At 36.5% G+C, this 72,089-nt stretch overlaps 2 protein-coding genes, 1 long non-coding RNA gene and 1 pseudogene across 5 annotated transcripts; 3 read left to right on the top strand and 1 right to left on the bottom strand.

Moving 5' to 3' along the window:
- On the top strand, positions 35,540–40,070 carry LOC109234411 (protein ECERIFERUM 1-like). Its single transcript, XM_019400391.1, has 10 exons — positions 35,540–35,657; positions 36,714–36,940; positions 37,390–37,622; positions 37,716–37,935; positions 38,153–38,528; positions 38,616–38,723; positions 38,946–39,146; positions 39,224–39,325; positions 39,412–39,585; positions 39,670–40,070. Exons 1-10 carry the CDS (start codon positions 35,598–35,600, stop codon positions 39,700–39,702), a joined length of 1,734 nt encoding a protein of 577 aa, XP_019255936.1. The 5' UTR covers positions 35,540–35,597; the 3' UTR covers positions 39,703–40,070.
- On the top strand, positions 52,277–57,416 carry LOC109234840 (annotated as a pseudogene).
- Positions 59,601–67,389, top strand: LOC109234408 (protein ECERIFERUM 1-like). Its single transcript, XM_019400390.1, has 10 exons — positions 59,601–60,897; positions 61,699–61,925; positions 62,868–63,100; positions 63,536–63,755; positions 65,326–65,701; positions 65,782–65,889; positions 66,149–66,349; positions 66,423–66,521; positions 66,749–66,922; positions 67,021–67,389. Exons 1-10 carry the CDS (start codon positions 60,838–60,840, stop codon positions 67,189–67,191), a joined length of 1,869 nt encoding a protein of 622 aa, XP_019255935.1. The 5' UTR covers positions 59,601–60,837; the 3' UTR covers positions 67,192–67,389.
- On the bottom strand, positions 63,038–69,153 carry LOC109234410. Of its 3 annotated transcripts, none has more exons than XR_002069205.1 (3): positions 69,070–69,153; positions 68,354–68,494; positions 63,038–63,122 (listed from the first exon to the last, which is right to left on the bottom strand). It is a non-coding gene; the product is annotated as an uncharacterized LOC109234410 (long non-coding RNA). The 3 variants fall into 3 exon arrangements; XR_002069206.1 differs by lacking the exon at positions 63,038–63,122 and adding an exon at positions 63,131–63,215; XR_002069204.1 differs by lacking the exon at positions 63,038–63,122 and having other exon boundaries at positions 68,149–68,494.

The raw sequence follows: 72,089 nt of genomic DNA, 5'->3' as shown, positions 1-72,089 counted from the left end.
ACATATTTTCAAGGCATGTAATTACAAAGATCATGAAGAAAGTACTTAGTTCAAATGCTCCGCCTCTAAGCCCCGATATAAAATATGTCAAAAAGCATAGATACTCAAGTTCTCCCCATTCCATTATCAGTTCAAAAAAAACGAAATCTTTTTTTATTATTTTTCTTTGGATTTTAAACCCTCAAGAAAACTGTCTAAGAAGTCCATCGTCGGGAAAAATCCAAAATGTTTTGAAAATTCTACCTACAAGAAAAAAAACTACTCCCTCCGTTCCGGTTTATGTGAACCTATTTCCTTTTTGGTCTGTTCCAAAAAGAATGACCCCTTTATAAATTTGGTAATAATTTAGCTTAAACTTACAATTCTACCCTTAATGAGAAGCTTTTATAACCACACAAATACTTCTGGGTCCCTCCTTGACTTGTTTAAGGCCCCAAATTTCAAAAGTCTTCATTTTTTCTTAAACTCCGTGCCCAGTCAAACAGGTTCACATAAATTTGTATGGAGGGAGTACTACCCAGTTAAAAGAGTCATCCCTTGGAAAAGAACCGTGGCCATAAGAAAAACCAAGAGGGATTATTTCTACCTAATTATTTTTATTTTTTATTTTTTTAACACACATAAAATAATACAGCTAAAATAACATAGAAAACTACCCAAATAGTCTCTTCACCTCACACTTAAAATTGTGTATTGTCCAATGCACACCCATAAATATAAGAGGGTAAAAGAAACTCCCTGGTAGACCAAATGCCGAAGCATTAGCAGCTCATGGGGTACTCAGACTTCTCCAAAACTTGGTTCTTTGTGCAGGCACCCCACACTTCGTTCTAACCATCTCACTTGCTTTTGCTTTCTTCCAATAGCCTTGCTTCCTATGCTCCTAGAGAAATAAAAAACAAAACTACGATAATAAAAAATAAATAAATAAAAATAAAAATAACATAAGACAGTAAAGTTGGGTTTCCTCTCAACAAGCGCTTGATTTAACGTCGCGGCACGATGCGAATCACTTTTTGTCTCCACCTCGAGCTTATGAATTGAACCCCAAGTTTTGCTTCAAGTTCTCTACTATGCTTCAAGGGTGGTGGAACAAATAACTGCCCCAAGAAAATAATGTAGTATTCTGCACTTCTTAGCCTTTGCATGAGTTATGTAATCCTGACTTTTTGGCAAGAAGAATTCCAAAATATAGGCACCTTGTTCCTCATTCCTTGTCTCCTCAATTCGCTCGGATGACTCTATTTCCATATCATCATCCAAACACAATGTGGAGAAATGCTTGGAGTGTGGACCAATGCGCTCAACTATATGAACATTGGGACTGTCAACATCTTTAACACCCATGACACTAGAGTCAACTAAATATGTATCCTCAATGTCCTTGGTTGACTCTAGTATCTCTTCTACAATATCGGCATCCTCAAATTCTAGTTTGATTTATTGTTGGTGTTCTACTATGGACCCCTCTATTGGCACCTCAATTTCAGTCTCTAATGCACTCTGCTCCTGGCCACTATTCATAATATTATCTTGTTGAGCATTTAAAGCCTCAACCAATTGCCTCACTTGTGCCTCCAGGCTAAGAATAGTTGCCTCTTGCCGTTGGATAGTATCCCATTGTCTTTGGTGAGTATCCCCTAGCATTTGTATTTGCAGTTGTTTCTCATTATTTCGTTCCAAGAGGCAGTTTAACATATCTTTGATCTCCTTCAAGTCAGCTTCCCCAGGTTCTTTGTTCCTATTAACCTCACAGGAAAAAGTAGAACAATCATAGTAAGGGGTTGGGGGAGAATAAGAAATATAAGCACAATCATGAAAGTGACCATCTTGACCACCACACATATCACACACATTCCAAAAATAAGATTAAGTTGGTGCACATAACTCGCTCTCGGGAATATTTTAATAATTTTGCAATTGGTGATTTTCTCCACAATATGCATAAGGAGGATCAAAAGTAGAATTGTCAACATCAAAACTCTCATAACTCCAAGATGCCATGTCTCTCAAATCAATAAGTAAAACAAAAATTAAAAAAAAGAATCAAATACAAAGATTAAAAATAAAAGTTCAAACTTGAAACCTAGCAATATATACATCTACAGCTACGCCGTTAGTTCCCCGGCAACGATGCCAAAATGATGAAAAGTGGGGCTCGCCATGCCCCCACTTTACTGGCTTTTGTTTAATTGGCCGGCCTGGGCCGCGTCTATCTTTGCGCGAGGCGCGGATTTAGACGAGCAGTGCTGGACATTTTTTTAGCTTTTCAAATTTAGCCATTTTTGGCCTATTTTCATGATTTCTTCACCCCGAGTCATTCAAATTCGCACAATCTCATTCATGCAACATTCATAAACATGTCAATACTTCCACAATTCAAAATCATACACGATAAATAAATAAAAACACAAAAAATGGGTTACCTCCCATCAAGCGCTTGATTTAATGTCGCGGCACGACAAATTACAACAAAACCATGGGTTGCCTCCTAAGAAGCGCCTGATTTAACATCGCGGCACCACTCGGGCTATCCCTTATCAAGGATCTTTCAAGTACAAGGTTGAGATCACTTTATCTTCCTCAATCATGCCCTGATAATGTTTTAGTCTTTGCCCATTAACTTTGAACTTGCGGGAGCCATCTTCCGATGTAATCTCAACGGCTCCAGTTGAATGCATCTCTACCACACGAAATGGTCCTGACCATCTTGACTTCAACTTGCCCGGAAACAACTTCAATCTCAAATTGTATAGCAATACCATATCTCTAGGTTTAAAACTCCGCTCAAGAATATTTTTGTCATGCATCATCTTCATTCTCTCCTTGTATAGTCTTGTGCTCTCAAAAGCATGGCAGCAAAACTCATCAAGCTCGTGCAACTCTATGACTCTACTTGTACCTGTAGCTTCTATATCGAGATTCAGCTGCCTCAATGCCAACAAAGCTCTATGCTCCAACTCCACTGGTAAGTGGCACGCCTTCCCAAACACCAATTTATACGGCAACATGCCAATTAGAGTTTTGAAAGCGGTACGATAGTCCTAGAGTGCATCATCTAACTTTCTCGCCCAATCAGTTCTTGTAGCATTCACGGTCTTTGTCAAAATGTTCTTTATCTCTCTGTTCGAAACTTCCACTTGCCCACTCGTTTGTGGGTGAATGGGGTGGCAACCTTGTGGCGCACACCATATTTTTCTAACAACTTTGCGAAAGCTCAGTTGCAGAAGTGAGTGCATCCATCACTGATTATTGCCCTTGGAGTGCCAAACCGGGTGAATATATTCTTTCTCAGAAAACTAATGACCCCCTTTGCATCATTTGTAGGGAGCGTTGCAGCCTCCATCCATTTTGACACATAGTCCACATCTACGAGTATGTACTTATTGCTATATGAGCTGACAAAAGGCCCCATGAAATCGATTTCCCATACATCAAACACTTCTACCTCATGAATTGGGTTCATGAGCATCTCATGTCGGTGGGAAATATTCCCGGTTCATTGGCATTCATCACAACCATTCACCCAGAAGTGTGCATCCTTGAACAATGTCGGCCATTAAAAGCCCAAGTCCAACACTTTCACAGCTGTCCTTACTCCCCCGAAATGGCCACCATATGGGGATGCGTGATAAGCCTGCAAAATAGAAGATTGGTCTATCTCGGGGATACATCTCTGGATCATGTTATCAACACAAATCCTGAATAGATAAGGCTAATCCCAATAATACATGCGACAGTCACGAAAGAACTTTTTCTTTTGGACAAAGGAAAGGTCATAGGGGACAATACCGCTCGCCAGGTAGTTTGCAATATCTGCATACCATGGTGCTACCTCAAGGCTCGTGGCTAAAACTTGTTCATCCGGGAAAGTCTCCACAATCTCTTCCACCTCAGCCTTCTTCTCTGCTCCTTCCAGCCTAGACAAGTGAATCAGCCACTTGGTTCTCCGTTCCCTTTTGGTCACGAATTTCCAAGTTAAATTCTTACAGTAGTAGCGCCCATCGAAACAGGCGCAACTTTGACTCCTTCTCAATTAGGTACTTGAGAGCAGCATGGTTAGTAAAAACAATTACCTTCGAGCCTATCAGGTATGACCTGAATTTGCCAAATGCGAACACCAGTGCTAGCATCTCCTTCTCGGTCATTGTGTAATTTTGTTGGGCACCACTCAAAGTTCTACTTGCATAATAGATTGGATGCATGACTTTATCTTTTCGCTGCCCAAGAACTGCTCCCACAGCATAGTCGCTTGCATCACACATCAGCTCAAATGGTTGCTCCTAGTCGGGTGCAACTATGATAGGTGGAGACACCAGCCTCTTCTTCAATTCCTCAAAAACTACCCTGCAATCATCAGAAAACACAAAGGGTTAGCAATTTTGGAAAAATCTTTTATAAACCGCCAATAGAAACCCGCGTGGCAAAGGAAACTTCTTATTGCCTAAACGTAAGTGGGTGGTGGCAACTTTTCTATTACATCAACCTTTGCGTGATCCACTTCAATGCCCTTACTCGACACTAGGCCCCAAGACTATATCTTCCTGTACCATGAAATGGCACTTTTCCTAGTTTAATACCAGATTAGTCTCCATACACCTCGTTAATACTCTTTTCAAGTTCATAAGGCAATCATCGAATGAGTTCCCCACCACTGAGAAGTCATCCATGAAAACCTCCATTATTTCCTATACCATATCAGTAAAGATGGCCAACATGCACCTTTGAAATGTGGTGGGTGCATTTCATAGGCCAAACGGCATTCTCCGAAAGGCATAGATGCCATACGGACAGGTGAATGATGTTTTCTCTCTATCCTCTGGGGCAATAGAGATCTGATTATACCCCGAGTATCCATCCAAAAAGCAAAAGTGGGACCTCCCTGCCAATCTATCTAGCATCTGATCAGTGAATGGCAGTGGGAAATGGTTTCCGGGTGGCCTTATTCAACCTTCTGTAATCCATACAGATTTGCCATGAATGGGTGTTAAAAGATAGAGTCGCCACCTAACGGGTTTAAGGTGCATTAGGGCACCTATTTTGAAGATAAATTGTGCTTGACTAGTTTGCGTCGCCAAAGATCGAGTAAGGGCTCGAAATTACCTCGAAGAGAAGGTGTTAGGCACTCTTCGAGGTCCAGAACTGTGGCTCCCGGCCGAACTCAAATTATATGAATTAGTCTATGTGATCAAATAAATGAAGAGAGAGCACAAAATTAAAGAAGTTTATTATAAACAGATTTTGAACAAAGGGTACAACTATCTGTGATTCTAATAGGAAAAGAAAGAAAATAGGGGGGGGGGGGGGTCCTAAGTTTTTTAGCCTAAAGGATCGCCCCGTGCAACATAAATAATACTTCATAACTCCCTCCAGACGGGGTGTTACTCGTATTATTCAGCGGGCACAGACTATCATCTCCTGCTACCCGATTACTATCTTTATGTTGTTACCTAAAGCATACTAGTTCAATTATAACTCGTGCCCTATGCGTGCACTACCCGTCCCATGCCTACGGTCCAGGAGGCATTGGACCTCTACTTTTGGTGGTTCTAGACTTAGGCTGCTCAGAAAATGTGAAAACTAGGTGACATACAAAATACATTGGACTTCACATACGAATGCAGTCAAAGGCTCAAATTAACCTCCACAATTCAACAATAAATGCACGCGCAAACAGATCTTCAGGTTATGCAATTCAAGATTAAGGAATTTAATTTCCTATAGATATGATTTCTACGTGATAGGCATCCAGGAAAGCAAGCAGTTTGAGGAACCGGCGTTATTCATAGATAGGATTGCATAGATTGTTACACATTGATTATTGAGAAGGCCAATTCCCAGTTATTAGTCCTGCATCTGTTGTGCCTAGGTGATTTATGGTAACGAGAGTATAGACTCAGAATTACTTATTCTTTTGATAACGGCCTAAGTGAGCGATGAACAATGTCAAGGGGGTGTCATTACCAGTTGTTAAGGCAAGCATTGGCACCCTATAGGCAGGATTTCTAACGATAAACATTTGGAACCTGATTTTGTTGTTAAACCTTATAGGCGGGTTTTCTAGGTGGATAATGTGATGCAATGACAGATAAAAGGATTAGAGTCATATAGGCATGATCTCTAATGGACATTCTACAATAATACAAATTAGAGGGGAGTTCCAGGATGTTTACTTCCTACAGGCAGGTTCTCTAGGAACAAAGATATTGAGGCATTTGAGCTCATGCTTTGCTAATGAACAAGTAGTGCAAGTGTGTGCTTTTCCTAATAGCATGCTTTCTACAGTGTGCATAGAGAATGAGTAACAAAAAAAAAAAAAACAAGTACATTATTAAATCCTATAGACATGTTATCTACCTATTGCATGTTAATATTAGAATTTTCCCCATCCCCTTTTACTAACACCCCTATCGCTTATACAAAGGTATTATTACAGACCCAAATGAATAAGGAAAAATAGTAGTATTACATTGCAATAGACAGGTGTTGATACACAATTTTTTCCTATATTTTTTACTTTCAAAATAGCATGTACAGGCATATATAAGCATGCCCCAAAGTTTTGGTATTTTTCCTTTATTTTTTAAGATTTTAAAACCAATTTATTGTCTATTTTAATACTACAAAATACAATAATTATTCCCAAACTAGCATTTTTTAGTGAATAATTTATTTCATTCTCATATTTACCCTAAGATATAATTGGGGTAATTTTTATTTTTCTACATTTATTTGGTATTTTTTAAGCTAATTGCATATAATTGTAATTATAACCTATTTTACGATTAACAGCATTCTATAATTATAAAATCACTTTTAGTATTTTTACATTAATATTTATATGTTATTAATTGGTCCAGTACCTTTAATTTATTTTCAAGTCATTTTTTACTATTTTTATAAATTAAATGGCAGCCCTTTTGTATTTCAATTTTAGCCCAAATTGGACCCCAATCACACCCTAATCAAACGACCCAATTTTATTATAACCCGACCCATACCCTTTCTTATCATACCCAAACCCGGTCCCCATTTAACCCATTTAATCCCAGCCGTTGATCTTTTAGACCAACGGCTCCCCTCATCCCTTTCCTTTTTTTATTCAAACGACCCCTTACCCTACCTCATTTTCTCCTCAGCCGCCGCCTCTGAAACCCTCCACTCTCTCAAACTGTCTCAAGGGTTCTCAAACCCTAGCCGCCTCTTGCTGTCTCAGACCAGAGATCTACCGGAATCTATGGCCACCAAAGCTATGGGGATCTCACACCCACCCCCTGGTGCTCTTATACACCGATTTTCTGAAGATTCAAGGCCTGACCTTGAAGATCTCTACCCAGATCTCCTTCGATTCAGGGTTCCATGGTCTTCTCCGGCTTAGATCCATGAGTTTTCCAGGCCTTTCTCACTTCTAGGTTTCTTCTGAAACCCTAACCTTTCGAGGTTCTTCTGATTTCTCTAGATCTGTCCTAGATCTGTGTTTATCTTGGGGTCTCAAACATTTTCTCAAAAGTTTCTTTCAAAACTTGCTTTTTAACCTTTTCATCTTCCCCGATTTAGGATTTCTTTGATCTTTTAACATGCTCTACTGTGATTCTTATATGTTTTTTTTACTATGTTTCTTCTACTATGTTTCTTCTATGATCCTTATGTGCTTCTTCTACTGTGTTTCTTCTACCTTGTTCTTTCGAGTTCTTCTACTGTATTCTTTTGCATGATTGTTCTTTATTATGTTATTCATGAGTTTCTTCTACTGGGAAATACGTGTTCCTTTATGATTTCTGCTCTTCTTTCGTTAATATTTTTTCCTGATTTACTTGTCTTCATCTCTAGACTCGATTAATGGTAAAAAACCCTAGAATTTGGGGGTTTATTCGAGTTTTGAGGTTATTTGTTATGTGATTTGTTTGTTTCTTATCTCTGAACATGTTGATTTCAAAACCCTAGTCTCTTTGGACCTATTTGAGTTCCTGAAGTTGCTTCCTCTACTGTTCGACTGAGTTTCGAGATCTTTGTGTCAACTTTGTTTCTTCATACGATTCTGACCTCTTTTACTTGACCTTTCGCATGCTATCTGGTATTCCCTCTTCTCTAAGATGACTACCAGGTTCCTATGGTCCTCTACTCACTGATTTTCTTTGATTGCATGACACTCTTCTTTGTCTTAAATCCAGCCTCGCATGCTTAATGTTTATGCACTCTTTATAGGTCAAATTTCCCTCTCAAAATAACCTTGATTGTGGACTGATTTCAAATCTCTTTGTGTAATTCTGATTGCACTCTTGAATTGATTCTTTCCTTTATTGTTTTGATTTCCTTTGTTTCTTGGACTTGTTGAAATATTTTCCTTTCAACCCTGCCTTTCTACTTAAGTTGATTTGATCCCATTACCTTAATTACATTAGTATGGGATTCTTACAGACCTTTCCTTAATTAAGGTCTAATGAACTTAACCCCTAATACATGTGGTATACTCGTACTGTGCTAAAAATATTTTCTTATTTGTCATGTTCAGCCCTGCGTGATTTCTTTCCTTATTTAACGTTTGTATGCTACCGTTTGGTTTAGTTGCTTTATTAAAGGAAGTCTTTGATACTGATTTGATTTTAATAAGACACATATTCCTCCAATTATGTCTGAATTACAGTCCTTACCTTATTTCTGCATGTTTCTCACACTATAAATACCTGCTCTTTTATAACACCCAACAACAAGAAAAAACACTGGAGTCTTTTCTGAACTCACACTCACACACAAAGTATTCTCTCTTGTTGTTTGTGCTGTGGCTTCTTTGCAAGACTTCTGCTCTCTTTTACTTGTCTCTTTCTGAAACTGGTACGCCTTTATTTAAACTTTTGCCTCATCCCTATGTGTTTATTCTATAGTCTCATTCTTTTGTGTGGTTTGTTGTTCATGCTTCGTAACTTATGCTAAGTATTTTTCCTTTCTTTGCTTCTGTTCTCATATGAATCCCTACCCCTAATCCCCTTTATGTGTTGAGTTGAAACCTTGGCCTGACAGTATCCCAATTACTGCCCAGGCCATGGTTTGGCCTTCAATAGGTCCTGACTCTCCAATGTTTGGCTAGTGGACTGGTCAGGGGTGTGCCAGCATTCTATGTTGCTGGGCATGACCACCAGCCTGCCTTGGCATCCCTTAATTCCCTCTATTGCACTCACACTTGTTCCTAGATTCTAATTTTTGCCCCTCCAATGAGCCTTGCCTTGGGACCTTAAGTTCCCTCTGGACTTGGACATTGGAGGGCTGGCCCTTCCACACTGCACTTTAATTCAGTTCTGTAATGATATCTGGGTGTAAGCATTGCCTGGAGTTCTTGAAACTCCTTGGAAATTTGACACATTCCAGATAAGAGAAAGGCCTTGGAACTTGATCCCGGCAGTTGGCTCATATCATGTTGTTAGACCTTGGGTCTGAATTAGGCTCCTTGGATGCAGCTTAAAAGCTCTAATGTAATTTTATTTTCTGTTTGATTCATTTGGTCTGTAATGAATTTTGTAATAACTTATAGGGTTTTAGTAAAAATGGGAGGGTTATCTGTGTATGCATAAGGGTAGATATCCTGCCTATAGGAGTTTTTCTTTGAATTTCTGCACTTTCACATATAGAAATCATGCTTATTTCTGCACTTTCATCTATAGAAATCATGCTCATAGGAATTCTGCACTTTCATAGATATATAGAAATCATGCTCATAAGAACTCTGCATATCATATAGATATCCTGCTCATAAGAATTCCGCATGTAGGAACCATGTCTTTAAGATTCTGCATTTTTTGCATCTATCATTAGGCAAACAGTTATAAGTCAAAATAATAATCAATTGCATCTTAGATACCATGCTCATAGGATTTTCTGCACTCTTGCCACGCCTGTAAAAAGTGTTTAAAATTAACAATGCTAGAAAGCATGCCAATAGGAACTATCAACCCAATCTGAATCACTCGTTTTAAGATTAGTCCGTCAGTAGTAACCAAATGTAGAACTCGTACCATTCTGTTAAAACTGGCAACTTTCAGTAATCAGTTCACTTCCTTATTCCTAAAACCAGTAGATGCCATCACCTAGGCAAACAAGTAAGTAGTTAATTAATTGCACCAGTCTTCGATAAGTTACAGCCAGGCGAGCCTAATGCGAACTTCTTGTCTAAAAATATGTAATGAACCAGCCTGCCTAATGTTAAGCATAATTTGGACCTAATCAGTGTACGTAAGATGTGCTAAACTATATGATTTCTGTGATTAAAGGAGGTTTGTCTGAGCCTTAATTGCTTTTGTGCTCCCATAACTGTTTTATGTGTTTTGCCTGACGCCTTAGTATTTTAACCTTTTGAACCTCTGAAAAGCCAAGCTCCCTCCCTTTAGGATTAGTGGTCCTAAAGCCTCCAGGACTGATAGGTGGGACGGGTAATAGCACGTTGTAGGTAACGACACCATTTCGCGCTTAATACCTTATCGGGGTGGGAAGGGTAGACATGGAGATGATGATCACACGATAACACTACGCGTACGATTGGTTACCGGTGTTGTGTGGATGATCCATGTGATTTATAAACCTAGGACCCCTTGCCCTATGTTACTTTGTTTAATATCAATAAATTCTGTCTTTTCAATTGCCCAAAACTCCCCTTTATTTGTTTTACTGCATTATCCCTTTCCCTTCTTTGTTTATAAATTCCAACATGCTTGTTAGCAACCCTTATGTGTAAATTTATTTGCATACTTGTTTACATTAAAGTCACAACATAGCATGGCCGGGAACCACACTAGTGGATCTTGAGGGGTGCCTAACACCTTCCCCTCGAGATAATTTCTAGCCCTTACCCGAACTCTGGTTTTCCAATTCAAAACCCTTCTAAGTGTCCTAATGCACTCAATCATTAGGTGGCGACTCTTCAATTCCAAAAACCCAATTCCCAAACGGGAATAGAGTTGTCTTCCCGAATGTCGTAAACCCGATTTCGCGAGAAAAAGGGGGCGTCGACAGCATGACGACTCTGCTGGGGAATTCTTTAGGCTTTTACCACTTCATGTTATATGTGACTTTATTGTTTTCTTTTATTGCTTTGTTTAATGCCTTTATTCGAAACTGACTTGTCTTTTTGTTTCCTTTTTTTTCTTTAACGCTTTCATTTACTATTTTTCTTCAATACCGTTGTAATTTCTGAGCAATTATTATAATCATTATGAACGTGAAAATACGTGGTAATTTGTTTTATTTATTGTAATTGCATTGTTCAACATCATATTCCACTCGTGCCAAACAAATACCATAGCAACGCTTGATGAGTGGTTGCGCTCTTCCAATATTATTACCCCCTAAATTTTGGCAAAGGCGTATTGGCGGTAAAACTAGTCGATCAGCGGTGCAGTCGACGGTTCCGTGCCTTTCCCTCTTGAGTTGTCCGCTCAAGGGTACCGGTCTAGCACCCCATAGAAACCTTATTCTATTTAACTGTTCATGCATCACTGTCAAACCTAGTAGAGTCAGTTATGTTGTCCACATAATGACTCTTTAAGATGGCCTTATCCAAAGTCCAATGGGTTCCCCTGGGACCCAAACGGACAACACCATACTCTGTGCATTTATTTGGAGAACTAAATGCTGTTTATGCCAATTATTGATTTAAATAGTCAAGTCCGGCGGGGGTAAGGGACTAACGCTTTGTTTTGCAGAAAATGAGGCACGAAGTCCCCAGATTCGGCATGGTAACCAATATTCACCCGAGGTTGCTAAGATGGTGGGAGGACCTTCATTCCAGTGACCGGACTCTCGTCCGCAAGTTTTTGGGAAACTTACCCTCTCTTTTGGAAATTCAGCCGGACAACAAAATCATAGAGGCTGCGACCTTATTCCGGGACAGTGATAGATCGGTATTTCGATTTGGGGACCTTGAAATGACCCAGCTGCTCGAGGAAATTGGAGGGTTAGCCGGTATTCCTTGGGAGACTCCGGGTTTGCTCATGCCAGAAAACCGCAAGGGTAAAGGTTTCTTCAAAATGATGGGGTTGAAGAAAAATTCAGATTTGACTTGTTTGAAGGACTCCTATGTTCCTTTCGACTACCTGTACGAGAGGTACGGTCATAGCAAGTCCTACCGCACATATCTAGACGAATTCACCCTCACATCATTGGGGCATATCCACAGGAGAGTTTCCTCTTCATGTTCTGCTTTTGGAATGATAGTGTTTCCCATGAAGAAGGCTAGGATCCATACCAGACTAGCCATGGTCGCCAAGACACTAATGAAGGAGGACATTTGGCTAGGGCTTATCTGCTGCTGGGATTGCGTGAGCTGGTGACGCTGTTCGATGGAGCCAAAGATACCGAGTCTGGGGAAGGTCCTTTCAAAACTCCCCTTTATTTTTTTTACTGCATTATCCCTTTTCCTTCTTTGTTTATAAATTCCAACATGCTTGTTAGCAACCCTTATGTGTAAATTTATTTGCATACTTGTTTACATTAAAGTCACAACATAGCATGGCCGGGAACCACACTAGTGGATCTTGAGGGGTGCCTAACACCTTCCCCTTGAGATAATTTCTTGCCCTTACCCGAACTCTGGTTTTCCAATTCAAAACCCTTCTAAGTGTCCTAATGCACTCAATCATTAGGCGGCGACTCTTCAATTCCAAAAACCCAATTCCCAAACGGGAATAGAATTGTCTTCTCGAATGTCGTAAACCCAATTTCGCGAGAAAAAGGGGGCGTCGACAATAGGCCTATAGCAGGCCCAAGCAAAAAAACTAGATACCCAGCCTTACTGGGCCTTCAATATAGTATACCACATGATCACAGGTCCATAGGGAAGTTCAGACCCCTTCCAATGAGCCACAACATCAAGTATTGCATCACTTGGGTTGACCAGTATAAAACACAACACATGATAGGGGAGTAGAACAATAGGGATGGCTTGGGGGTTAGATGAGTGACTAAGGCCAAACCCCCTAGTGTGTCAGAGTTCACAAGGGCCTCAGATGGACCCCGAGCAGTGGTCACACTAGGGATGCCAACAAAGAACTAGGTAGCCTTGGCTTTCAGCTGGCTAAGAATAGGGATTCAGAATACCAAAGTAACAGGTAGGGAGGATGGACAGCAATTCTCAAAAGGATCATACAGCACAACTGGCCAAGTGGACCAGCAAATTCAAGCCAGTACCACCTAATCAGTCATCATAGGAGTTAGGAGAAGAAGCAAGTTTGCAAAACATAGATTGGACTAGTTGACAATTAAAGGTCTAAATTAGGTTAAGTCTAATCTAATGCTTTGTTACTCAGTACTTGGACATAATGGAGGGATACACATATTGATGATTACATAAACAAAAGAAAGGGAAATGCACTAAAACATACTAAAAACATGTTGACATAGGAGTAAGGTCCTAGTTATCAAAATATAGTGTTTGTCTTTTTAAAAAAAACCAGGATAAGTTTAGAGCACAGGACTTAGTAAGGAATTCATTCAAGTGAAAAGGGATTTCCATAGAGTTAAGGTATTATCCAAACACACTAGCAGAAACAACATACAACCATAATAGTCAAACTCATGCCAAAATTAAACATGTTAAGATGCTACAGGGTATAGAACCAGTCTTAGGAGATAAGAAATCACAGAGTGCAAATCATAGTGAAGAATACCACAAGCAGCAGACTGATTACCCTAAGAAGGTTCAGATTATGCTGAGTATAAGTAATAGGGTAGCATTTAGATATGAGAAAAGGCGGATTACCATTACTAGTGAAACAAAAAGGGAGGGGTTAATCATACTAAAAGGGCATGTTGGTCAAAGCATGTCAGATAAACAGACTACCATAGAAATCTAGAACAAGTTTAACCATACAGTGAGTGTATACATTCACGCTTTGCACTCAATCCACTATTCTACTAAAGAAGTGCAAATTATGCAAATAGGCGTATTCAAACAAAAGGACTAAATTAAACACAGAAAGAGCCTTGAACAATAGTAATTTTAATACATCAACTAATAATAATTCAATGGAACCAGGCATGCTTGAAACTAAAGTTAAGAAGACGTAAAGAAGCAAACGGAATCACACACAAACACGACCCAGGAAAACATATTGAGTTGACTGACTTCAGGGATGAAAAAATATACAAACCATAGATGCTTAGGAATGAAATTGCAAAGTCTAGTAACTCATCGGTTAAGCGAAGAACAATAAAGAATAAATCCCATAGAAAACCCAGAATCCCTAATACGTCAAAGTTCACAAGAGCCTCAATGACTCAGGGTAGTGCTCGCACCAAGAACGAGTTTAAGATGTTAATGGACTTGGCTTTCAGCCGTCCAGTACAGAATACCAAACAAGAGAATAGTAAAAACCTTAAATTTTAGTAAAAGGATCGATTTCAAAGCATTCCTAGAAGGGAAAAATGAGGGGGTTTATATAGTCAAAAATCGGGCAGACATATAAGGAAATAAAGTAAAATAAACAAGAAACAAGGAGAGAAAACATGCAAATCAATTTTTAAGAGAGAAATTCGGTAAACCCTAGCTTTTTAGGGAAAGTGCAAATCATAAAAACCAAACAAAATCATCGGACTCACATAATACAGAATCAAACTCGTTTAGATGAAAATACGGTCCAGATTTAAGGAATAGGACTCATATGGACGGAATCAAAGAGATAGTACTTGACATATTTAGGCAAGTACTAAGTAATACCATGGAGAATCACCTGGCAGCGGAGGAACACTAATATGATAAGTAAATAATTGGAGAATCCCATGGCTAACGGGATTAGAAAGGGGAATTGGTGAAGGGAGGTGATTAGATTCTTCAGAGAGAGGCGAGACATAGAGAGTTTAGAGGCGGCGGGTAATGGGATAATGGGGTTAGTGTTTAGGTTTAATGGATTTAAAAGGGGAGGTGGCCTGTGAGTCGTTGATCTCTGAGATCAACGGCCAAGATAGAAGGAAGATGGGACGGATAATACAAAACGGGCCCCGACCGGGTCATTTTAAAAAGGGTGGTTTTGGTTTTTGGGCTAATTGATTTGGGCTGGGGGTTTTTTGGGCTAGGGTATTAAGTGTTGGGTAGTTTTAGGTCCGAATTTGGTTTTGAAAATGGGCTATTATTTAAATACACAAAATTTAACAAAAATAATTTATAAAAAATGCTTTAATAAATAAAAAGAATGTTATTTATGAAATAAAATGATTAACAATAATAGTTAGCATTATAAAAATATAGAAGGCTATTTTGACACAAATAGTATAGATAAAGAGCAATTATATATGAATATAGGCTACTATTGCGAAATTAGGTAAATAGCTTAAAATTGCAAACATAATTATACGCAATAAAGTAAAAATATTATGAAACAAATATGGGGATGCACAATAGTAATTTGAATGATTAAGTCATCACAAAATATGTTACACCCCGTACTTTAATATTGGGATGACTCGTAGTAATCCAATATGAGCTTGAAGGGATTAAGACTATTCATGAGGTTATAAAGGATTTGTGACTATATTATTATAAGACTCCATAAGTTTAACAACCTTGATACTGTTAGATATTATATTAGTGTGGTATTTTCTTTTAACAGGAATATTTTAGTAAAAGTTTTATAAGTATAATTTTGGATAGTTACCATTATTACTATTTTCGGATATGATATTTTGAGTGGAACAATTTGTAAAAAAAAAGTTTTGAAAATATGATTTTATATAATTACTAATATTACTACTTTCAATTATACTCATAATATGAGAAAGTTTATGAGATTTTCTTTATTATAAAAATAGAAATTATTTTGTCATGCATTGCATTCATTTACATGTGCATTCACCCATGACTCAGACGGCGTTATATACGCGTATATATATATATATGTATATGGGATATGGGAAAAGTTACGGCATTATATACGCACCACCACCTGATCAGTTGGTATACGTTGATGATTTGCCCACAGTGGCCGAGATGATATGATGGGATGCCCTCAGAGACGTGATGATGTTATGGCATTATATACGCGTATATATATGTATATGGGATATGGGAAAGGTTATGGCGTTATATACGCACCACCACCTGATCAGCTGGTATACGTTGATGATTTGCCCACAGTGGCCGAGATGATGTGATGGGATGCCCTCAGAGGCATGATGATGTTATGAACACATGTACCCATGCACGACATGACATTCATACGCATATACATAACACTATAAGTATTTCATGATTTACAGAGTCATCCAGACTTACAGGTTGAGTCATTTACTCTATATTTCTTTCATGTCTTTAATTAATGATGACTTATTATTAGGTTTCAGTTCTGCCTTACATACACAGTACATTATTCGTACTGACGTCCTTTTGTTGGGGACGCTGCATTCATGCCTGCAGATATAGACAATCAGTTTGACGAGCCCTCATAGTAGACGAGGTTAGCATTCAACAAAGGATCGGTAAGACTCCACCTCATTCGGGGTGCAGCCGAGTCTATGAGTCATTGTGTCAGAGTTTTGCTAAAGACTTATGGGTAGGCCGGTACCATGTCCCATTTGATGTCGAATAATCTTAGAGGCTTTGTAGACAGAGGTTCAGTTTGTACAGTATGTCAAAGGCCTTGATGGCCCATATGTATTCTTGTTTTAAGAACGATAGTTTATTGATGCAGTGTTGCCCACTTACAGTTGTACATTATGAGTCGTGGCCATGTAGGCCCATGATAGTTATAAAAGGAATGAATAAGTTACAGAGTGGTTCGCTCGGGCCGCTATGCCACGCCTCCCCAGGTTCGGGGCGTGACAAAGTGGTATCAGAGCAGTTCGTGTCCTAGGGAGTCTACAAAGCCGTGCCTAGTAGAGTCTCACTTATGGGTGTGTTGCGCGCCACATTTATAACTGAGAGGCTATAGGGCATGTAGGAAATGTTACCCTTCTTTTGTTTCCATATCGTGCCATAGAGCTGAGTCGAGAAGTCAGTATGATGCGTTCGTCAGATTTTGTATGCACCATAGGTGCCGGTATCACAGTAGAGCTTTAAGGCGTAATTTTCACCTATGTGGCAGGAAGGTTATGAAAGAAACAGAAGATACGATGCGAGATTGAAAGATAAGTAAGGTAAAGGTGAAGAAGATACGAGGTACTCAAGTACAGAAGGTTGTGAATAGTCCAGACATCAGATAAAGGTTGGGTTTTAGCTTAGTTTACCAAGGAGACCCTAGAGAAAATTTTGTAAATCTCTACAGAGTTAACATTCGAGGACGAATGTTTTAAAGGGGGGAGGATGTTACACCCCGTACTTTAATATTGGGATGACTCGTAGTAATCCATATGAGCTTGAAGGGATTAAGACTATTCATGAGGTTATAAAGGATTTGTGACAATATTATTATAAGACTCCATAAGTTTAACAACCTTGATACCGTTAGATATTATGTTAGTGTGGTATTTTCTTTTAAGTGGAATATTTTAGTAAAATTTTTATAAGTATAATTTTGGATAGTTACCATTATTACTATTTTCGGATATGGTATTTTGAGTGGAACATTTTGTAAAAAAAATTGAAAAATATGATTTTATATAATTACTAATATTACTATTTTCAATTATACTCATAATATGAGAAAGTTTATGAGATTTTCTTTATTATAAAAATAGAAATTATTTTGTCACAAGGAAAAAAGATTATCTTTTCACCATTTTAAGAATTAAGCGTACGAAAATTTGTACTCTTTATATGAGATTGGGAAAATTATATATATATATATATATATATATATGTGTGTGTGTGTGTGTGTGTGTGTGTGTGTGTGTGTGTGTGTGTGTGTGTGTGTGTGGATGTTTTAATGAAATAATAGTGTATGTATTTATTTTGTATGGTACCACATGACCATCATAGTAAAGTATATTGTAGTATGATATATAAAGTGTATTAAAAGTGAATAGTATTTTAAGTAATTTGAGATAATTCTTAATTAAGTGGATAAAAATTGAATAAAAGTTTAACCCCACGTGGCAACCTTACCTTATGGGAATGGTGACTCATAAAATAATTATATTATGTGGCATGAGTTAAAATGTGAGATTTGGCAAAGACGATAGGTAACTTTCCAAAAGTCTGTCTCTAATCTCAATTTTGAGTGCCAATTATGTCTATGTAATCCTTCCTTCCCTTTTATATTTAGAGATATATAGCTATCATCTTTACCTTTCTCTTCTTCTATGACAACTACATGTGGCTCATACACAGAACTCTAGAAATCCCTAGACCTTTTTATTGTTAAATTTCCTTTGCTTAACAAGCTTGGTTTTCTCTAATAAACTAGTGATTATTCAGCAGTGGAAGGAGATGGGCCAAATAGAACAGAATAAATACGGCGGATAGATGATTCATATAGTCAGCAAATTTTGTTGGGGTGTAGATTGGTTGATTACTCAAGAACGACACATGCAATTGTTCTTTGGTTTACAATTCTGGTTCACACGAAGAGAATGAATTGGAGTTTATTTTTGTATTCCTCTTCCAAAGTTTCCTAAAATAAAGTGATGGAAGAAATCTTAGGATCCGTAAGCATGTTGGCACAAGATCAGTATGGTAATTATGTTGCTCAGGTATGTTAAGGCTATCCCATCTTTCTTTTTGGCATGATCCGAATTATACAAATGAAACGAGCAAAATACGAAATTTCCATAAATGACTCTATCCGTAGAAATACTAAAGGTGCTTATGTTCTTGAATTCCCATGTGTCTTATTATTACATCTTATGTTCATGGGTCTCAAAAAAATACGTAAGTTGAAAAAAGTTTATTTCATGATATTAATCAGAGGTATAATGGTCTTATGACGTTCCGAGAAGTTTCATTAACGTACTTCTCATGCATTGCATTCATTTACATGTGCATTTACCCATGACTCAGACGGCGTTATATACGCGTATATATATATATATATATATATATATATGTATGTATGTATATGGGATCTGGGAAAAGGTTACGGCGTTATATACGCACCACCACTTGATCAGCTGGTATACGTTGATGATTTGCCCACAGTGGCCGAGATGTTATAATGAGATGCCCTCAGAGGTGTGACGATGTTAGGGCGTTATATACGCAAAAATATATGTATATATATGTATATGGGATATGGGAAAGGTTATAGCGTTATATACGCACCACCACCTGATCAGCTGGTATACGTTGATGATTTGCCCACAGTGGCCGAGATGATGTGATGGGATGCCCTCAGAGGCATGATGATGTTATGAACACACGTACTCATGCACGACATGACATTCATACGCATATACATAACACTATAAGTATTTCATGATTTACAGAGTCATCCAGACTTACAGGTTGAGTCATTTACTCTATATTTCTTCCATGTCTTTAATTAATGATCTTATTGTTAGGTTTCAGTTCTGCCTTACATACTCAGTACATTATTCGTACTGACGTCCTTTTGTTGGGGACGCTGCATTCATGCCTGCAGGTATAGACAATTAGTTTGACGAGCCCTCATAGTAGACGAGGTTAGCATTCAGCGAAAGATCGGTAAGACTCCACCTCATTCGGAGTGCAGCCGAGTCTATGAGTCATTGTGTCAAAGTTTTGCTACAGACTTATGGGTAGGCCGGTACCCTGTCCCATTTGATGTCGAATAATCTTAGAGGCTTTGTATACAGAGGTTCAGTTTGTACAGTATGTCAAAGGCCTTGACGGCCCATATGTATTCATGTTAAGAACGATAGTTTATTGATACAGTGTTACCCACTTACAGTTGTACATTATGAGTCGTGTCCATATAAGCCCATGATAGTTATAAAAAGAATGAATAAGTACAGAGTGGTTCGCTCGGGCTGCTACAACACCGGGTGCCAGCCACGCCTCCCCAGGTTCGGGGCGTGATAAAATAATTTGAAGGAATAATTAATAATTATTCAAGTAATTAAAATGCAGAAAAATCACTTTAAAGCTCTAAAAATTAGGGAAATTTATAGAAAATGCTTGTATAGATTTATAAACTAAATGATGATGCAAATATACTATTTTGAAAGTATATATAAAATTTAAAAATATGAGAAAAAAATTGGGTATCAACACCTGTGACTGTTCTTATTGAGATGAACTCGTTGTTCTCTTTTTGCACTACTGTCATTCCACCCTTCTTTGGCACACACTGAACTGGGTTGACTCAGTTGCCATCAGAGATGGGGAAGATGATTCCCGCATCTAACCACTTGATCACTTCTTTTTTCACCACTTCTTTCATGTTGAGGTTCAACCTTCTTTGATGTTCTCTGGAAGGTTTGTGCCCATCTTCCAGTAGAATCTTATGCATACAAAAGTTGGGTTGATACCCTTTATGTCTGTAATGGTCCAACCGATTGCAGTTTTGCACTCCTCCAGAACCTGCAAAAGCTATTCTACCTGCGTATCTAACAAACCAGATGAGGTAATAACGAGTAAAGTCGAGTTCAGTCCTAAGAAAGCATCATGAGGTGAGACGGTAACGGTTTTAGCTCCAACTGTGGTGGCTCTTCAATTGATGGCTTAGCTGGAGGGGTCTTTCTTTCTTCTAAGTGTGAAGGCTCGAATTCGATCTCTCTTTTCCAGTACCCTTGGCCTTCAAGGGCAAAAACCCACTCCGCCAAGTCCTCACCAGCTACCTCTTCTAAGTTCATCAGGCAGGCTGCTAGATGGTCTTTTGCATTCAGAGCCTCATCATCTCCTCCAAAATCACATCCACAGCTTCTATCGGAGAGCAGTTAGCAAATTCACTTGGTCGCCGCATAGACTTCTGCACATTGAACGTTATCTCTTCATCGTTCAGTCTTATCTTTAGCTCCCTAGTTTCTAAATCAATTAGAGCTCTCCCAGTGGCCAAGAATGGCCTTCCCAAAATTATGGGAATCTCCTCGTCAACCCGACAGTCCAGAATGACAAAATCTGCCGGAAACACAAACTTTCCAACCTGCACCAGTACATCATCAAGTATACAAAGTAGCCTCTTTACCGTTCGATCGGCTAGCTGTAGTAACATGGATGTGGGTCTTGCTCTTCCAATGCCTAACCTTTTATAGATAGCCAAGGGCATCAAATTTATGCTCGCCCCCAAAATCACACAATGCTTTAGCAAAAGCATAGCTGCCTATTGTGCATGGGTTTGTGAAACTCCTTGGGTCGGACAACTTCTCAGCTATGGGTCTCGCCACGATAGCACTACGTGTCTGGGTTAGTGTAACAGTGGCCAAGTCTTAAAAGTCGAACTTGCGAGACATCAAGTATTTCATCATTTTTGCATATCCAGGCATCTCCGTCAAGGCGTCAATCAGTGGAATGTTCACCTGGATTTGCTGGATTTGCTTCAACATCTCCATGAATTTCTTATACTGCTTATCCTTCTGATATTTGGCCAACCACTGCGGGAAGGATGCTGGCGATCGCTTCTTTCCTGTGACTTGAGTTGGATCTTACTCGGGCACTTTTTCTACTACCTTCTCTTGCACTCCCTCAGCCTCCTTTTCAAACTATTTCCTTGTTTATTTTCTCCTGGGCTGGCTGGATTCTTACGTCGGTTAGCTTAGTTGACTCATCTACCTCAATTGGTACTGGCACAAGTATTTCAATTGGTCGGCTTTTGCGAGCAATTTCTTGCTCTAGATCAAGATATCTACCATTTCTCAAACTCACAGCCATCAGCTTCTTCGGGCCCTGCTCTTTTGGGTTACATGTGTGTCCGCAGGTAATGTCACTTCAGGACAATTGTTGAGGGCCGTGGATATTTGCCCTAGTTGAATTTCGATGCCCTTGATAGCTGAGTCGTGTGATACTACCTTTTTGTGCATCTGGTGTGCCTTTTCTTGCATCTGGTTGACCTTTTCTTCCATTTTCCCACTGGACCCAATGAGTTATTGCAACATTCCTTTTATTTCAAACAACCCATCATCTTGTCGCACTATCTGTTGCTGTTGAGGTTGTTGATAAGCTAGCTGATTGTACCCTTGTTGCCTTTGATAAGGCACAACATGATCATGTGGTCGTGCAGCTCCAAGATTATTATTATTTTTGTACTGCTACTGTGGTGGCCTATATTGTTGATTCTGCTGTCCCCAAGTCTGACTGCCTTGTCTCGCCTCCACAGTTGACACATAGTTCATATTCTCTTGATAGTTCTGACTGTCACTTTTACCACTCCACGAGCACACATATGGCTGATTAATGCATAATGTGCATTGTAACGATCTGGCCAGTCGTTTTGAGAATTTAAGCTCCGTTCAGCGGCGTAAGGTCTGGAACAGCTTCACATTATATGTATCGACTTGCGTGCATGGTTGAATTTAGTTAACGGATGATTCGGAGTCGAATTGGAAGAAGGATTCTAGTTTTGGAAGCTTGAACGGTGAGAATTTGACCGGAATTTGACTTTTGAGTAAACGACCCCGGAATGGGTTTTGGGTGATCTCAACAGCTTCGTATGGTGATTTTAGACTTAGACGCGCGCTCGGATTCAGATTTGGAGGTTCATAGGGTAATTTGAGGCGTTTTAGCTAAAGTTAGAAAAATGGAGGTTTGGAAATTTGAGAAGTTTGACACATAGTTAACTTTTGCGATATCGGGATGCGATTCCGAGAGCTGGAGCAGCTCTGTTATGTCATTTTGGACTTGTCTGCAAAATTTGGCATCATTCCGAGTTGATTTGATTGGTTTCGACACAAGTTTTCGAAGTTGGATGATTGAAAGTTCCTAAGTTTGATTCATCGTGTGATTCGTCGTTTCGGCTAAGGGTGGGCATAAAATCCGAAAAATCGAATTCCGAACCGGGCCGAATTATTTCGATATTTCGGTTTCGATTTTTTTCGGTATTTCGATCTAATTCGGTACTAAATTTTCGGTATTTCGGTATTTCGGTTCGGTCCTCGGTATTAGAATTCTGAAATTTCGGTATTACCGATTTTTAAAAGACCTTTCCTTAATAACCCAGCCCACTGCCCATCGCCCCAGCCCCAACGCCCAAGCCCATAACCTTCTTTATTTAATTCCCACTCCCAGCCCCAGCCCATCGCCCCAGCCCAACTGCCCAAGCCCACTCTAAACTCTAAAGTTTACCTTAGCTGGTTAGGGACTTAGGGCATTAGGTTTAGGCGTTTAGCAATTTAGACTTAGAGCAGTACAGCGGCGATTTAGCGATTTGGGCTTCCTGGCGATTTCCGACTTCGAAGCTCCGACTCCTCACTCCCTAGTCCTCACTCATGCTGCTGTTACGAGTTGCGACTTGTGAACTTGCGATAATTTCAATTTTCAAAGGTATGTTTCTACTTTCTAGCGATTTCTACTTTCTAGCGATGGAAATGAATTTGATGAAGATTTCTAGTGATTTATTGATTTCTTCTGTTGAGTACTATTTGTTTCCTTGTGAAGTTGTATAGTTGATTATTATTTTTTTTCCCTGTAATATTCTCAATTTCTCACTGTTCTTTAGCGATGGACATAGAACAATACATTTATAATCTGCCATGTTTGCACGTCTTTGTACTCTCTTTTTACCCTTGTTTATTTTTTTGATTGTCCTGTTTCTAATGTGTTGGATATCTTGAGCCTTAGAAGATAAAAGACGCACTATTATACATAAAAATGATGCATTTATTCCCTGGTGTTCTGCAATCTGCAGAAAATATATTGAAATATTTGCTGTAATGTTTGCTGATTTACAGAGAATATATTTAGTCCATGTGTTCTGGTTCAGTTCTACGTTATATGATATAGTTGTGCTGTAATGTTTGCTGATTTACAGAGAAAATTTGAACTTGGTTGGATTAGTATCCATCTGTTTCTTTTGCATGTTATTTTTAAAATACATGATTGTTAATTTGTGTTTATATTTGTTTAATTTTGTATAGATGGCAGATACAAGTAGAGTAAGTGATGCTGGTTCAAGTGAAAGTTTACCTATTACGGTAGATAGTAACACCAACACCATTGATACCCAAGATTCCAAGAAAAGGAAAGCCATGCAACCTAGGTCTGACGTTTGGAACCATTTTGATAAATTTGAGGTTAATGGGGTTGGGAAAGCACGGTGTCGATATTGTAAACAAGCCTATGCGGCTAATTCATCTAGGAATGGAACAACAGGATTGAAGAATAATTTGCTTAGATGCAAAGAATACCCACTTAACATTGATAAAGATAATAGTAAAACAAAGTTAAATTTTTAATCTTGCCAAAATGATGAAGGATCAATTTGGAAATTTGTACAAGAAGTGGTTAGGAGGGCCTTAATTGAGATGATAGTTATTGATGGACTACCATTTAGCTTTGTAGAAACTGAAGGCTTTATGAAGTTTATGAGAAAAACTCAACCACTATTTCGTCTTCCTTCTCGTAGAACAATAACAAAGGATTGTTATGAAGTTTACGGTGAATTGAAGCAAAATCTAAGAAGGTCTTTTAGAGAAGCACAACCAAAAATTTGCCTCACAACAGACACATGAACTTCACTACAAAGAATAAATTATATGTGTTTGACAGCCCACTTCATTGATAGGGATTGGAAGTTGCATAAAAGAATACTAAACTTTTGCCCTATCACTAGTCATAAGGGTGAAGAGATGGCTAAAGTTATTAGGGATTGTTTGCTTGAATGGAAATTAGACAAGGTTTTCACTATTACCGTGGACAATGCTTCTTCAAATGATGTCACAATCAAAGAATTGTCTAAACAGTTAGATATGTGAAAAACTAATATGATGAGTGGTAAACATCTTCATGTGAGATGCATGGCTCATATACTAAATCTAATTGTGCAAGATGGTTTGAAAGAACTTGATGCTTCTGTGACACGTGTTAGAAATGTTGTGAGGTATGTGAGATCTTCGCCTGCAAGGACCTTAAAGTTTAAACAGTGTTGTGCATATGTAAAGGTAGAATGTACCAAAACATTGTGTTTGGATGTTCCTACTAGGTGGAATTCCACCTATTTGATGTTGGACACGACACAAAACTTTGAAATGACCTTTGACAAGTTTCATCTTTTTGATGATGGATTTTCTGCTTATCAATGTTCTCATATTTGTGAAGATGGTAGTAGTGCGGGTCCTCTTGAATCTTATGATTGGGTGAATGTGAGGAATGTGATAGAGTTTCTTGCAAGATTTCACGAGCTAACTAAAAAAGTTTTAGGTTCATGTTATGTCACTTGTAATTCTCATTTTGAGGATGTATCTGAACTTTATTGTCATTTGAAAATGTGTTTAGCTAGTGAGGATGAGCATTTGAGAAAAATGGCTGAGCGAATGCAAGAAAAGTTCAAGAAGTATTGGGGTGAGCCTGAAAAGATGAATAAAATGATTTTTATTGCTTCTGTGTTGGATCCACGTAACAAATTTGAATATGTTGCGGGAGCACTTGAAGAACTTTTTGGGGAGGAAAAAGGGAAGAAAATAAATGTTGAGGTGTATGCTTATATGAATTCTTTGTTTGGAGAGTATCTAAAAAAGTATTCAACTGGATCTTGTCCTCAATCTCCATCTAGATCTACTTCATCTAGCAACACATCTAATACATCTAGTGGGAGTGTTATAAGTGCATCAAAAATAAGGACTAAGCTTAGCTTGAAGAAACAAAAGGAAGACAATGGAAGTGGGGGTGCCAAATCGGAGTTGGATAAATACATTAGTGAAGAACAAGAGCCTTTTAGTGAAGAATTTGATATCTTGAGTTGGTGGAAAACACATGCTCCTAGATTTCCTATTCTTTCGGAGTTGGCTCGTGATGTGTTGGCCATTCCAATTTCTAGTGTGGCGTCGGAATGCGCATTTAGCACCGGTGGACGTATTCTTGATTCATTTAGGAGTTCATTGACTCCTAAATGTGTGCAAGCTCTTATTTGTGTTCAAGATTGGCTTAGAGAAGAGAAGAATCCTATTAGTGTTGAAGAAGACTTGAAGTATCTTGAGGAACTCGAGCTTGGTAAGCTTTAATATTTTGTGTGTATTTTAGTTCAAAATAATATATCATGCTTTTTCATTTGTATGACATATTTGGTCGAATCATCTATAGATATGGAAAATAATGGAAGCACTACTAGCATTGTTTGATGTATAGTTGCAACTTGCATCTTGAGTGGTAAGTTTAATACTCTATTTGTTTGGTGATAGACTTAATACTTTTGTAGTTTTGATTTATTATCATCAAAATATTATATTCTAACTTATGATTTATATTTTTTTAGGTTCAAGTGCAATCATGCCCCGTGCTCCTAAAGTGCGCTCCGATATTTGGGAACACTTTGAGGTGAAAGAAGATAATGGAGAAGTTCGCAAAGTAGAGTGCAAGCATTGTGCTCAAGTCTATAATGCTCATCCAAAGAGGAATGGAACAACTGGTTTAAGGAATCATATTAAGCATTGTCTTGCGCGTCTTCCTGGAATCCGTATTTAAGAATTAAGACTGTTTTTGTTGAGGGATGCCCTCTCTGTTTTTGTTGCACTATGTTTAAGTGTTAAGACTGTTGCAGTTGGCCAATTGCACTGTGTTTAAGTGTTAAGACTGTTTTTGTTGCACTGTGTTTAAGTGTGAACTATTAAGTGTTAAGACCGTTGCACTGTTAAGTTAATTTTGTTGCATCTGCTGCATCTATTTCACTGTTAATTCTGTTAAGACTGATGCATCTATTGACTGTTGCACTGTTGAATTTGCAGATATGTTAATATATTATATAGTTGTATAATGTGTAGTTGTGTACAAATTCAATTTGATTCTTTCAGCTTTGGAGTTAGGCATAATTTGCAGTGCACTGGCGTCAACAATTCTGTTGCACTGTTGAATTTGCAAATATGTTAATATATTCAGTATATGATTCTCTTTAGTAAGAACATAAATCCTCTTTAGTGGCGTGCAAAACTGCAGATTGTAAGAACTTGTCCAGCTTTTGCTTTTCAGTTATTCAATTGTGCATGTGCACTGTTATTATATATTGCCTATCGGAACAGATGATAGTTATGCATGTGCACTATTATTACAAGTGAAAGTTTCAATTGTGCATGTGCACTGTTAGGCGTTAGCATTGATTATTCAGCGATTATTAAACCGAAACCGTACCGAACCAAAATAAGAAATACCGAACCGTACCAAAATATTTTGGTATGGTATTTGGTATACACAATTGATAAACCGAATACCTAAATACCGAACCGAAATTCTTAAATACCGAACTAAAATACCGAATGCCCACCCCTAGTTTCAGCGTTATTTGATGTGATTTGAGACCTCGAGCGAGTCCGCGTTAGGTTATATGACTTTTTGGTATTCTTGGACGGGGTCTCGAGGGCCTCGGGTGTGTTTCAGACGAGGTTCGAATGTTTTGCATAGTTCTAAGCAGGTCTGGTTCTGGTGTTTTCGCACCTGCGGCCTTGGAGCGCAGGTGCGGCTCCGCTTCTGCGTGAGCCAGGCCGCTTCTGCGGTCGTGCACGCCTGGGTAAATTTTTGCTTCTGCGGCTCCACTTTTCGCTCCTGCGGTGCCGCTGGTGCGGTTACTTTCCGCAGATGCGGTCCCAGGCCAAGTTCGCAGATGTGGCTTCTCCACCGCAGATGCGGAAGCCCTGGCAGAATCCTTTTATGTCGAGGGTTAGCCATTTTCTTCATATTTTGGGTTTTAAACTTCGGATTTGGGAGCTTCTTTTGGGGTTTTCAAGCAAATCGATTGGGTAAGTGTTCTTCACCTAGAATCTAACATATTCCATGATTTTATCTTCATTTTTATCATTTAAATTGTGTTTTGGGTTAGGGAAGGAGTTGGTTTTTGAAGAAAATTTCTAAAATGAAAAATTGTGATTTGAGGGACCAAATGGTATCGGAATTTGATAATGGTTGGACTCGTATCGGAATGGGCATTCGGTTTTTGTAAAATTTGTTGGGTTCCGAGGTGCGGGCCCGGGGGTCGACTTTTGGACCGATTTTTGGATTTTATTAAAGATTGAGACTTTATGATCCGGAATAGTTTCTTATGTGTTTTGTTTGTGCTTTGAAGTTAATTTGGTTAGATTTGAGCTGCCCGGGGATCTTTCACCCGAGAAGTGCATTTTAGAGTATCGGTGTGTCATCTTTGAGGTAAGTATCTTGCCTAACCTTGTGTGGGGGACTTCCCCTTAGGATTTGAGTCTTCTATGTGATTGTAGTTCGTGTATGCAAGGTGACAAGTGCGTGCTCGGACTTATATGTGGAAAAATTGGCCTTTTAGGGTTCTTAGGTCTTTATATTCACTCTGTAGGAATGTGTTCTTGACATGAGTGAGTTTCCTATTTATTTGTTTCACCTCTACATGCTTAATTGGAATTAATTGCTTCATGATTCACTCTTATTGCCTAATTGACTCCTAATGATTTAACCGAAGAATTTTCGCCTCTCCTATTGTCATGCTATCTTTTCATAGTTGTTTATCTTATTTTAGAATTATTATTCCCCTCCTGAAATTGTTTAGTCTTAAGTGAAGCTAAGATCATCTTTCCCTAATTGAATCGTCGAATATCCTCGAAATTGTTCAATCTTAAAAGAAGTTAGATAACCTATGTCCTTGTTGGCTTGCCCTTATCTGGGACTATTTGACTCGTGTTGATTTCCTTGTGATTGACTTGTATATTGTGGGATCGTTGCTATATATTAGTTTCCCCGTTGTTGAACTATTTCCTTTATGCCAGCATTCTTTTCTGTGGTTACTCATTGTGAGTTGGTTCTGCCGTTTCCTTGCGATTTACAGTCCTTAAGTTGATTTACTTGTCTTACCTTGTATTATTGTCATTTGTTGTTGTTTTATGTATTGTGGTGATGTACGAGCTTTCTGTTGTGTTGTGACTATTGTTTCTGTTGGTTGTACTACATGTCTACTTTGGGACTACGGATCGATGTTCCGGGAGATCCCCCTGCATATTTACTTTTGGGACTACGGGACTGCACCCGGGAGATCCCCCTCATGTTTACTTTTGGAACTACGGGATTGCACCCGGGAGATTCCCCTGTACACACATATTGATTTGGACTGTAGTGCGGGATACCGAGAGATCCCCAGCACATATTGAGGATATTAAGAGATCCTCGGGATACCAAGAGATCCCTAGCACATATTGAGGATACTAAGAGATCCTCGGGATACCAAGAGATACCCAACATATACTGAGGATACTAAGAGATCCTCGGGATACTGAGAGATCCCCGGGATACTGAGAGATCCCCGAGTATTTATGTTTGGGACTACGGGACGATATCCTGGGAGATCCCCTGTTAAAAATCATTGCGTTCTGAGCTGATGTTTCATTGATCCTATCCCTGTGTAAACATTATAGGTACTGTCTGCTCTAATCCTTTACTTATTAGTTGGTATGGACTATGTTAGGACATTTGCACAAGCATATACATGGTTAATCACCCTTATCGGATAGGAGACTCCTTGAGATTTCTGAGTATAGACGCACACCCTTGTTATTTGCCTTCCATGTGAGAATGACTCTTTTAGAGCACGTGAGTTGTCAATATGATCAGGAGGTGCGATGAGGGCACATGATGCCAAGTGTTAGGGTTCAGGTATTGAGACTCGTATTGTATGATTATGAGATGAGGTGTCACAGGGTGACTGATATGCGAAGGTTATCTATCTGAAAAGATTATATTCGAAAGGCCATTATTTTGAAAGAAGTCTTTTTAAAAAGAACACTTTTTCGAATGAAGTATATTACGAAACATTTTCTCTTTTATCAGTTGAAGGGTTTGACTATTTGATAGACGCTCGTTAGTTAAGATTTAAGGTGAAAACTATCGGAGTTGTTGAGTTATGACTTTTCTTTACTGTATTTGTGATTTCGGACTTGGGTTGTATTCTCGCTTACTTTTCCGTGTTTTTCCTTATGGTATTTTCCCTGAGTACTTGTTTTCCTTCCTTATTTTAATTACTGTATTGTTAGCCGTATCGCGTAGTCTCTATATAAATATCATGTTCTGTATATTAGAACAGTAGGTGTCTTGACTGTTTCTCGTCACCACTCCACCGAGGTTAATCTTGATACTTACTGGACACCGCTGTGGTGTGCTCATAATATACTTCTGCACATTTTTTTTGTGCAGGTCCAGGTATTGTTCGTTAGTAGCTGTGCGGATTCTTGCCGAGGAAACTCAAGGTAGTCCTGCTGCTGCGTTCGCAGGCTTCGGAGTCACCTTCATACTTTATATTCACACTGTTGTACTTATTTCCATACGGTTGTGTTTAGAAGTTGTAGCGAAACTCTGTAGAGCTTATGACTTGTACTACCGGGTTTTGGGAAGTTGTTCGTTGTATAAAGGATTCATCTCAGAAGAATTCTAGCTGTTATTAGTTATTGTTGTTATTCCGCATTTTAGTAGGCTAACCTAGTCCTTAAGACTAGGTGCCATCACGAAACCAATGGAGGGAAAATTGGGTGGTGACATGCATAATCCTCCATTTGTCGTGTCAACTATGTGCACCTGCTTCTGTCCTGACTCATCAATCTTTTTGGTTAGGATACTCAATTGCGTCATCATCGCAGCCATATTCTCAGCCATATAGTTGTTTGGGTCTAAAGCTACTGAGTGAACTACAGGAGTGATTGTAGAGTCTCTTGTCATCCATCCTGAGTTTTGAGCCATTTTATCAAGTAAGATCTTGCATTCCCTGAATGATTTGCTCAAAAATGCTCCACCTGCTGAAGCATCAACATTGGCCTTCAAGCTGTCTGCCAATCCCATGTAGAACCTTTGCCCCAACATCTGATCTGGAATGCCATGATGTGGACACTTAACCAGCATCCCTTTGAACCTCTCCTACCTGAAGCTCAGTACCTCATCAACTTGCTTGGCAGTCTTATTGGGTGGGTTGAACTTGTTCAAAAATTGCTTGACTAGCTCCTCCCAAGTGGTGATAGAGTTTATGGGGAGCGAATTGAGCCAAGGTGGAGCCTCTCCGGCCACTAAGAATGGAAACAACAACAACCTTATTACTTCCGGTGTCACATTTGGTTACCTCTGTGTAACAAATATAGACAAGAAATTTTCAGATACTGTTGAGGATCTTCAATGTAAGACCCTGAGAACAGTCCCTTGTTCTGCAACAAATGTAGCATGTTGTTTGTGATTTGAAATGATTGCGCTTGTATCTGAAAGACTGCAATTGTGGTTGCCATATTTTCAGCGGTGGGTTGTGCCCAATCATACAAGGCTGCTTCTGGCACAAGAGGTGCCACACTCTGATTGTTCGGGCCATTCCTATTGTTTCTGTTGTTTGGGTTATCTATTACGTCACCCACGTCTAGATCGATTCGTTTTGTTGAGTTCTGTTGTCGTTTGTCCATCTTGTTTGCCCGATTTAATGCCTTGAAAGCTTTCTCAGGATCCGATAATGCTTCAAATAATTCACCGATTCTTGAGGAGTTTCTAGGCATGCACCTGTAACACTCAAGACTACAAATGTTAGAGTTTCAGTATAATGAATTTCAAGTCAAGAAAGCTGAATAAAATACGAATTCTAAAAATTCTTTTAGCTGTAATTAATAACACCGTTATTCCCCCGGCAACGGTGCCAGATTTTAATCACGCCCAACTATGCCTTATAAAAAGGACTAAGCGGTCGTCGCAAATATAATCCGGTTTACAAGTCCGGAGTTGAACCCTACAGAGAACTAAGCTTAGCTACAGTTGTTCAATATCGCTAAGAAACACAAGCCCAAACAATTTCCTAATGATAAAGATTATAATATTTATTTTTATCTAATTAACTAACAAATACTAGAAAGCAGTAAAACTATCAATTAACAAGGATAAGGATTGGAGACAAGATTAATGAGGTCTAGAGTTATGATTTTCCCAATTGTTGGAATCCTTCCCGCTGCGTCTTTTATAATTTCGCCTAAGTATTCTCTATCGATCGTGGGTACTTCGTGTGTCGCAATTCACTTTCGAGAACTACCACAATTTACTAGACATATTCTTCTGAACTACGCCAGCTGGAACTAGTGCACCGCTCACTAAAATCGCACCAAAGCTTCGTTATTCATAATCCCACCTTTAAATCCTCCGTATTGATTCCTCACATATGTTAGGAGTGATGTTGCCAAACAACTATCCAAATATGTATCCTTTTCCAAGTAATACACACTAAATAGGCACAGTCAATTGATGGCCATTCAATCAAAAATAACAAACACGTAGTTGAACAAGTAGAAAAATCCAACGGCTCAATTATATAAAAATATAACAAGAATTCATCCTCTAAAAGTTTTCATCAAAACCCTAGATAAAAAATTAGCTATTCATAATAGTATGCAAAGCTACAATACTAGAATTCATAACCAATAATAGAAATAGAGGAAGAGAGAGGGAAAATGTGAAGTTGAATCCTTTCCTTCTTGCACCTAGCGTGTTCTTTCCTGCCTAAAGTCTTCTCCCCCTTCAAAGTGGTATTTTAGGATGTATTTAGATGACCTAGGGTTGATGAGGGATGGAAGTTTTCAATCCAACTTCGGATAGGAGAGCGGGAGGGCGCATCAACTTTCGTGCAGCGCACGAACTTGGACGTGGACTCAGATTTTGCAATTTTCTAGTTCGCGAAGCGATCCGTGCCTTCGCTTCGCTTCGCCGTTTTGTGTCTTCATTTTTATCCTTTTTTGCGTCCGTTTTCGTGCCACACACGAAATTGGACGAGCTCCCAATTCTTTCCATCTCTTCTTTTTGTGTCGAATTGTCATCATTTGATCATTTATCATTCCAACTCGTTCCTACATAAGAAACACATAATAAGTATATTTCACTTTGAAAACCCCGTAAACCCCCGCGACTCACACAAGAATTAATATGCAAATATACTCAAAAATATGCACTTTTCATCATTTATCAACATCCTATCATAAAAAACAGTTTTTCCTATGCTTATGTTTTAGAGAGGCCATTTGCATCAAATCCAACCTGTATGGTCCCTTAGCTCCTTGAGGTAGAGTATTGATTGATGTAAATACATGATCTGGATTTTCAATACTCCATTTTTATAGAGCGTCGGCTACTTGATTGACCTCTCTAAATCCATGTTGAATTCTAACATTAGCCATATTGATGTAGTTCTTAGTTTTCAACACAATTTCCAACAGATGCCATGGAGGTTTGCTATATCCATTCAGCATGTTGATAGTCAGAAGTGAGTCACATTCAAGAATTATATTAGAAAAACCGTGTGTAATACACCACTGAACTCCAAATAATGCAGCCTTGGCTTCAGCAGAGTTGCTACTGCAGTTCCCGAACGAGGAGGCAAAAGCCATAATCATGTTGCCGTCATGATCCCTGCAAATGTCCCCACCTCCAACTGATCCTTGTATATTTCTACTCCCATTGATGTTCATTTTAATCCAAGAGTCAGGTTGTTTTTCCCACTTTACCAGCTTGCAATCAATAACGGGGGAAAGTTGCATAATTTGACCACAAATACCATACCAATCGGCAGCCCAGTTCCTGTTAACCTTAGTCTTGGATACAATCCATTTGAGGTGGATGAGAATTTGGTAATGAATTCTCCTAATTGAGGTGTTAGAGTCCCTGTATCGAACACCGCTCCAAGCCTTCCAAATTTCCCTACAATAAACATAGGTGTGATAGAAGTAGAGTTTGATGAACACTATTCTTTGGCTTGGTACTCCACCACCTTGTAAGCATAGTCGTGATAGGAATTTCTTTCCATCTCACGCCCAACGGACTGCCGAAAATCTTCCAGATCTGTGAGGCTATTTCTCCTCCCATGAATGTATGATGTAGGGACTCTACCTGTGGATCCCTGCAGCAGAAACACATGGATACAATATTCTGGCTAAAAATGGGAAGAACATCATCAAAAGGCAATTCGTTTTTAAGGATTCTCCGCATAATGAACGATATCTTAAATGGGAGAAACTTGTGCCAAATCTTCATCAACAAAGGTGATCTCTCTTTTCACTGTCTAGCAATGTTTCGGGCTGAAGAAGTAGAAAAAGTTCCATTTACATTAGGCGTCCAAATAGGCACATCTGGACAATTCTGATCACCAATATGTATAGTGAGAATGTGCTCCGCAAGAAACTCTGGAAAGTGCATATGTTCAATGTTTCAATTACCATTATTAATCAAGTTTTTGACCACTTGATTGCCATGAATTTCGTCCACCAGTATGATCCTAGCTATTGCACCCATATCTGTCCAATTATCCCACCAAAGATTACTATCTCCAGCATTTATTTACCACAATATCCCATCTTCATCCACTATTTCCCGACATCTCAACATATTCCTCCACAGTTGCGACTGGGTTGAAATAGATAGCTTGGCCACCGGTGAGACAAATTTGCAATATTTGGAGCTGAGGAAATAAGACCACAAAGACTTACTAGTTCTAAAACACCACCATCTTTTCATATTGAAACTTTCACTGATATCTTGCAACCTTCTGAAGCCCAATCCTCCCTCATCAGTAGGGTAACACAAATTGGACCAAGAACTCCAATGGTATTTCTGCTTTCCGTCATGGTTTTTGATGTCGTAATCAGTGAGTAAAAAGAACTTTAATTTATCCAATAAACTTTACATATGCATACAGCAGAAACGCTTTTAGAAATGAATTGATGGAACCACGTAAAAAATTACAAAAGCAAGACGTAGATTCTATGCATCTCAGCAAGTTACAATCAAGGCCTTCTACTCCTTAATTAATTATTGACTTCTTCGAATTCATCTTGAACTGTTCTTGCTACAGATCATTTTGGGACGAATAGTTGTATCTGAGGTACTACTCGTATATGGACAGTAGTGCTACAAAATATGAAAATGAATAGTACTATTTTTGAATACTTTCACACACTTCAATAGTATATTTTTTTGCTAAACACGCGCTTGTCACGTGATAGTGTAAGGGGGTCTAGCTAGTTCCATTTTTGTGAAGTTGGAGTCTGTAATAAGTCATCAGCAAATTCAAAAGTGCGTAAGTAAATTTCTTTTGCAAGTCAAGGAGAAAAATAATTAAGTACTCCATTTTAATATATAGTATATATACACAAATTATGTATAGTATAGTACTTAATCTTTTTAGCGAAGTGTCGTATGAACTCGTCTGGTTACATATCATACATGTGCTTACTGATCCAGAGTAGACTTTGCAGGTGAAGGTCATTAATTGAACGGATATTAAATACTCCCTCCGGTCCAAAATAAGTGATTTTTTGGGCCTTTTTTTGTGGTCCAAAATAAGTGATTTTTTCAAATTTCAAGAATGAATTAATTATTTTTTTCATACATTATCCTTGGAGTAAATAGTGTTGGAGTATGTGTTAGGAGTGTTTATGTGAGACAGTAAAAGTTAATATGGTCAATTTCATTGCTAATTAATACTAAAAGATGAATTTCTTAATCTGTGTGAAAACATTCAAAAAATCACTTATTTTGGACTAGAGGGAGTACTATGCAGCTCTATATAAGGAGAGAAGCTTTTAATTAAAAGAACATATATAGAGGAAGAACAATTCTAAGGTGGCCAAAACTACAAGCACTTTATTTTGCAAGGAAGAAGCTGTACAAAAGCATGGCTTCTAAACCTGGCATTCTCACTGAATGGCCATGGACATTTCTTGGAAATTTCAAGGTACCCTTTCTTGAATTTCCCAACTATTTTTCCCCTTTCTTTTTCAGTCAAATCGTCATATGTTTTTCAAGTATATTCCTAAGTAGAGGTGGTAAAATGGTTAAAAGAAAACAGTTAACCACCCATATTATCCACTAAAAAATGGGTTGGATAATGAACTTTTTAAAAATGAATTAAATATGGATAAGAACCATATTATCCATTTAGAAAATGGATAACCAATGAGTAACCAGTGGATCTAACTTTTACATTTGTAAAGCCTCAAATCGGGGGTTCCTCAAGTTGGAGAGATTAAGAATTCTCCCAAAAGTGATCATATGCAAGAATTTATGGATAATATGGTTACCCATATTACATATTATCCACCGGTTAACCCGTTTTCTATCCGTATTAAATATGGGTCGGGTCAGATAATTGATCCGTTTTTTCATTACTCATTTTCGACCCGAACCATATCCGACCCGACCCGCCAGTTTGGCACTCCTATTCGTAAGCATGTGGCTTTGGCTTTCTTATTAATGTATCTTAACAATTTGCTTATCTTCTTTCTTCTACGGTATTGCGCTGAGTTCTTACAGTCCAATGTATGTTTGTTTCGTTTTTCCTGTTCTTTTCCTTCTTTCTTTGGAAAAATGGTTACTAATATGGAGCTAGGGAGATGTAGACGGTTGGCCAAAAGAGAATCTAAAGAGAGAAAAGGAATTCTTTTGAGCCTTTTTCCCTAAAAATTTAGGAGTATTAAATGTGACAAGTTCCAGGAAATATGCTTTAATTTCTTATACTAATGAAAGTACGTAGTTAGCGTTTTAGAAAATTCTACAGAAAAATAGCGGTCTTTTGGAATTCTCTCATAGTATTGGCAACTCATTACCTTTTTCTTTAAAAGGTAAACGTAACTATTAAGCTTCATGCAACACTTCTTCAATTTCTTCCCTCTTATTTCTTTGTCAATAACATTACGATTCTGCATCATGAATCTTTTTTTTTCCTTTTTGTGGGTTTTTTTAATCATGAATCTGCTGACTTTTTTACAATATTGATTTGTTTGGGATGAAGTACTTGGTTTTGGCACCATTTGTGGGTCACAGCATATACACATACTTTATGAGCAAAGATGAAAGCCAGAGGGACATTATATACATAATCATACTCCCACTTCTACTCTCGAGAGTGATTCACAACCAGATATGGATATCTCTATCTCGCTACAGGACTGCTAAGGGTAATAATCGAATTGTTGATAAAAGCATAGAATTTGATCAAGTTGACAGAGAAAGCAACTGGTATGTCATTTCCTATCCTTACGCCTTAGTTCATTCTTCATCTGCTCCACTCCAAATAGTCGTAAGCGTTAAGATACACACCCTCGTGCACCAAGTCCTAATAAGTCATAATAGAGAAGGTAAATTTCATAATAATTAGTAAGTCACAAAAAAGTCATAATGCCAGAAATCCAACCTTTTCGATACACCAAATTAAAATTATTGTTACTGGTTTAAATCGTCACATCAGCACATCCCACATTGTAATCCAACTTTTAATATAATAAATACCTTGAAAAAAGGACCGGCATACTTTAAATATTTATACTTTTAACAAAGACATATATAGTTTGTGTGATCTGTTATAAAGAGGTTTGACCGAACGTATTAGGTTCTTGGACTTTTAATTAAAAAAAATCTAACAAATTAAATTGTACATGGCACGATTGATTAAGGTTGGCGTGTTGTAGGGATGATCAGATCATACTTAATGGGCTGTTATATTATATCACATATCTGATGCTGGAACAAGCTCATCACCCGCCTTTGTGGAGAACTGATGGCATCATTATTATTGCTTTGCTTCATATTGGTCCTGTCGAGTTTCTCTATTATTGGCTTCACAGAGCTTTACACCACCATTTTCTCTACTCTCGTTACCATTCTCATCACCACTCTTCCATTGTTACTGAGCCCATCACTTGTAAGTAACGTTGTCCTCTCAAAAACATTTTGTATCATTTTTCTATATTTGTGATGAGGACTTACAAAGTACTTATTGTATTTAATTTGGCAGCTGTAATTCATCCATTTGCTGAGCACTTATCATATTTCACGCTCTTCGCCATACCATTGCTCACTACTATATTCACTCGGACTGTCTCTATAGCTGCAGTTGGTGCTTATGTCACCTATATTGATTTCATGAACAACATGGGGCATTGCAACTTTGAGCTCATTCCTAAGTGGATGTTCTCTATATTTCCTCCTCTCAAGTACTTGATGTATACGCCCTCGTGAGTCTTTTTGCCTATATCTCAATGAGCTTAATTCTACATAATATATTTACACGATCAGGTCACTTATATGGTAATTATAACTACATTTTTATAACAAGCAATGCAAAATTCCTACAGAATATTGGGCGCGTTAGTAATCACTGAAGTTCTGTACTCCGTTTGTAAAGATCCTGTTTATTCTTTAGCCACTAATATCAACGTTTTGATGGCACAGGTATCACTCACTACATCACACCCAATTCAGAACAAACTATTCACTTTTCATGCCAATGTATGACTATATCTATGATACAGTGGACAAGTCGTCAGACACATTGTACGAAAAGTCACTTGAGAGGGAAGCTGAAGTGCCTGATGTGGTGCACCTTACACATCTAACAACCCCAGAATCCATCTACCATCTTCGACTAGGGTTTGTGTCTCTGGCCTCGAAGCCTCACACCTCTAAGTGGTATTTCTGGTTAATATGGCCCATCACACTATGGTCTATAATGATTACTTGGATTTATGGTCGCACATTTATTGTTGAGAGAAATTTGTTCAAGAATCTCAAATTACAAACTTGGGCTATCCCAAAGTATCGCATACAAGTAAGTAATGAAAAATTATTCAAGATTGTTCCATATTTTGGATCCGTTGTTACAGAGATTATTCGGCATGACTTGATTGTGTTGCAGTACTTAATGAAATCGCAAAGAGAGACTATTAACAATTTGATTGAGGAAGCAATCATTGAAGCAGATCAGAAAGGCATAAAAATTTTGAGCCTTGGACTCTTAAACCAGGCAAGTCAAAGTATATGTCTAAAAAGTCTAACAATACTCATCCTTACTTTATCTATGAGAAAAATGCATGACATATCCTTAACTGATAGTAATATTCTTGCAGGCTTCTGCAAAATGTTATGTAAGATATCACAAAATTGTTATTATGGAGAAAATTTTTTTAAAGAAAATTCAAGGTTTGTAGGCTGATACTTATGCTTTTATACAAATGTAACTTTCCAGGAAGAGAGGCTGAATAGCAATGGTGAACTTTACATAAGGAGAAATCCTCAGCTGAAAGTGAAGGTGGTTGATGGAAGTAGCCTAGCTGCTGCTGTGGTCGTAAATTCCATTCCTAAAGGAACTGCCCAAGTTGTCCTTCGAGGCCATTTATCCAAAGTTGCTTACTCCATTGCCTTAACCTTGTACCAAGGAGGAATTCAGGTATATTTGATTATTAATCTACTCCACAATATCCGTTTTCCTTTCGCTCGTTTTGAATGTATGTTTTGTATATATAGGTTGTCACGTTAGACGAAGAAGAGTACAAGAGACTTAACACAAAGCTAACCCCTGAGGCTGCAACTAAGTTGGTCCTGTCGAAATCTTATAATGTTTCAAAGGTACAAACCAATATACATCGAAAAGTATATTGTCCTGAATCTTCATAATTCGTAACAGTCAAAAGAGGTTCTTGATTATGCTGCAGATATGGTTAGTAGGAGACGGATTGGGTGAAGATGAACAATTGAAAGCACCAAAAGGAACATTATTCATTCCTTATTCACAATTCCCACCAAAGAAAGCTCGTAAGGATTGCTTCTACTTCAGCACACCAGCTATGATTACTCCAAAACATCTTGAAAATGTAGACTCTTGTGAGGTTAGAAACGGTTATCTAATATCCTCTATTTCTCTTTATTTTTTTTGATCTATCTTGTTATTGTAATTCACATTATAATTCTAGAATTGGCTGCCAAGAAGAGTGATGAGCGCGTGAAGAATAGCAGGAATTTTGCACGCGTTGGAAGGTTGGAAAGAGCACGAGTGTGGTAACATGATGTTTGATATTGACAAAGTATGGAAAGCTACTCTTGATCATGGTTTTTCCCCATTAACCATGGCCTCTGCTACTGAATCCAAGACCTAGAAATATAGATCGTTTTTGATATATGATCATATCTTGGATCTATGGTCAAGTATATCAGCCATTTGCATTAGGTTATTCTGTCCAGAGCTCGGTATGTACTATATAACATGTAATATGAACCATTTGGGAGCATTAGTGATAGAGCTTCCCTGGAAGAGCATTGTATCTTTGCATTTAGCTATTTGCCAATTGATTTGTTGGAGGATTTTCCACCTGAATACTGTTGTCACTACTTTCATAAATGGATCAGTGACTTAGTGTGGGAACGGCAGGTTGAACGTACAGGCTTATGGAAATCAACTAGAGCGTTAAGTTTTTAAGGATGCTTTTGAATACAGGACGCCTATAATTACATTAATCAAGGAGCTTATTTATTTCGAATTAATCGTGAACCAGTTATGTAAATTCCGAATTGGACAAGGACTCAAACCAAAACACCTTGTGATTGGCTGCTGTCTTTCCTATCTGTTGCGACGAATTCTGCAAAAAAATTGAACCTGAGGTACTATTCTTCGGATGGGACCTGGCCTGGTGTCTTGACTATTTGAATAGGCAGAAGTGCAACAAAATATCAAATTGTTTCACGTAGACTAATTAAGATAAGTTAACATAAGAAGTGAGAAACAAAGGACCCTGAAAGAAATTTGGGAGCAAACATAAATCTGCATTTTCGGAAGTGCTGAATTCCATTATTATATTAAGTTTAAAACAGCAATGTCGGTTTTTTTCCATTTCTAGGAATTGAGCATCAGTATATTAGTCAAAACAGCTTAGTTTTCAACCATATGAGGACAATTCATAACTCAGCTTATGTACAAAGTAAAGCTGGTTCAACAAACAGATAAACTAGGAGTTTGTGTAAAAAATAGTCCTACTTGATGCAACCTCTCAAAGAATATAAAAGATTTGATATAACCGAACCAACTAATTTGGTATCGGGGCAAAGTTGATTGATTTATTGATGGGGGTTTTGACACACTCCCACAAAAACAAAACTATTTACCCTAATCTACCCATTTGTTTTTCTACCCATAAACTAATTACATTTCCTAGTGGGGAATTTTCTCTTTATTCTTCAATTCTTTTTTATTTCTATGCTTCTTTTCTTTTCTTTTTCTTTTCTCCTTTTCTTTTTTCTCGTTTTCTTCTTATTTTTTCTTTTTTCTTATTCTAATTTCATTTAACTTCTTTTTTTATATTCTTTTTCTCTTCATAATCTAATTTCATTTACTATTTTCACTATTTTTTGCTATTCTTTTTTTTTATATATTATTACTAAAGAAAAATCAAATTGTGTACCAATTAAATGTAGCTAATACGATCAAAAAACTATTAACTAACATTTGATACCAGTATAATATATAGTTATACCAACAGGGTATACAATTGTACGCAAAGAGTTAAAAATAGTTTAATTGAATTATTAAACTGAAATAATATCATTTGTCACTAAAATTTTTATAAGAATCTAAAAGGATCTAATTGTAAGAGTATACCATTACATTATATAGCATACTATAATTTTTTTTTATTTTTTTTTGCATTTTCAATTTGCCGCTCACGTTAGGTAAAAGCTTAAAACAAATTAAAAGGGAAAAGGCAAGTGAATTTACGGGAAATGAGTATACTATTATAGTATATTGTATACTATTACAACATATTATTACAATATCTTGCATATTATTACAGTATACCATAACAATATATTTGTATACTATAATGGTATACTGTTGTAGTATAACTATATACTCCTATAGTATATTAGTATACTGTAGCGGTATACTGTAAAGTGTTCTTCTTCGATTATTACTGTAGTTGTGTTTTTCTTTGATTTTCAACTGAAAATTTCGATCTCAATCACCTCAAATCAACTCCAATCTCGACCAAACTGACTCAACATTTAGTTACAGTTGCCAATCGATATTTTAATCACGCCAGTCAAAATCTAATCAAACAATTACAAACTCGACAAATGCAATTTATAATTTTCAAGTTTCATGGTCTTTCAATTGTTGATCTAATTTTTCTTACAATAAATCACTATGAACTTCTCAAAGGATATTAGAAATAATTATTTGTAACATTGCACGTACAAAAATAGTTATTTAGCTTATCATTAAACCATATCAAATCTCACTCATTAAAATCACAATAAAAAAACTGGACAGTGACTCGAACAAACACAAACACTACGAGAAAATATGAGATATGTAAAACGGAGACAGTATTTTTGTTGCTAGAAGAAGAAACAAGAAGAAGGGAAAGGGGAAAGGGAAGCTTTAAGGAGGAGAAAGGTTGGTAAGGCAATTGAGAAATGAGTGGACGGGTAATAATTTTAGTTGGGTTAGGTAGGTATAGCAATTATTATTAAAATGGGTAAAATCGGATTATTATTTTGGATTTAGTGGTAATTAGTGTAGTTTCCTCTTTATTATTGATCTTGGTCAAAAAGTAGTATGTTTGGATTAGCTACTGAACCAAATCCTGTTTCTCAGATTTCACTAATTAGGTCTCTTGAATAGGCAGGAGATTTCATTTTACTATGACTTCAAAAGTCGATATGAACAGAATTTCATTAATTGTAATTTCACAATGACAAAACGTGAGTATTTAGTAGTACATAATCCGCATATGCATAGTACCATCATCTCCGAACCATACTATAAATATAATATAATGATGCACTAAGCATCAGACCATGTAATGTCATGCTCGGCCCAGTCACCTTCAGGTATACCCAATGCTTCCCACACTGCTTTAGAAGTAGGGGTGTTCATAAAAATCCGAAAAATCGAACCAAACCGAAAATCAAACTAAACCGACCAAAAAAATCGATACTTTTTGGTTTGGTTTGGTTTTGGTTTTGAATTTTAAAAACCGATCAAATTTGGTTTGGTTTTGGTTTTAATCAGAAAAAAACCGAACCAAACCGACTATAGGAGTAGCTATTTCAAATTTATTATTACACCTATAAATATGTATATTGTTATACAAAGTTTCAAAAAATTTATGGTATATGTTAATAGTTTGCACTTTTAATATAGTCTTTACCTTTACTTTCTAGTTTGATTGGTAGTTTTCTTTTGTTTAGTGTAAGAATCCATTTCGTGTTAAAAATAACATATTTTTAATTGAGTCCTTAAATTATTCATCACTATTTGATTCAATTATCATCAATATATCTTGGTAAATAATAGATTTCTCAAAGGGCAATTGATTTGATAGTGTTACATTGAAAATGTGGTCGTCGGAATATGTGTTTGGTAATGTATGTCTTATATTTAAGAAAAAACCGACAAATAACCAAAAAAACCGAAAAACCGACATAAACCGGATCGAGAAAAACCGACTTAATTGGTTTGGTTTGGTTCTAATATTTGAAAAACCGACTTACTTGATTTGGTTGTATTTTAGGAAAAAACCGATCCAAACCGAACCATAAACACCCCTATTTAGAAGCATCAACAATGTTATTCGGACATGGAGGCTGATAATTATGCTCGTCATCACATCCCATGGTAGAGTCACACTCATCAACGACTTTAGCCTTCACACTTCTCCCATTAGCACTTGTAGTGATATAGTTAAGGCACCTACTTTTTGGAAAAATTTGAAATATGGAGAATAAACGATTTAGCTTGAGGCGTGTCAAGGACATTGTCCTTAAGGATATTTCGCCGACACAGTGATATATAAAATTAGGTGTATCCCCCAGGATTCAACAAGCCCTTCTAATATAACTAGGAGCAGAAACAACAAAGATAAATCAAAGAAAACCCAGCACAAAAGAAGGGGAAGAAAATTTTTTACTTTTTCACACACTTGAGAGTAAAAAGAACTTGGGAATTTATAGATAAGAACAACCATCTCATAAGATGGCTAGCTAAAATGCTCCAACATATATAGCATTAAAAAACTAAAGAATTAATAAGAAAAGATGTTACAAAACAAATCTTAACGTTTTGTAACTCCCAAAGCCATTAAAAGGCTATTACTAACGGATAATAATAATTTGAACAAAAGAATTCAAAAGCCTTTAATAGCTAATCAAAGATGGTTTTGTATCAATATTAATAAAAGGTCAGTATAATATTATAATAATAGCTATTAATCATGGATAGTAAATGATAATGAATATGTTATATTTTTATTTTTGAGAATTATCTTCTAACACTTCCTCCACTATACCATCCGATTGAAAGGGCAACAACTGGAGATCGTTTGCAACAATCTGAATCATTTTCCGGGTTACATTGTCCTGGAGGCGGCTTTACGCCTCTGATTTTGCCACTCCGCTGGCAAACTTGTAATCTTGCATCTAAGCAGTAAGTAAGAGTGGCATAAATCAGCAACACCAGAAGTCATGTTCCCAATCTAGAGTTCTTCATGGTTTTTGTACCTCTTAATTCTCTTGTCTTGTTTTGTTTTCTAATGTGTTTTGGTTGTGTAGAGAATGAGATGATCTAGCTGGTTTATATAGTGGTTTTGGTCAGAGAAAAATGACAATATTCTCCTCAAGGCATGAAAAGTTTCTTATAATTAAGTAGAGCTGTCAATATGGGCCGGGCCGGGCCCAGCTCAGCCCACGTGGGCTTTAGCAATTGACGGGCTGTGCTGGGCTGGGCTGGGCTAGCCCACCATTTTGATGGGCCTTATAATGGTCAGCCCACCCCAGTCCTATGTGGGCCGCGGGCCCCCACGGCCGATCCATCATTTTTTAAAATATAATTTTATATTTTTTCTTTAAGTTCTGACCTAAAAAAAGATAGTTATTTAAAAGTTAAAAAAAAATATCTTATTGGAAAACTTCTGCAAAACTTTATAACTTTTTATACTGTTCCAATATATTACAATAAACACTAAATAAAAGTAAAAGACGACTATATTTCATTCACTAAAAGTCAAAACTCAAAACAAACTATTCACGAGAACGTCCATGACGCTTATGGGATATCCAACACATCATCTTCATCAAACACATTTGAATCCGCTTGTGACAAGGTTGTCTTAACATCTTCACTTTCATCTACATCTACAATTCATATGCATATTAATTAGTTAAATTTTAACAGTAATTAAATTTTAAAAATGAATACTCCCTCCGTTCCAGTTTATGTGAACCTATTTCCTTTTTGGTCCGTTCCACAAATAATGACCCCTTTCTAAATTTGGTAACAATTTAGCTTAAACTTACAATTCTACCTTAATGAGAAACTTTTATAACCACACAAATACTTTGGGCCCCTTTGTGACTTGTTTAGGACCACAAATTCCAAAAGTCTTCATTTTTTCTTAAACTCCGTGCCCAATCAAACAAATTCACGGGAGTAATATTTAAATTCACATAAAAAAATATTACCAGTTTGAGATTGGGAAAAGTTGTGCAGCCAATTTCGAGTAGTAATCATTTTCATAATCAGTGCAACTTCTGTACTTTGTAATAACACGCCCAATGGTAAATGCTGATTCTGATGCTACAATGATAATAGAAATATTAAGTAGATCACGCGCCATCACTGAAAGATCGGGATATTTTCTAGAATGGTCCTTCCATTACATGACAACATCCATCTCTTGAATCTTCTCAAGATCAAGTTTTGATTCCTCTAAGTAAAGATCCATATCTGACTTTCCATCGCTAGAGGCAGTTTACTTTTTATTATTTATATATTTTAAATAAATATTTTATGAGGCCCACGGGCCGGGCCGGCCCAGCCTCAGTTAAGCCTCACGGGCCACGGGCTTACTCGGGCCGGGCTTAAAAGCCTCGTTATTAAATGGGCTCCAAAAATTCTAGCCCAACCCTTCTAAATCACGGGCTGGGCTGGGCTGGCCCAACGGGCCAAGCCCATATTGACCGCTCTATAATTAAGTATACAACCACCATGTAGTTTAGCAGTCAAGTGGTCTAATGGAGTGCTTTTTATGGAGTAGTTTTTTTCATTTAATTGGCTGTAGTAAATTCGGACATATGTAATTAAAATTGCTTCACTTTCCTTGACAATCCCGGCCTTTTTTTTATATACTATATATATAGACGACTAAATTGGAGTCTCTGTTGTGTCTTTGTCTCTTCAACTTATACACCCAAAGCCACGGCTCTTGTTCTCCTACTATTGTAGAAAGGCATTCTTCCACAACCTTGCTAATATAGTTATATAACAACTTGATGGTTCTATTGACTTGGATTCTTTTGTTGCTGAATGCAATTTTAACATAATAGAACGACCAATTTTGCTAGCTTAATTTGAAGATCAGAGCATTATTAAACGAGTATAATGAATTCGATGACCAAACTATTTTTGTATGTGCTGTCTTCTTTACCTTTTTTTAGTATATCGAAATAACAACTTTTATTGTAACAACTTTATTTAGTACTCCCTCCGCTGACTTTTAGTTGTCTGACTTTGCACTCCCTTTAACAAAAAATAAATGAACTATGTATTTTATAATTTTACCCATAATAATGATAGCATTTTCAAAAGTATTGGAAAATAATTTGGGAATGAGTAGTTAATGATAAGGGTAAAATATGAAAAAAATTATCTTTCTCTTAATTTAGTATAATGCACAAGTAAAAGTGAAAATATATTTTTAATATAGTGAACAAGTAAATGTGAACGAACAGAATATTATTAAAATAGGGTTTTACTGCTGTGAGAGAACCAGCTACTAGACAAATTAACATAAGAATCAGTTTTCCCCTAAAGAACTACTTTCCAGACTACCATGAAAGTCTGAAAACATCAAATTCTTAATGCTTTTACTAGTAAATTTCCAATTATATATGGAGAATAAATTCAGGAGCGGATGTAGAGAGTCCGCTACGAGTTCACGTAAATCGAGTAACTTTTGCTTTGGAAATTTACTAAATATTTATAAATATTTAAGTGTGAAACCAGTTAGTTTTATAATATTAACTTGAGATTGTAGTAAGAAGACTTATAAAAAGATTTTTCAAACATATATATATTGAAATAATAACATAATTGTGCATCGCACAAAATTTATTTAGAATAATTTATTCGTATCAACAATGTTGATGACAAACTCTCAAAAATTTATTTACACAATTGAGAATGAAAAAGAATAAGAGATTTTAAAACATATATTCCACGCAAGTAATGCAAAAAAATAATTATTTAAAATATAGGCATAATTTATAACATACATTATATATGCTTGAAAACTACACTCAATTTTTTTTATTCCAATATATATGCTTGAAATTATGCTTAATTATTTTATATTCCAACTTTATATATGCTTGGAATATACCTTGAAAATTATATTCCACTTTTTTACTTTATAAATAATACTTATTTGTCCTATAGGTAAGTCATAATATCGATTAAAAGGAGAAAAAAAATACCATAAAATTTAAAAATAAAATAAATAAAAGACAAAGGATGATAATTTAGAGGGTAAAATAAGTATTTGACCAACGAAAGTTTGAGAAATCTGGTTGAGTGTTTTTCTGAGTGCTATAGGCATAGATAGGTATTTTTTTTATTACAAATAAAAGAAATATAGGTTTACTAGGTAATTTCGAATAGTCAAGTGACTATTTGAGTGATGGACTCCCAAAAATGCTATTTTCTTAAATAATAGTATATGAAAATATATTTTGATCATTTTCTTAGAATCGTGAATCGCGAACAGTTACCTTATAAAATTAAAAACTTTAATCTAATTTAAATTTAACTCATCTGATTCAGATCATGACCTTGGTAGTAGGGGTGTACAAAGGAAACCGACAAACCGCACCAACCCAATAATCCGAGTCAAACCGAGAAAAAAAACCCGACTATGGTTTGGTTTGATTTGGTTTGGTGTTGGAAAAAAAATCCGACCATAATTGGTTTGGTTTGGTTTTAGCTAAAGAAACTCAAATCGAAATCAAACCAACCCGACATTACATATATAGAAATTTTAGATATATTAATATATAAATATACTTATTGTGATGTAATTTATAAATATTTCTTAAACTTTTTCATAATTTGATCTTCTAAGGTATTATTTCAAGGTTTGATTTAGAACTTTTGAATGTTTCAATAAGTTTTATAGCCATTAATATTAGTAACTTAAATAATGCTAACAAAAGCCAAAACCAAAATCAAATCAATACTAATGCTAACAAAAGACATTCAACTTAATGCTACGAACGATAATGTATTGAATATCTATTTTTTGTTTTGCAATAATTTAGATAAAAATGAATAACCTATTTTTATTTTTCTTTAGCGTTTAGTCATGTAATTAATACTCCCTTATTAGTCTACTTATTTTAGCATGGCTTAGTACTTTTAGATTATGTTTATTTTTAGTAAGGCTTTCTAATTAGCAATATATATTTATATTACATAATTTTATGATCTTTATTGTTGAATATTTTAGGATAATGCCATGACACATCTCAAATTTTGTATTTTCTTGGAAAATACCTGATATAGTTGTATCTTACTAGGATTAAAGAAATATTTTGAGAACAACTTGTATGTTTTGTGCTACGAAGATTTTACCGGAAAAAAACCCGAAAAAATCCGAAAAACCCGAAAACCCGAGAAAAACCGAGATTGAAAAACTCGAGTTTTATTGGTTTGGTTTGGTTTTTATATTTAATAACCCAACACAATTGGTTTGGTTTGATAATTGCAAAATCCGAACCAACCCGACCTATGTACTACCAAGTTGGTAGTACTTAACCTACGTTTTCTTTAGGAGATAAGGAAAGAAGACGAAGAACTTTAAGTTAAAATACCTTTTTTTTTTGAGAAACTGGAAAGTTAAAGTACTTACGCGCATATGAACAAATTATATGTGTTGGGCTCATGCCCATGTTGTCCAGCCAAAGGCCCAATGGCCTAATCCTATTCTCTTTTGGTTTCCATTCCTATTCGGAATTGGATTCGGTGTTTATTCCTATTTTGAGTGGGTTTTGGCTTTAAGAGAAAGCACCACTCATGATCTATAAATAGGACAACCTTGGAGAATTATTCTATGCTCATTGATACAAGTCTTTGAAAGACTTAAGCACATAAGAGTGGTTTAGAGAGAGCGTTCATCAAGAGAGAAGAGAGAAGAAAAGTATTTGTTTTGCTGCAGATTTTTATTCCGACCAGCCAACTTCACATCACGTTCTCCGATTCGTTAACCGTTGGATCGGGCTGAAATTTTGACTGAGTGTTCATAACATCTTGGTCTTGGATTTGAACGGTGAAGATCGGATTTGGAGACTCATAGCATCTGATTTCGAGCCTCGAACATCAGCTTCATTTTTGTGAATTATACTCTTTCTTCAATTGATTAGTTGTTGCTCTTGTTGTTATTGTTGCTCCGTGTTTGGCCCTTGTTGTAGCCAATTTGGAGAACTTTTTTAACCCTCTTATTGTTATAGTGGAGCTTTTTGGATCTTTGTGATCCCGTGGTTTTTACCTTCAATTTGAAGGGTTTTCCGCGTTAAAATTTGGTGTTCTTTATCTTCTTTATTTTCGGGTTTGCCTCTTCCTCAACATAACAGTGGTATCAGAGCCTTGGTTATTTATCTGGTTTGTTACGGAATGGAGGCGAATATGAGCAAGATGGTATGTTTAAATGGGAAAAATTATAATGTTTGGAGAAGCAAGATGAAAGACTTGTTGTTCGTGAAGAAGATGCATCTACCCGTTTTTTCAGCTCATAAACCCGAGAGTATATCCGATGAAGATTGGGATTTCGAGCACCAACAAGTATGTGGATATATACGGCAATGGGTTGAAGATAATGTTCGCAACCATATTGTGAACGAGATACATGCGAGATCATTGTGGGAAAAGCTAGAGACTCTTTATGCTTCAAAAACCGGGAACAACAAATTGTTTCTGCTAAAGCAATTGATGACCTTTAAATACAAAGAAGGCAGCCCTATCCTTGATCACATAAATGATTTTCAGGGCGTCCTTGATCAGCTATCTGGAATGGGGGTTAATTTTGATGATGAGATACAAGGACTTTGGCTTCTTAATACTCTGCCAGACTCTTGGCAAACTCTTCGTGTTTCTTTGACAAATTCAGCTCCTGGAGGTAAGGTGACCATGGAATATGCCAAGAGTGGTGTGTTGAACGAGGAAGTAAGGAGAAAATCTCGGGGTTCGTCCTCACAAGCAGATATCTTGGTTACAGAAGACCGGGGGAGAGATAGAACAAGAGGCTCAAGGAATAGAGGTAAAAGTAAAAGTAAGTCAAGGTCCAAATACTATAATGTTACATGCAACCACTGTGGCAAGAAAGGACACATCAAAAGTTTTTGCCGCAAGTTGAATCAAGACACTAGAGAAGGAAAGAAAGTTGAAAATAACGAGAACAATGTTACTGCTATTGTTCGAGATGACCTTCTTTTTGCTTATGATGAAAACGTCAACAATTTGGTATCCCATGAGACTAGCTGGATTGTAGATTCTGGAGCTACCTCACATGTCACACCAAGAAAAGATTTTTTCTCATCTTATACTGCTGTTGATTCTGGAGTGTTAAAGATGGGCGATGCCAGTGAAGTTAAGGTGATTGGTGTTGGCACAGTTTGTTTGAAAACTAATAATGGTTCAACGTTAGTTCTTCAAGATGTCAAGCATGCTCCAGACTTTCCTTTCAATTTGATCTCCGCAGGAAGATTAGATGATGAAGGTTACCATAATGCTCTCTTTAATGGCCAATGGAAGCTTACCAAGGGCTCGTTAGTAGTGGCTCGAGGAATCAAGTTGGGTTATTTATATGTGACACAGGGATCTATTCTTAATGACTCAATAAATCTGGTGGAAAGTGATACTTTGTCAGAATTGTGGCATCGAAGATTGAGTCATATGAGTGAGAGGGGGATTACGTGTTTGGCTAAGAAAAGTTTGCTTTCTGGAGTGAAACAAGCAAAGCTGAAAAGGTGTATCCATTGTTTAGCTGGCAAACAGAAAAGGGTTTCCTTTCATAGTCATCCTCTCTCAAGAAAACCCGATTTATTGGATCTAGTACACTCTGATTTGTGTGGTCCTTTTAAAGTAAAGTCAAAAGGTGGTGCACTTTACTTTGTGACCTTCATTGATGATCATTCTCGTAAGCTCTGGGTGTATCCTTTGAAATCTAAAGATCAAGCACTTGGCATGTTTAAGGAATTTCAGGCCTTAGCTGAGAGACAGACGGGGAAGAAATTAAAATGTATTCGCACTGACAATGGTGGTGAATATTGTGGTCCTTTTTGATAACTATTGCAAGGAACAAGGAATTCGTCATCAGAAAACTCCGCCCAAGACGCCTCAATTGAACGGTTTGGCAGAGAGGATGAATAGAACTCTAGTTGAGAGAGTTAGATGCTTACTTTCAGAGGCTAAACTTCCAAATACATTTTGGGCGGAAGCACTTAACACTGTTGCCTATGTTATCAATTTGTCTCCTGCTGTTGCTTTGGATGGTGATGTCCCAGACAGAGTTTGGTTTGCCAATAATGTCTCTTATGAGCACCTGAGAGTTTTTGGGTATAAAGCTTGTGTGCATATTCCTAAAGATGAGAGATCGAAACTGGATGTCAAAACTAAGCAGTGCATCTTTATCGGTTATGGTCAAGATGAGTTTGGGTATCGTTTTTATGATCTAGTTGACAATAAACTTATTAGAAGTCGTGATGCAATATTCTTTGAAGACCAAACTATTGAAGATATTGACAAATCTGAGAAGATAGATTCTCTGAGTAATGAGAGCTTAGTTGATATTGATCCAGTTTCAATTGCTAAGGAACCTATTGCACATGAAGGAACCCAAGACAATGATGGAGATAGTGATCAAGATCAAAATGATCATCATGGTATAGATGTTATGGATGCTCCAGTTGATGAAGTTGTGGTTGATCAGCAACCAATTCCTGCACAGGCTTCGAATGCTCCTGAAACCTCTCTTAGAAGATCTAAAAGGGAGAAGCAAAAATCCATGCGCTATCCTCCTGATGAGTATGTACTTTTGACTGACATGGGAGAACCTGAGAATTATAATGAAGCCATGCAAGATAATCACAAAGATCATTGGATCGAAGCGATGGAAGATGAGATGAAGTCACTCCATGAGAATGACACATATGAGTTAGTGAAATTGCCGAATGGTAAGAGAGCTTTATCTAACAAATGGATATTCAGAATAAAGCAAGATAACCATACCTCTGCGCCTAGATACAAGGCGAGGTTAGTTGTTAAAGGTTTTGGCCAGAAGAAGGGAGTTGACTTTGATGAAATTTTCTCCCCTGTTGTGAAGATGTCTTCTATTCGTGTGGTTCTAGGCTTAGTTGCAAGTCTAGATTTAGAGGTTGGGCAGATGGATGTCAAGACTGCTTTTCTTCATGGTGATTTAGATGAGGAGATTTATATGGAGCAGCCTGAGGACTTTGTAGTCAAGCTAGCAGATAAGCATGCGTGTTGCAGAAAATTGGCAGGCATGAAGCCTGTCAATAGTTCCTCTACTTGAAGACACATTTGTCCCCTTGGCTGGAGGGGGAGTTTGTTGGGCTCATGCCCATGTTGTCCAGCCAAAGGCCCAATGGCCTAATCCTATTCTCTTTTGGTTTCCATTCCTATTCGGAATTGGATTCGGTGTTTATTCCTATTTTGAGTGGGTTTTGGCTTTAAGAGAAAGCACCACTCATGATCTATAAATAGGACAACCTTGGAGAATTATTCTATGCTCATTGATACAAGTCTTTGAAAGACTTAAGCACATAAGAGTGGTTTAGAGAGAGCTTTCATCAAGAGAGAAGAAAAGTATTTGTTTTGCTGCAGATTTTTATTCCGACCAGCCAACTTCAAATCACGTTCTCCGATTCGTTAACCGTTGGATCGGGCTAAAATTTTGACTAAGTGTTCGTAACATCTTGGTCTTGGATTAGAACATTGGAGATCAGATTTGGAGGCTCGTAGCATCTGATTTCGAGCCTCGAACAGCAACTTCGTTTTTGTGGATTATACTCTTTCTTCAATTGATTAGTTGTTGCTATTGTTGCTCCGTGTTTGGCCCTTGTTGTAGACAATTTGGAGAACTTTTTTAACCCTCTTATTGTTATAGTGGAGCTTTTTGTATAGTTAAAAGAAAAAGACAATCAATTACCAATTTGTGTGGAAGTAAATATTTGTATTCTTGCAGCTGTGATACATCCACTTGCTGAGATACTAGCATATTACACACTCTTTGCCATACCAATGCTCACAACTGTATTCACTGGGACTGCTTCTATAGCTGCATTTGGTGCTTATGCCACCTATCTCGATTTCATGAACAACATGGGTCATTGCAACTTCGAGCTCATTCCTAAGCGGATGTTCTCTATGTTTCCCCCTCTCAAATACTTGATGTATACGCCCTCGTGAGTCTTCTTCCATATACTTAATAAGTTTAAGTTCTATGCTACAACGGTGTAAAAATAAATTTACACCATCATATCATTTATAAGATAATTACAAGTAAATTTTATGATAAACACTAACTAGTAACCAGATAAAAATGGTAACTAACATACTATTATAGGTTGTAAAAGATCTTTATCCTATTAGTACATATAATTTATATCATATCTAAATTTTTATATTTGTTTCAAAATAATTATTAGTACATTCCTATAGGATGTCTACATTGTTTACTAGACCTTTATGTAAGCCTGCAGCTAAGAAATTTTTTGGTGGAACTTCTGAAACATCTCGAACTTTATTTAGATATAGAATCACAGAAAGAATACTTCATGTTTATGGAACCCCAAGGTGTAACTAATCATGCATGTCTGAACGGTAGTACAGTGGCCTGATTAAAATTACAAGAGAGATGCAGCTCCTGTACCTAGAAGAGAGGGCACAGCCAGCAGGAAAGCTCTATCAAATTTGGCTTCTGCTTCCAACTTTAGTTACTCAGGGAAATAAATAGAAACAGTAGAAATTAAGTTCTTCTCTTAAAAGTACTTTTCCTATAGATTGAGCAGGTTAACAATCACTGAAGTTTTTTTTGAGATGGAACAATCACTGAAGTTTTGTACTTGTGAAGATCCTGTTTATTCTTTTGCCACTAAGATCAACGTTTTGGTGGCACAGGTACCACTCACTACATCACACTCAATTCAGGACAAATTATTCTCTTTTCATGCCAATGTATAACTATATCTATGATACAGTCGACAAGTCGTCAGACACATTGTACGAAAAGTCACTTGAGAGGGAAGCTGTAGTGCTTGATGTGGTGCACCTTACACATCTAACGACCCCAGAACCATCTACCATCTTCGACTAGGGTTTGCGTCTCTGGCCTCGAAGCCTCAAACCTCTAAGTGGTATTTCTGGTTAATGTGGCCCATCACACTATGGCCAACAACGATTACTTGGATTTATGGTCACACATTTATTGTCGAGAGAAATTTATTCAAGAATCTCAAATTACAAACTTGGGCTATTCCAAAATATCGCATACAAGTAATTTATTATCATTCAATACTTCTGTTAGATTTTGCAGGTCTGGTGTTAAAGTGATTATTTCACCTAATTCTAGATTTTGTTGCAGTACTTTATGGAATGGCAAAGAGAGACTATTAACAGTTTGATCGAGGAAGCCATCATTGAAGCAGATCAGAAAGGCATAAAGGTTTTGAGCCTTGGACTCTTAAATCAGGCAAGTCATAATATATGCCTAAAAAGTCCAATAATACTCATCTTTACTTTATTTATGAGAAAGATTCATGATATATTCTTAACTGGTAATTTTCTTGCAAGCTTCTCGAAAAATGTTTACTAAGCTACTACAATATTATTATTACGGAGAATAAGATTTGAATAGAATTCACGCCTCACCTGATATAAATGTTTGTAGGCTGAACCAAAGAGGGGGTCAGCTAATGCTTAAGCTTTTATACAAATGTAAACTTTTTTAAATACAAATGTAACTTTCCAGGAAGAGCAGCTGAATAGTAATGGTGAACTTTACATAAAGAGGTATCCTCACCTGAAAGTGAAGGTGGTAGATGGAAGTAGCCTAGCTGTTGCTTTGGTCATAAATTCCATTCCGAATGGAACTTCCCAAGTTGTCCTTCGAGGCCGTTTGTCCAAAGTTGCTTACTTCATTGCCCTAGCCTTGTGCCAAGAAAGAATTCAGGTATCTCTGACTATTCTCCTCCATCATTTTGGTTTCCCTTTTTCTCATTGACTATAATTTTTATGTATAGGTTCTCATGTTGGATGAAGAAGAGTACAAGAGACTTAAAACAAGGCTTACCCCTGAGGCTGCAACTAATTTAATCCTGTCAAAAACTTATTCATCAAAGGTATAAACCAAATTACAATGAAAATACTGACCTAAATCTTGATAATTTATAACAATTCCTTTCGCCTCCCTCCTCTCCTAACCCGAAGTTTTGTCCTTTTGCCGAGCTTTGAACAATTCTGGAGTTTAGCAAGTCCAAATATAGAAAAGAATCCCCCCCCCCCCCCCCCCAAACATCTCCTGTCTTCTGTCTATATATTTTAATAAGAGATTCTTGAATGAAGTATTATACTGCAGACATGGCTAGTAGGCGATGGATTGAGAGAAGATGAACAATTGAAAGCACCAAAAGGAACATTATTTATTCCCTTTTCACAGTTTCCACCAAGAAAAGCTCGAAAAGATTGCTTCTACTTCAACACACCAGCTATGATTACTCCAAAATATCTTGAAAATGTAGGCTCTTGTGAGGTTAGAAAAGATCATTTAATCTTCTTAATTCTCTATATTAATTTGATCGTGTTTTGATAATTAAAGAAATTCATGAGTGATTTTTTCTAGAATTGGCTGCCAAGAAGAGTGATGAGTGCCTGGAGAATAGCTGGAATTTTGCATGCATTGGAAGGTTGGAATGAACATGAATGTGGTGACATGATGCTTAATATTGATAAAGTGTGGAAAGCTAGTCTTGATCATGGATTTCACCCATTAACCATGACTTCGGCTGCTTATTCAAAGGGTTAAAATTATAAACAGACTGCTCCTACTATTATTGTATCTTGGATCTGTGGTAACTTACATGCTTGTAAAATATTTCCTCCAACACTTTTGCAACAGAACTATTTTGTTGCACAAGGTGTTGCCTTCTAGAAGTTGTGACAAGAAAATTTACACTTTCATTGTATAAATAAGAAGTTGGTACAATGCTAAGCTACTAGAGGCATGTTGTAGGTTAGCAAAACTCATATATATAATTATACTTATCAAAAAAAAAACTTATGTATATAAATTATATAAAAGTTAAGGTATCTTGCTAAGATTTGGCTTAAGGCCACCCGTGAGGCCCCTGGTCCAGCTATCTCTTTCCCCAGCCCATGCTCCCCCACCCAACCCCCTACAGATGTTGTGACAATTGGTTACTGTGAGCTACAATGCTTATGTTCTTAGTACAGATTGGCACTCACAACTGATAGGGTTTCACTTAATTTGATTCAACATCATTCTTGTAATTGTACTACATGAGTGTGACCCGTGAAGCTCTGCTAAAACATCAAAGCAACTATATTTATTTTAGGATGGATATGTGATGAAGCACTCATTCTTTTCATCAACTATATATGTTGTTCAACTGAAATACTGAGGTGCAGACAAGTTCCAAGCAAAAGGCAAAGGAAAATCAAACAGACCCAACATCTAAAACATATGAGAATTCACTCACTCAAGATAGACATGTGCATGCCTCCTATACTTAAAAGTTAAAACTTAATACAGAATATAATTAATTAGACTACACATGGGGATACGCTCAAAAAACATATTGCATTATAGGAATGTGGACAACAAGCCATGACAATTTGCACTTGTGATTATTTTATACCACCGTGAAGCAGGGCATATTTTAATTGGTATGAAAAATCGCCGTGATCCTATATATGGCATGTATCATTTACAAAGCACAAGGTGAAATTTCACCTATTTCAGTAGGACATCAAATACTAATTTCTCTGATTCGTCATTCAAATTATGAAAAACAAAAAGTGGGCCTTTTAGCTCCACATAATATCTGAAGAGAAATGTGGAAACATAAATATTGGACCGAAAAAGATCAACTTTCTTTTTTGCTTCACCTACTGAACACGTACAAAAACTCTGTTGGTCAAAATAGAGCCAAAGGTCAATAACAAAGTAATGAGAAACAGAAGTTGGGGAAGCTTACCAGAAAGGCAAAAACAAGCAAATTGTACGGAATCGGTAGCGAGCAGCAACATCAGAACACAGAGAATAGAAAAAAGAGCATAAAGGATCAACAAAAGAAGGTCGACGGGAAGAAGAAAGTGGAGATACCGGAGCTGTTAAAGGATATACGAAAAAAATTAGAGAAAATGACAAAACTGATCCCTTAAGTTTGAGGAAAGGTTCAAAATAGTTTCTTCAATTAAATATACTCCTTAATAATTTTGGTCCTTTATGTTTATCAAAGGTGAACGTTTTTTGTCTCCAGCAAAGCAAATATTTAACAAACTTTGTTTGTTTCATTTCATGGAAATTGTGAAAAAAATATTTAAGATGCAACAGGAATTAACATCTTGAGGTGTAGTTTTAGCAGTATTTCTATTTCTAGTTTGGTACAATATTTCGAGGTGCAGTTTCTAGAATTTGACAGGATTTTCTTGTCATTTTTGGTTAAATTAATTTTTTTCTTTCCAAAGTTTAAATCTAATGGTCATTGGTCAATTTTGTTAAGCAATTAGCGAACCAAATAATTATTTTGAACCTACCTCACACATAAGGACCTTTTTGCATCATTCCTGAACTATCTTCAACTGCTCTAAACCTAGGACTAAGCAGTAAGCACTAAAGGGTCGTTTGGTTGGTCGGATAAAGGATAACAATTCCGGGATAAAATGCAGGATTATTTTATCCCGTGTTTGGTTATGGTTATTAATTAGTCCCGGGAATCATTTTATACTGAAATGGTAGGATTAGTTATCTCATATAGAAAATGGGATAGCTAATCCCATGGAATTGTCTATCTCATCATGGCAACCAAACGACTCCTAAGGCCTTCTAGTGGCGAATAGAGACACAATATGTGCATGTCCTTCAAGTATTTCACTAGGATTCATCTTCCTAATTAGCCAAAATATCTAATTGAGTCCCCTCACAAATTTAATCACCCAAATGACCTTCTTCTTCCTTCAATTATATGGGTGAACTCTCTATCCTACCCCCTTCTTTTTTCTCTTTTGGCTCTCTCTCTACCTCTCTCAAAATCTTATATATAATCTTGTGTATCTCTCCCATTATCTTGAAAAGGAGAGAGATAGATGTATTGATCAAAACTTTCCTAAACTTTAATTTGTGTATCAGAGTTTTACAATCTATCATGCATATGTTGAGCTAAAAAGACTCAAGTGTAACAAGAACAGAGAAGAGATTAATGAATAATATGATATTACTATTCATTATGTGAGTTGTATTCATTACCTTTTTTTTTTTTTTTGGTAAATAAAGAAATTTTGTTACCAAGAAGTATTCATTACCTTTATTTGTGGGTGTGGTTTTTCTATGACAAACAATATATTTGGGGAAAGTGACTTATTTTTTAAAAATGTTTTATGGTATTCGATTGGGAGTGAAAAATATATTCCAAAAAAGTATTTACTAAAATATTGATGATATTATTAGCAAAAACTAATTATCACACTTTGATATTCATGTCTAATTAAGCGTTGATTGAAATAATAATATAAAGTTAATAATTGAGATAGTTGTGAAAGAATATGTTTTCCACCCAAAAGTGGGTATAATCATTTCTTCCTATTTGATGGAAAAAACTTTTTTCCTTAAAAATAGCTTTTGACAACTAAATATAAAAGGTGACGTATTTTCTTAAAAGTATCTTATTGATACCAAATGCTAAGTTGTTGTAGTTTGACATTCGCATTATAATAATGTCAGCTATATTTGGCTGTCAACTTATACCAGAATTAAACACACTAGTAGTCTAGTTCTAAAGATTGTGAAGCACAACTAAGCACCGGCAGCAACAAGTTTAAGTTTATGAATTCCAAATTTTGAAAAAAGGTATTATTTTGAATTCTGGATAAATTATGCATACATATTAAGTAGATTTTTTACACAAATACAGATGTTGAGTTCTTCTGAACTCTACGCAGAACTGTAGCTCCGCTGCTCCTGTCCCCGGTTCCCCCATCCCTATATTGTTCATTTCACCTTTGACATTTGAGAATGATAAATGTATGAATCAAAAGTCAACAATTTGCAAAAATTGGTGCTAAAGCCTAAAGGAGGGCTATGTGTGAGCTAGAAAAGGGACTCACTTAAAATCTGTGCGCCTCTCAGTAGGCTTGTTAGTTTGTAAACGAGTAATTGGCTATCCGAGGAAATTTATGTTCTACTAAATTAGGCTTTTTCAAATGGTCACAATAACATTGATTTCTCTTGATATCAGTTAAATCAGAATAACTTCTGATATTTTATTTAAAATATTAAACACATAAAAATCTCAATGATACAACAATGTCTCATTTGTTAAACTAAACATTAGTAAGAAATTTTTTTTAACACCTCTACCTCTTGGTCAAAATATTTTAATCCGGGAGCTTTGAAAACTTTAACATCATTATTTATCATTATCATTATTTCTATCATTTTATTTTGTTATGATGCATATTAGCCCTTCTTCCTGTTAGCTGCAACTTGAACTGGACCGCAACATTGGTATGATCTAATACACTTCCAATACATAAATTTCAAACTTCCTGCACAAACACACAATTGATGTAGCATTAGCTATTGCTAGGTGGACTCAAAGTTGCGTATCCATTGGTCTCCCAGTCCCAAAAAAGCAAAAGGTTATGACTCAATTAATAATGATCAAGGGCTATAATTCCGACTTTCGTTAACAAGACAAATGAACAAAAACATTTAGTTAGAAAGGATATTTTGTTGAGATAGGTGAACTGTTGTGCTCAGACCAATGGTATATTATGCTTCTAAGTAAAATGCAAAAAAGACCGTCCATCAGGATTGAGTTACAGGTAATTTGAAAGGACATTCGACACACTTTTAATACGTACTTCCAACTTTCTACGCAAACACAACATTAATGTAGCATAATCTATTTCTAGGTGGAGTTATAGTTGCTTATCCCCGGTCACACGGTCCCAAAGAAAAAAAAGTTATGCTTCATTAAGCATGAACAACGGCTACAATATCTTGACTTTCATTAAAAAACAGAATACATGAATCAAACTTGTACATAATTAGACAGGATATTTTGTTCCTGCATACTAAATTATCACATGGTGATTAGGATTGACTTTGAGAGAGTTCATATTGATTGGCAGAAGCTATAGATTGAAAATGCAAACTCAAAATGTAGCACAAGTATAGCTAGATGGGCCCGTTGTTGGAAAAATAAAACAGAAATAATATTCACCGCCTATGACAACAACATTAATGGAGCACTAAGACATGGTAATCAACAAGAATAGAAAGATAACAAAAGACAAAAAATCACAAGTCGAGAGGAGCAAATTAACTACTATAGTAATGAACTTTACACTTGCTAGTCCCGAGTAAAATACTCAAGAGACTACAGACTCGAATAAAAGAACCCGCTTTACTCACGAATTATTTTCTTACCGTGCTTGTGATATTTCTCACTGCTTTTGCTCTATCTCGGTGTGTCTTCAACTAAGGTTTGAGGAGAATCTACTCACAGATGAGCAGAGCCGTGGGCTCAAAGAATACTACCTTCCATCACATATACCAAACTTGGTCATCAAGAACCTCCGCCAACCAAGTTAATTGGCACAGGCCAATTAATGAGTCACAGTTGCTAATTAATGACACGGTACAGATTGTGGTTACCTATATAGTAGCGAATTTTATATAAAGTGGTGGAAGCAAAGGCTTTTAGAGAACAACGAGTGGGGCAAAGCTACAACTAAGTACCTAGTTTCTCAAGATTTGTGTTGAAGGAACAAAACAATGGCTACTAAACCTGGCATTCTCACAGAGTGGCCATGGGCACACCTTCGGAAATTCAAGGTACTCCTTCTTGAATTCCCAACTTATTTTTTCCCCTTTGTTTTGCAGTCAAAACATGTTATGTTTAAAGTATATTCAAAAGCGCGTATTTAAAATGAGGTGTCTTTTAGAAGTTATGTCAGTACTGAGTTACATACATCTCATTCTTTTTTTCTTTTTTTTGCTGTTGGAACACATATTCCTCGATTGATGCATCAGTACTATGATCTTGCATTGAGTTATTTCCGGTCCCACATAAAAGTGAACAAGAAGATTGTGTGTGTTCACTTTGTTTAGCCTATAGTTTCCCTATTTCTTTGGGGGGGGGGGGGGTTGGGGAAGTACTATATTATCATGGGAGGATGATGTACGGTTGTCCAGAAGAGAAAGGAAGGAAAGGACTTCCGTTTAGTGCTTCAATTATAATAATATAGTAGTACCTAAATTTGACAGATTTAAGGAAAAATTCTTTCTTATTAATATAAGTATCTGGTGTTTTCAAAAGCTGTACAATTTGCTGGCTGTTTTGATAAAATTCTCATTGTACTCATAAAATATTACCTTTTCTAGCTTCTACTTTTTAAGGTAAAAAGTAACAACCTAATTAGCTCCATGCAAAACTTTTAATGTTTTCAGATCCTGGTTGCGTTTATGTAGTATTGGCGGCATTGACAAGCTTAATGCATTCAACTTTTGTATTCTTTTTTTCCTTCTATTTCTTTTTCGATACGATTTTGTGCTGAATATATCATGAAGTTATTATAGCTAGAATTTCGCTAAACTCTTTACTTTTGATTTTTGAAATAATTTGTTCGGATGAAGTACTTGCTTTTGGCACCATTTGTGGGTCATAGCATTTACTCTTTCATCATGAGCAAAGATGAAAGCCAAAGGGACATCTCATACATATTCATACTCCCATATCTACTCTCGAGAATGATTCACAACCAGATATGGACATCTCTATCTCGCTACAGGACTGCTAAGGGTAATAATCGGATTCTAGACAAGAGCATTGAATTTGATCAAGTTGATCGAGAAAGCAACTGGTATGTACTTCCCACCCTCAAGCCTTCATTCTTTCACCCACTCCACAGTAGCAGTAAGTGAAATATATATACTATCATACCTGTCCTTGTCCCTGGCCGGCTGGACCCCACACTTCCTTCCCAAAGGAAAGTAAAAGATGAGAAAAGTTCTTTCAATGAGCTGCCCCTTCTTTAAGAGAGGTTTGATTTTGGAGCGCGTACTTAAACCACTATAAACTCGGAGCAAATTCCACATCGGCAAATCAATCATTAGACCCTTATGACACGTTTTAAGGCCATTTGGGCCTAGATTCAAAGCGGACAGTATCCATTAGTAGGCTAGACTGCTACAAATGTTATCAAAACCACTTTACCTACAACTTTTGGTGATGGTGGGACAAATCTTAGTGCGCGGTTGAGTTTATGCAAAACCCACAACATTGGGAGTTGTGGTGGCGCAGAACTCCAACTGAGTTTAGGTGAATCCCACATCTTCGAAATGATGGCGGGTTAAACATAAACAACGTTGAATCCCTAAGAGGGGTGGTGTATGTAACAATTTAGACTAATCTCACATCCGCAAAACACATACGAGATGTTGGTATATAAGCAAGCAAGTCTTAGACCCTAGTGACGTCTTTTAAGACCAACTGGACCCAAGCCCAAAGCTGAGAATATCACTGGTGGCCAAAACTGCTAAAACTAAGGCCATTTTGAGCTCTAAATTTTATGATGCAGCATTTAGGTTTTGTCCAGCCGAATATGTTATTGGAAAGTTTCAGTCAGAAGATAAGCTATACCTTACAGGAGTCAGAATCATGTACTAGGTTGCACATGTCTAAACCATGCTTTGGATAGTACTAATTAGATTTTAATAGTGTCCGAAAGGAATCCACCAAGCGAAAAGAACATGCAAATAAAGTACATGACATGATTTGTTTAAGGTTGAAGTGTTTTCTGTAGGGATGATCAGATCATACTTAATGGGTTGGTATTCTACATTGCGTACCTGAAGTTCCAACAGACTCATCACTTGCCTTTGTGGAGAACTGATGGGATCATAATAACTGCCTTGATGCATATCGGTCCAGTGGAGTTTCTCTATTACTGGCTTCATAGAGCTTTTCACCACCATTTTCTCTACTCTCGTTATCATTCACATCATCACTCCTCCATTGTTACTGAGCCCATCACTTGTAAGTCGTCTTCAGAAATGCTCTGTATCATTTGTTTTATTTGATGTAGTTTTCAGAGGTAGAACGACCAGTCTTGGAGAAAATACATCAGATATTTAAACAAGGAGCTTATGTTCTGTACACCGATAATGAAAATATTTTTTAAGCTATCAGGTTAAGTTGACCTACAACAATCCATATTAAGCCTGACATAGTAACCTACAAAATAATATCTGCACACATAATGTGGAAAAATCTTTATGCTGTCAGTAAATATGATTTAGATTCTTAAGCAAATAACTACCTCAAGTAAAATGAGATGAATGAGAATATAAGTACTTTGCAGAATGGCTTTCTGCATGTTAAAGACCTTCCCGCTAGACTCAGTTTAATTTCAATGCCAATCAATTACCTATATGCAAAGACTTACAAAGCAAAGTTCTTTTATTTTGGCAGCTGTCATTCATCCGTTTGCTGAGATCGTAGCATATTTAACGCTCTTTCTTATACCAGCGACCACAACACTTTTCACTGGAACTGCTTCTATAGCTTCACTTGGTGTTTACACCACCTATATTGATTTCATGAACTATATGGGGCATTGCAACTTTGAGCTCATTCCTAAGTGGATGTTCTCTATGTTTCCCCCTCTCAAGTACTTGATGTATACGCCCACGTGAGTCTTTTTCCCCTATATTTCAATTTTATATTTACAGCATCAACAATGCTTTAATTTTGGTTTACCTCGACAAGACTTTACTAACCACGTGTTTTTTCATTCTGTAGTTTCTTTTTGTAATTTTTTTTTAATTAAATCGCCTTTGGGGGTGGGGGGTTGGTATGGACGCTACCATGTAAATAAACATCCCAAAAGGTGAAAATACGAATGAGGGGTAATAAAACTGAACGTTCTCAAAAATAAAAGAGAGTTGGACATTCCCAACTCTTTACAATATGATTGCAGAAACTGATGTTGTGCTGTGTGATATGCAGTGGGGTAATTACATGCAGGTAGAGAGGACATCTCTGTGTAACACAGCTAAACATATAACAAAAATTAGCATCACAATTAGCCTATCCATTAGCATCATACACAAAATACTTTTGGTTTCATAATCAACTTTCATTTACAATAACTATCTCTAAAAGTGATTTGAAATATCATAGGAAATTAATTGGGTGAAGAAATAGTATTCTAGACTACTCCAAGTAAAAAGGGAATTTACTAGAAACTTTTAAGGATTAACTTCCGAGGGTCTATAGGAAACATCCTCTCTATCCTCGCAAGGTAGGGCACAGTATGGGATAATACTGGGTATGTTGTTGTTTTAAGGATTAACTTCACGTACTTTATCCATAATAATGGTAAAGTTAGAAAATTATTTTTTATCGCACTAAAGTAATTGAAACTTTACCCGCTATAACACTAAAGCAACGAAATTTTACCAACTATAACAAAAGTCACATAACTTTTTTGTCACATTAACGTAATTGAGATTTACCCACTATAGCAGTAAAGTTACTAAACTTTACCACTATAATCGCAAAACCTACCAATTAAGATGATTTACTGTTAAAATGGTAAGTTCATTGACCACAAAATGTTGTTTGGAAGTTTGGCTTGGAGATGACTGATCATCAGGAAACAGTCAAATCAAGTATGTAAACACAAAAACCTAGCTCATTTGAAGGAAAAGTGCAACGTAAAAGGTTCAAATGCACAGCCCCCCCAAGAATCTCCTTAGAAACAGAATCTACAACAAAGATACTATATGCATAGTTATAACTTTTCACTTTTTTCACTTCCAGAACATTATTGTTTCTTCATATTCAGGGGACCCAAGATGTAATTTGTCATGTCCTTCTCAACAAAAAAAAAAAAAAAAAAAAAGAAAATAGTATTACGTTCTATAGTCACTATACTACTAACGTAAGGTACGACGAGGACGAAAAAAAAAAAAAAAAAAAAAAAAAAAGATGTAATTCGTCATGCATATCTACAAGGTAGCAGAGCAGTTTAATTAAAAGTGACAAGATAGATACAACTTGGGTAGAGCCAAAGTTAGAGGTCTCAGTAAACAGAAATTTTGTATTTGCTTCTAACTTTTGTTCACCAGGGAAATAAAGGGAAAAATGGAAATAGAAGTCTTCTTTAAAATGTATTTTTTCCTACCGACTAAACAGAATAGTATACCTGAATTTAGTTTTACTTTTTTACCACTAATGTCAATTCTTTGATGGCACAGGTTCCACTCACTACATCACACTCAATTTAGAACAAATTATTCGCTTTTCGTGCCAATGTATGACTATCTGTATGGTACAGTGGACACGTCATTAGATACATTGTATGAAAAGTCACTTGAGAGGAAAGCTGAATTACCTGACGTGGTGCACCTAACACATCTAACAACCCCAGAATCTATCTACCATCTCAGATTAGGGTTTGCATCCTTGGCCTCGAAGCCCCACGCTTCCAAGTGGTATATCTTGTTAATGTGGCCTGTTACGCTATGGTCATTTTTTATTACTTGGATTTATGGTCAAACATTTGTTGTCGAGAGAAATTTATTCAGGAATCTTAAACTACAAACTTGGGCTATCCTAAAGTACAGGAAACAAGTAAGAACTTATTGTTAATCATGACTAGTTATATGTTCTGGATTGTCAAAGAGACTTGCCTAATTTTTTATTTTGTTCAGTACTTTATGCAAGGGCAAAGAGATACTATTAACAATTTGATTGAGGAAGCCATCGTGGAAGCTGATCAGAAAGGCATAAAAGTTTTGAGCCTTGGACTCCTAAATCAGGTAAGTAAAACTATAGAAAATCAAATAATTCTCATCCTTACTTTATATGATATATAAGAAAAATGGATGATCTCTACCTAAAATGCAATTTTCTTGAGAAAAAAAATTATGTTAGCTCTGGCAGATATTCACTATTACGGAGAAAATGAATTAAGAAGAATTCTCCCATCACCCTATATCCAATGTTTAATTTGTTGGCTGGACGAAAGAGGGTTCCAGTTTATACTTGCAATAATACACAAATTCAACGTTCAAGCAGGAAGAGCAGCTGAACAATAATGGTGAACTTTACATAAGGAAAAATCCTCAGTTGAAAGTGAAGGTGGTTGATGGAAGTAGTCTAGTTGTTGCTGTGGTCCTAAACTCCATTCCTAAAGGAACTTCGCAAGTGGTCCTTAGAGGTCGTTTGTCCAAAGTTTCTTGCTCCATCGCCCTTGTCTTGTGCCAAAGAGGAATTCAGGTATCTCTGACTATTAATCTTCTCCATCACCTCGGTTTCCCTTTTTCTCATTCATTACAATTGGTATATCTAGGTTATCATGTTAGATGAAGAAGAGTACAAGAGACTTAAAGCAAAGGTTACCCCTGAGGCTGCAACTAATTTGGTCAAGTCAAAGACCTATTTATCAAAGGTATAAACCAAAATACATTGAAAAATACTAACCTAAATCTTGATGATTTATAACAATTCCTTTCATTTCCCCCCTCCCTCTCCTAACGCAAAGTTTTGTCATTATGTCGAGCTTCGAACAATTCCGGATTTTAGAAAGTTCAATATAGAAAAGAATCCTCCCCCACATCTCCTGTCTCCTGCCTATACATTTAAATGAAGGTTCTTGATTGAAGTATTATATTGCAGATATGGCTAGTAGATGATGGATTGAGTGAAGACGAACAACTGAAAGCTCCAAAAGGAACATTATATATTCCTTTTTCACAATTTCCACCAAGAAAAGCTCGCAAGAATTGCTTCTACTTCCACACACCAGCCATGATTACTCCAAAACATCTTGAAAATGTAGACTCTTGTGAGGTTGGAAAAGATCATTTAATTTACTTAATTTCTCTATACTAATTTGATTGTGCGTAAATAACAAAAGAAATTCATAAGTGATATTGTTCTAATTCTAGAATTGGCTGCCAAGAAGAGTGATGAGTGCCTGGAGAATAGCTGGAATTTTGCATGCATTGGAAGGTTGGAATGAGCATGAATGTGGTGACATGATGCTTGATATTGAGAAAGCGTGGAAAGCTAGTCTTGATCATGGTTTTCGCCCATTAAAAATGACTTCTGCTGCTTAACAAAGGGTTAAAATTATATTTAGACTGCTCCTATTATTATTGTATCTTGGATCTGTGGTGACTTAGAACCTTGTAAAATATTTCCTCCCAACACTTTTGCAACAGAACTAGTTTGTTGCTCAAGGTGTTGCCTTCTAGAAGTTCTTCCAAGAAAAGTTACACTTTCGTTGGATAAATAAAAAGCAGGTCCAATGCTAATCTACTAGAGCCATGTAGTAGGTTAGCGAACCTCGTGTATATATATATATATATATATATATATATATATATATATATATATATATATAAAAGTTTTAAGGCATGTTATTCAGATTTGGCTTAAGGCCACCTATTCTATTGAGATGCCCCTAGGCCAACCCTCTTTTTCCCCAGCCCATGCTCCTCCACCCAACCCCCTAAAACGTTGTGACAATGGGTTACTATGAGCTACTAGGATAGTACGTTTAGGTTCTTAGTACAGATTGGCACTCACAACAGACAGACTCTCACTTATTATGATTCAACCTCATTCTTGTAATTGTACTAGATGAGCCGCAGCCCGTGCTAAGCACATAGTATTTGACTGGTGGTCCGGAGTACAAGGTCTAATCTCAAGAAAGTTAAAAGAAAGGTTGTCATAGTATATTGATCTCTTATCCCAACCACGAGCAAAGAAAGAAAACGAAAGGTAAACAAGTTTACATTCACACGAAAGAACATGAGATCTCAAAGTCGGTATTGTAGCAGTTATTTCAATTATTACTTACCATCAAACCAACACGTTTAACTGTTTTTTCAAAAAATATGTGCATTGACAGAAAATCATATGAAGTGAAGCTCTGCTAATCAAGCAACTATATTTAGTTTAGGACGGATATGTGATACAGCACTCAATCGTTTCATCTACTATATATGCTCTTCAACTTAAATCAGAACAAGTTACAAGAAAAAAGGCAAAGGAAAATCAAACAGTCCAACAGCTAAAACATAAGATTGCACAAAATATATATTGCAAAATTAGGCTGACTGATAGAAAGCTCAACTTTCTTGAGTGTGGACAAAAGAGCTTGCCACTTTGCACTTGTGACTATACAGTGAAGCAGGGGACAATTTCTATTGGCATGAAAATCATTATGATCCTGTATATGTAATATCAGTGACAAAGCACAATGTGAAATTTCACCTTTTCCAGTAGGACTTCAAAAACTAATTGCTTTGATTCGACATTCAAATTATGAAAACTAATTTCTTTCGCTCCACAAAACTTGAAGAGAATTGTACAAAACGAAAATATTGGACCAAAAATGATCATCCTTTTTTGTACCTATTGAACAGTTAAGTGCACTCTGTTAGTCAAGGTAGAGATTCAAAGGTCAATAACTAAAAGAAAATTGATGAAAAATAATGCCATTCTAAATGGAAAAACAAAAATTGCACACTCAAATGCTATGGACGAAATTAAAATTTTTTTTAAAAAAGGACAGAAACAAATAAAAGAAATCACATAGAACCACGAAGAAATTCAAGAGGCAAATCCACTTACATTAAGGCCCCGTTTGGCCATAAGTTTTCCCAAAATAAATTTGGGATTTAGTTTCAAAACTCATGTTTGGCCATAAATTTTGCTCATATTTTGGCCAAATCCCAAATCCCAAATTTCAAATCCCAAAATCAGCTATTGAGTTGATTTTGGGCCAAAACCCCAAAACTTGAGAATTATATACATGTTTTTCCAAAATAAAGTTGGAAAATATATTTTGAAAGCGTATGTCCAAACACATTTTCATCTTCAAACCAAACTTTACCCAAATCAGATTTTTCAAAATAAATTTGAGATCTATGGCCAAACGCTAGCCAAGGAACCCAGAAATAATGAAACAGAAGTTGGAGAAAGCTTACCAGAAAGGGAAAAAGGAGCAAATCTTAGCACCAGCAAAAAGGGCAATGCTCTTAAAACCTTTGGGAATTATAAATCTTCTAAAGCCCCGACCAAACGCTACACGGTATCTAATATACAGTAAACAGTTATTCCCTAAAAAGTCAAGTTTTCTGATTTTTTAAATTATATTTTACCTCTACAACAGCTTTGTATAGCAATTAAGGTTAATAATAATTCTAAAAATCTGCATTTATTATTTTTCATTGAACAAGTTTTGTATATAACAGCTAAAAGATATTTAAATATTAAATATTATTGTAGGTATATAATAATCATTTACGATAAAAATAAAAAAATATCAGAACGAACGATGTTGTTACAGAATAGTATGACTGTATATGAAAGAAATAACGAAAGATCTTTAATCTTTTTCTCGCAACATACAAGTGCACTTGTTCCGAGAAATTTTATTATGTGAGTCACATAATCAATCTTACTTATATGAGTCTAGTTTATTTCATGACAAATAGACTCATGTTCTTATTTAATTATTTTAAAATATAAGCTAAAAAGGTAATATTTAAGTCTACACTTTTTCCTAATTAAAGGCTTAAGTGGTGGATAATAAAACAAAAATAAAATAGAAAAAGATCTTTTTCATTGTATTATTAAATTATTATGTATATTCTTTCCTAAAAAACTTTTTTATTAAAAATCTTGCAGTTTTGGATTCACCATATCTTGAGTTATAGCATGTTTAGCCAAGCTTCTAAAATCTGCTTATTTTGAGAAGTGTTTTTTTCAAAAGTGCTTTTTAAAAAAGTACTTTTGGCGAGAATCAGTTTGTGTTTAGCTAATTAATTTGAAAAGCACTTTTGAGCTGTAATTAGTGTTTGGCCAAGCTTTTGAAAACTGCTTCTAAGTGTATTTTTCTCAAAAGCGCTTCTCAGAAAAGTGCTTTTGGAGAGAAGCCACATTTTTCTGCTTCTCAAAAACTGCTTTTGCTTCTCCTCAAAAGCACTTTTTTTCCTTGTTTTTGCTTGGCCAAACACCTCAACTTTTAGCCAAAAGCACTTTTGGTCAAAAAAAGCACTTTTGGCCCAAAAAAAAGCTTGGCCAAACAAGCTATTATTCAACCAAAGAAAATTTTGATAAATAATTAATATGATAGGTGAAAAGAAAGTAGAAACTTAAAAATGTAAATTTGTAATTTTCAATTAAAAAGTACTCGTGAGTTGTTCGCGGATAAAACTTATAATTTCACCAAGAAATTAGTCAAACTTATATGTTAAAAATCTTAACATTTCACCAACTTTTATTTTGTCCTCTAAGCTTGTAGTGTCAATTTTGCAAATTAGGGAAGCCGTAAAATAGCTCAACAATATAAAGTAAAGACAATCTAGGCATGCAACACAAAGTACAACATCAATAATAAAGTGTACTAATGTAAACAAGCTATGGTAATAATATAATTAAAGAGATCTTTTTCTGTTTTATTTTTCCTTTATTGTTCACTAATTAAGCCTCTAATTAGAAAAAATAGTAGATTTAAACATTTGTTATAAAATATTGAATTATGGAGGATGTCCATAACCACTAAAGGAGTAATGCTCCCTGCTCTTCTCCATTATCTCCATAACTTTCACTACTCTAATACTTATGGAATTATGATTGTAATTCCATAATCTCCCCCATCATTTAATGTGTAGTCACACACACTATTTTAGCGTCCATTCCTACCAGTATTTTATAATAGTGATTCTTCACTTTTCATGCCTATATAAAGGCTTTGTAATAGATGGGTAAATGCATACAATTGAAGAGGGAAAACTCCTCTTTCTTTCTATCTCTATATATTATTTACTAAATTGCTTTTATTTTCATAACACGTTATTAGCACGTAGGCTCTAATATTACTAACTCGCCAATTCCTAGTATAATTTGCATAAGTAACAAAACTTTAGTCGCAACTGTGAGCACTTTTCATATCCAAGGAAAAGAAAAGGTAAGTAGATGTTTTATTTTGCTAATTGATGCCTCTGGTCGTTGTCATTGCATGAATAGCCAATCTATTCAGGAACCTCTCCGTAAATTATTGTACATCCCTCTTGTTGGCAAGTAAATTAGTTTTGAATTTCGTTCATAAGTTTTTGCCGAGACACCTTAGAAATTACATCGCATGTTTTTCTATTTTAGTTTAAAATACATACATCTATTTTTAATAGTATGTATTGTGGTTAAAATTTTGAGAATTGTGTAGTGTGATATCAACATATTTGAAAGCTATATTTTAGCATTCTAAACACAAAATTCACTAGAAATAATTAACGAAAACACATGAAGAATTTTTCTCTTTAGTTATAATTTCAAGCTTAAGATATGTTGTGTCACGATTCAAAATCCATTAAAGGTCGTGATGACGTCGGACACCACTGTCAGGCAAGATAATACTAAATAGTTAAATAAATTCTCATTTTAATATTCCTGAAATCATAAAATTCCTTCAATTTAACTAATAAAAGAAGAACTTTATAGAATAATAATAACGTTTTCCAATTTCAATACTAAATATCCCATAATCATCCCAGAACACGGTGTCACAAGTGCATGAGCATTTACTAGGAAATAAAATAAAATACAATAACTGTTCGAAATACAAATTTGGACAGAAAAGAAAATACAAATACTCTGAAGGAGACTCTGCTGGCTGATGATCGTACATAAGATGCAGCTCACCTAAATTCTGTTGTCAACCATGCCGCTGCGTCCACTAGACCACTAGCCATGCATGTTCTTATACAACAGAATGTACAGCAAGTGTAGTATGAGTACGAAAACAACGCGTACCCAGTAAGTATCCAGTCTAATCTCGAAGAAGTAGTGATGAGAGGTCAACTCCGACACTTACTATGGCCAACAATAATATATCGATAATATGATAAATTATGGTTTTTATAAGACGACTATAAACTCAATAACATGAAGCAGGTAAATAATTCTTTTTGTTTGCAGGAGATTTCCAATTTATTTTCATATTTTA

Source organism: Nicotiana attenuata, chromosome 11 (genome assembly GCF_001879085.1).
Source record: "Nicotiana attenuata strain UT chromosome 11, NIATTr2, whole genome shotgun sequence".
NCBI classification, from domain to species: domain Eukaryota; kingdom Viridiplantae; phylum Streptophyta; class Magnoliopsida; order Solanales; family Solanaceae; genus Nicotiana; species Nicotiana attenuata.
The sequence above is the reverse complement of the archived record's forward strand: the minus strand, read 5'-3'. Positions and strand labels throughout refer to the sequence as shown.

Excerpts from the sequence above, each read along its gene's own strand:
- LOC109234411 (XM_019400391.1), top strand. The coding sequence starts at position 35,598 with ATGGCTTCTAAACCTGGCATTCTCACTGAATGGCCATGGACATTTCTT. Across the intron at positions 35,658-36,713 it reads CATTTCTTGGAAATTTCAAG|TACTTGGTTTTGGCACCATT; the intron begins GTACCCTTTCTT and ends TTTGGGATGAAG. Across the intron at positions 38,724-38,945 it reads GCCTTGGACTCTTAAACCAG|GAAGAGAGGCTGAATAGCAA; the intron begins GCAAGTCAAAGT and ends GTAACTTTCCAG.
- LOC109234408 (XM_019400390.1), top strand. The coding sequence starts at position 60,838 with ATGGCTACTAAACCTGGCATTCTCACAGAGTGGCCATGGGCACACCTT. Across the intron at positions 65,702-65,781 it reads TCCTAAAGTACAGGAAACAA|TACTTTATGCAAGGGCAAAG; the intron begins GTAAGAACTTAT and ends TATTTTGTTCAG. Across the intron at positions 65,890-66,148 it reads GCCTTGGACTCCTAAATCAG|GAAGAGCAGCTGAACAATAA; the intron begins GTAAGTAAAACT and ends ACGTTCAAGCAG.